Genomic DNA, 71,895 nt, shown 5'->3' with positions numbered 1-71,895 from the left:
GTTTCAGGCAGAGAGGAAGTCAAAAGTTGGTTTTGTGAAAGTAAACATAGTTTCAAAGATTTTCTTCAGAAAAGTGGCTCAGGACAGTTGATTTGTCTGGTGCTTTCACAGTCTGGTGTCAATTTCATGAATATCTGCAGCTTTCAGCACTTTACTGGCATTTTCACTTTTTTTATGCTGGTACGCCCTCTGTCTCCTCTCACACTCTACTGGTTATTTTATTTTATAAGCACTTTTATCTTACATACAGAGTACCGCAAAACCGGAGCTACGCGTAGCTAGCGTTAGCTCCTCACAGCGCGGCTACAGATTATGCAATGTTATTCATCATTTTAAACGTATTTCCACGCTGCTAAAACACAGACTGGTCACACGTATTATTATCCATTCTTGGAGGTCACAGTTAAACTGAGACTAGGGGGACCTAGAGTGTCTAAATGATGGACTTACCTCCTCTGATGAGGGCGGGACACCTCCTTTAGGAGACCCGCCAGGACACCTGCAAAATATGAAAAAAAATTACAAACCCCTCTTGAGAATTACAGGTATTAAGGCCTATACTTTGTGTGCCCGTGCCCTCTGACTGCCTAAAGGCAGCCAGACCCTTTTTTTCCCCTGAACCTAACCTGCCAGTGCCACAAAGTGTACCTTGACTTGTATTAGAAACTCATTGGGTGGAGATGATGGCCCTTAACTGGTGGTTTTACACCCAGCAGGCCTTTGGTGCCGATTAAGACAGGTTTCCTCCTGATTGCCAGGTGTTCAATTAGACAGCTGAGACGGCTTAGCCATCTGATTAGAGGGAGTTCCAGCCTATCAGAAGCTCCCTAGTTGCTCCGCCTAGGGAAGGTATAAATATCTCCAGTCTTTCTTTCATTTTTTATTCTCCTCTGAGGAAGGCACAACTTGCCGAAACGTTAGGAGCTCCATTTTAAAACTATTAGTCCCACTGATTCTCTCAGACCAGAGATCAGTCTCAGTCCATTTTATTGTGTTTAGAAACACTTATTTGTTCACCCTCTCCTGAAAAATAAAAGGTTTCTTTTTTTAAAAACTGAGCTGAACTTCTCTTACTTCACATTTTAGTCTTCCCACCAGTTCTCCTACTTCCCTTACTTCACAGCTTAGTTTACTTACCAGTTATCCTACTTCCTTCCTCTGCTTCTTTAATGTAAATTAATGCAGCCTAGGAGTATTCAAATGTGTGTATTGAATGTGCACGCTTGTCATCACATGAATCAAAGTCAACTCACCCTCTGTGCTGTATTGTGTGCGGTCGTTGACTCCAAAACTGGGATCCACTGCTTCACTTCCCAGATCTGGATCCACTCAACCACGCACCTTGACTAAAACAAACACAAAACTGCCCAAAGGTCAGCAGTAAATGTTAGCATACGTCTGTAGTGTAAGAGAGGTCAACGATCTCTCAAATATGTTTGCGCCGTCCGTGTCAAAATTGATTCTTAGGAACGATGTAAAATAGTAAATGTACCAAAATTAGTCAATACTGGATATGTGAAGGAATCTCGAATCCAAAATTGAAGTTAGAATTCCTAAATCAAACTCAACATCTAAATCAGAGTCAAAATCAAGATCACAATCCAGTTCCAAATCAGAATTCGAAAGGTTTAAAATTGGAAGTAAAATGAAATTAAAAAATAATGAATAATTAATCAATTAAATATTAAATTCAACTTTAAAAAAATCAATAACTGTGTTCAAAGATATTCAATCAGAAATACCAATGCAAGTCAAACTGTTGAACTGCACTTACACTCTGGTCTGCACAATAATGAATCTCATTTACTAATGAATCACAATTAAGTTCAAGAATTGAAGAAGCACAACTGAAACCATTAATCTTTGTTATAATGTTTAATTAAAACTAAAGTCAGGATGTAAGCTTACAGGTCTTAGACAATGAAGCTCTAACAAATTCACAGATTCTAAACACTCATTACTATTATCTAGCAGTTACTCCTCCTGGCCGCTAGTTGGTTTTCTGGCGTTTTGCATTTCTTCTACTATTTTTCGCCGACAGGAAGTTATCCTGATGTTATGCTAACGGATATGCTAACGACAAAAACGGAGCTTCTAATCAAGCATACACACAAGTTTCACCAAAATCCCACACTTTAATTCCACTGGTACGCCCTCTGTCTCCTCTCACACTCTACTGGTTATTTTATTTTATAAGCACTTTTATCTTACATACAGAGTACCGCAAAACCGGAGCTACGCGTAGCTAGCGTTAGCTCCTCACAGCGCGGCTACAGATTATGCAATGTTATTCATCATTTTAAACGTATTTCCACGCTGCTAAAACACAGACTGGTCACACGTATTATTATCCATTCTTGGAGGTCACAGTTAAACTGAGACTAGGGGGACCTAGAGTGTCTAAATGATGGACTTACCTCCTCTGATGAGGGCGGGGACACCTCCTTTAGGAGACCCGCCAGGACACCTGCAAAATATGAAAGAAAATTACAAACCCCTCTTGAGAATTACAGGTATTAAGGCCTATACTTTGTGTGCCCGTGCCCTCTGACTGCCTAAAGGCAGCCAGACCCTTTTTTTCCCCTGAACCTAACCTGCCAGTGCCACAAAGTGTACCTTGACTTGTATTAGAAACTCATTGGGTGGAGATGATGGCCCTTAACTGGTGGTTTTACACCCAGCAGGCCTTTGGTGCCGATTAAGACAGGTTTCCTCCTGATTGCCAGGTGTTCAATTAGACAGCTGAGACGGCTTAGCCATCTGATTAGAGGGAGTTCCAGCCTATCAGAAGCTCCCTAGTTGCTCCGCCTAGGGAAGGTATAAATATCTCCAGTCTTTCTTTCATTTTTTATTCTCCTCTGAGGAAGGCACAACTTGCCGAAACGTTAGGAGCTCCATTTTAAAACTGTATTAGTCCCACTGATTCTCTCAGACCAGAGATCAGTCTCAGTCCATTTTATTGTGTTTAGAAACACTTATTTGTTCACCCTCTCCTGAAAAATAAAAGGTTTCTTTTTTTTAAAACTGAGCTGAACTTCTCTTACTTCACATTTTAGTCTTCCCACCAGTTCTCCTACTTCCCTTACTTCACAGCTTAGTTTACTTACCAGTTCTCCTACTTCCTTCCTCTGCTTCTTTAATGTAAATTAATGCAGCCTAGGAGTATTCAAATGTGTGTATTGAATGTGCACGCTTGTCATCACATGAATCAAAGTCAACTCACCCTCTGTGCTGTATTGTGTGCGGTCGTTGACTCCAAAACTGGGATCCACTGCTTCACTTCCCAGATCTGGATCCACTCAACCACGCACCTTGACTAAAACAAACACAAAACTGCCCAAAGGTCAGCAGTAAATGTTAGCATACGTCTGTAGTGTAAGAGAGGTCAACGATCTCTCAAATATGTTTGCGCCGTCCGTGTCAAAATTGATTCTTAGGAACGATGTAAAATAGTAAATGTACCAAAATTAGTCAATACTGGATATGTGAAGGAATCTCGAATCCAAAATTGAAGTTAGAATTCCTAAATCAAACTCAACATCTAAATCAGAGTCAAAATCAAGATCACAATCCAGTTCCAAATCAGAATTCGAAAGGTTTAAAATTGGAAGTAAAATGAAATTAAAAAATAATGAATAATTAATCAATTAAATATTAAATTCAACTTTAAAAAAATCAATAACTGTGTTCAAAGATATTCAATCAGAAATACCAATGCAAGTCAAACTGTTGAACTGCACTTACACTCTGGTCTGCACAATAATGAATCTCATTTACTAATGAATCACAATTAAGTTCAAGAATTGAAGAAGCACAACTGAAACCATTAATCTTTGTTATAATGTTTAATTAAAACTAAAGTCAGGATGTAAGCTTACAGGTCTTAGACAATGAAGCTCTAACAAATTCACAGATTCTAAACACTTATTACTATTATCTAGCAGTTACTCCTCCTGGCCGCTAGTTGGTTTTCTGGCGTTTTGCATTTCTTCTACTATTTTTCGCCGACAGGAAGTTATCCTGATGTTATGCTAACGGATATGCTAACGACAAAAACGGAGCTTCTAATCAAGCATACGCACACACAAGTTTCACCAAAATCCCACACTTTAATTCCACTGGTACGCCCTCTGTCTCCTCTCACACTCTACTGGTTATTTTATTTTATAAGCACTTTTATTTTACATACAGAGTACCGCAAAACCAGAGCTACACGTAGCTAGCGTTAGCTCCTCACAGCGCGGCTACAGATTATGCAATGTTATTCATCATTTTAAACGTATTTCCACGCTGCTAACACAGACTGGTCACACGTATTATTATCCATTCTTGGAGGTCACAGTTAAACTGAGACTAGGGGGACCTAGAGTGTCTAAATGATGGACTTACCTCCTCTGATGAGGGCGGGACACCTCCTTTAGGAGACCCGCCAGGACACCTGCAAAATATGAAAAAAAATTACAAACCCCTCTTGAGAATTACAGGTATTAAGGCCTATACTTTGTGTGCCCGTGCCCTCTGACTGCCTAAAGGCAGCCAGACCCTTTTTTTCCCCTGAACCTAACCTGCCAGTGCCACAAAGTGTACCTTGACTTGTATTAGAAACTCATTGGGTGGAGATGATGGCCCTTAACTGGTGGTTTTACACCCAGCAGGCCTTTGGTGCCGATTAAGACAGGTTTCCTCCTGATTGCCAGGTGTTCAATTAGACAGCTGAGACGGCTTAGCCATCTGATTAGAGGGAGTTCCAGCCTATCAGAAGCTCCCTAGTTGCTCCGCCTAGGGAAGGTATAAATATCTCCAGTCTTTCTTTCATTTTTTATTCTCCTCTGAGGAAGGCACAACTTGCCGAAACGTTAGGAGCTCCATTTTAAAACTGTATTAGTCCCACTGATTCTCTCAGACCAGAGATCAGTCTCAGTCCATTTTATTGTGTTTAGAAACACTTATTTGTTCACCCTCTCCTGAAAAATAAAAGGTTTCTTTTTTTAAAAACTGAGCTGAACTTCTCTTACTTCACATTTTAGTCTTCCCACCAGTTCTCCTACTTCCCTTACTTCACAGCTTAGTTTACTTACCAGTTCTCCTACTTCCTTCCTCTGCTTCTTTAATGTAAATTAATGCAGCCTAGGAGTATTCAAATGTGTGTATTGAATGTGCACGCTTGTCATCACATGAATCAAAGTCAACTCACCCTCTGTGCTGTATTGTGTGCGGTCGTTGACTCCAAAACTGGGATCCACTGCTTCACTTCCCAGATCTGGATCCACTCAACCACGCACCTTGACTAAAACAAAAACAAAACTGCCCAAAGGTCAGCAGTAAATGTTAGCATACGTCTGTAGTGTAAGAGAGGTCAACGATCTCTCAAATATGTTTGCGCCATCCGTGTCAAAATTGATTCTTAGGAACGATGTAAAATAGTAAATGTACCAAAATTAGTCAATACTGGATATGTGAAGGAATCTCGAATCCAAAATTGAAGTTAGAATTCCTAAATCAAACTCAACATCTAAATCAGAGTCAAAATCAAGATCACAATCCAGTTCCAAATCAGAATTCGAAAGGTTTAAAATTGGAAGTAAAATGAAATAAAAAAATAATGAATAATTAATCAATTAAATATTAAATTAAACTTTAAAAAAATCAATAACTGTGTTCAAAGATATTCAATCAGAAATACCAATGCAAGTCAAACTGTTGAACTGCACTTACACTCTGGTCTGCACAATAATGAATCTCATTTACTAATGAATCACAATTAAGTTCAAGAATTGAAGAAGCACAACTGAAACCATTAATCTTTGTTATAATGTTTAATTAAAACTAAAGTCAGGATGTAAGCTTACAGGTCTTAGACAATGAAGCTCTAACAAATTCACAGATTCTAAACACTTATTACTATTATCTAGCAGTTACTCCTCCTGGCCGCTAGTTGGTTTTCTGGCGTTTTGCATTTCTTCTACTATTTTTCGCCGACAGGAAGTTATCCTGATGTTATGCTAACGGATATGCTAACGACAAAAACGGAGCTTCTAATCAAGCATACACAAGTTTCACCAAAATCCCACACTTTAATTCCACTGGTACGCCCTCTGTCTCCTCTCACACTCTACTGGTTATTTTATTTTATAAGCACTTTTATTTTACATACAGAGTACCGCAAAACCGGAGCTACACGTAGCTAGCGTTAGCTCCTCACAGCGCGGCTACAGATTATGCAATGTTATTCATCATTTTAAACGTATTTCCACGCTGCTAAAACATAGACTGGTCACACGTATTATTATCCATTCTTGGAGGTCACAGTTAAACTGAGACTAGGGGGGACCTAGAGTGTCTAAATGATGGACTTACCTCCTCTGATGAGGGCGGGGACACCTCCTTTAGGAGACCCGCCAGGACACCTGCAAAATATGAAAAAAAATTACAAACCCCTCTTGAGAATTACAGGTATTAAGGCCTATACTTTGTGTGCCCGTGCCCTCTGACTGCCTAAAGGCAGCCAGACCCTTTTTTTCCCCTGAACCTAACCTGCCAGTGCCACAAAGTGTACCTTGACTTGTATTAGAAACTCATTGGGTGGAGATGATGGCCCTTAACTGGTGGTTTTACACCCAGCAGGCCTTTGGTGCCGATTAAGACAGGTTTCCTCCTGATTGCCAGGTGTTCAATTAGACAGCTGAGACGGCTTAGCCATCTGATTAGAGGGAGTTCCAGCCTATCAGAAGCTCCCTAGTTGCTCCGCCTAGGGAAGGTATAAATATCTCCAGTCTTTCTTTCATTTTTTATTCTCCTCTGAGGAAGGCACAACTTGCCGAAACGTTAGGAGCTCCATTTTAAAACTGTATTAGTCCCACTGATTCTCTCAGACCAGAGATCAGTCTCAGTCCATTTTATTGTGTTTAGAAACACTTATTTGTTCACCCTCTCCTGAAAAATAAAAGGTTTCTTTTTAAAAAAACTGAGCTGAACTTCTCTTACTTCACATTTTAGTCTTCCCACCAGTTCTCCTACTTCCCTTACTTCACAGCTTAGTTTACTTACCAGTTCTCCTACTTCCTTCCTCTGCTTCTTTAATGTAAATTAATGCAGCCTAGGAGTATTCAAATGTGTGTATTGAATGTGCACGCTTGTCATCACATGAATCAAAGTCAACTCACCCTCTGTGCTGTATTGTGTGCGGTCGTTGACTCCAAAACTGGGATCCACTGCTTCACTTCCCAGATCTGGATCCACTCAACCACGCACCTTGACTAAAACAAACACAAAACTGCCCAAAGGTCAGCAGTAAATGTTAGCATACGTCTGTAGTGTAAGAGAGGTCAACGATCTCTCAAATATGTTTGCGCCGTCCGTGTCAAAATTGATTCTTAGGAACGATGTAAAATAGTAAATGTACCAAAATTAGTCAATGCTTGATATGTGAAGGAATCTCGAATCCAAAATTGAAGTTAGAATTCCTAAATCAAACTCAACATCTAAATCAGAGTCAAAATCAAGATCACAATCCAGTTCCAAATCAGAATTCGAAAGGTTTAAAATTGGAAGTAAAATGAAATTAAAAAATAATGAATAATTAATCAATTAAATATTAAATTCAACTTTAAAAAAATCAATAACTGTGTTCAAAGATATTCAATCAGAAATACCAATGCAAGTCAAACTGTTGAACTGCACTTACACTCTGGTCTGCACAATAATGAATCTCATTTACTAATGAATCACAATTAAGTTCAAGAATTGAAGAAGCACAACTGAAACCATTAATCTTTGTTATAATGTTTAATTAAAACTAAAGTCAGGATGTAAGCTTACTGGTCTTAGACAATGAAGCTCTAACAAATTCACAGATTCTAAACACTTATTACTATTATCTAGCAGTTACTCCTCCTGGCCGCTAGTTGGTTTTCTGGCGTTTTGCATTTCTTCTACTATTTTTCGCCGACAGGAAGTTATCCTGATGTTATGCTAACGGATATGCTAACGACAAAAACGGAGCTTCTAATCAAGCATACACACAAGTTTCACCAAAATCCCACACTTTAATTCCACTGGTACGCCCTCTGTCTCCTCTCACACTCTACTGGTTATTTTATTTTATAAGCACTTTTATTTTACATACAGAGTACCGCAAAACCGGAGCTACACGTAGCTAGCGTTAGCTCCTCACAGCGCGGCTACAGATTATGCAATGTTATTCATCATTTTAAACGTATTTCCACGCTGCTAAAACACAGACTGGTCACACGTATTATTATCCATTCTTGGAGGTCACAGTTAAACTGAGACTAGGGGGACCTAGAGTGTCTAAATGATGGACTTACCTCCTCTGATGAGGGCGGGGACACCTCCTTTAGGAGACCCGCCAGGACACCTGCAAAATATGAAAAAAAATTACAAACCCCTCTTGAGAATTACAGGTATTAAGGCCTATACTTTGTGTGCCCGTGCCCTCTGACTGCCTAAAGGCAGCCAGACCCTTTTTTCCCCCTGAACCTAACCTGCCAGTGCCACAAAGTGTACCTTGACTTGTATTAGAAACTCATTGGGTGGAGATGATGGCCCTTAACTGGTGGTTTTACACCCAGCAGGCCTTTGGTGCCGATTAAGACAGGTTTCCTCCTGATTGCCAGGTGTTCAATTAGACAGCTGAGACGGCTTAGCCATCTGATTAGAGGGAGTTCCAGCCTATCAGATGCTCCCTAGTTGCTCCGCCTAGGGAAGGTATAAATATCTCCAGTCTTGCTTTCATTTTTTATTCTCCTCTGAGGAAGGCACAACTTGCCGAAACGTTAGGAGCTCCATTTTAAAACTGTATTAGTCCCACTGATTCTCTCAGACCAGAGATCAGTCTCAGTCCATTTTATTGTGTTTAGAAACACTTATTTGTTCACCCTCTCCTGAAAAATAAAAGGTTTCTTTTTTTAAAAACTGAGCTGAACTTCTCTTACTTCACATTTTAGTCTTCCCACCAGTTCTCCTACTTCCCTTACTTCACAGCTTAGTTTACTTACCAGTTCTCCTACTTCCTTCCTCTGCTTCTTTAATGTAAATTAATGCAGCCTAGGAGTATTCAAATGTGTGTATTGAATGTGCACGCTTGTCATCACATGAATCAAAGTCAACTCACCCTCTGTGCTGTATTGTGTGCGGTCGTTGACTCCAAAACTGGGATCCACTGCTTCACTTCCCAGATCTGGATCCACTCAACCACGCACCTTGACTAAAACAAACACAAAACTGCCCACAGGTCAGCAGTAAATGTTAGCATACGTCTGTAGTGTAAGAGAGGTCAATGATCTCTCAAATATGTTTGCGCCGTCCGTGTCAAAATTGATTCTTAGGAACGATGTAAAATAGTAAATGTACCAAAATTAGTCAATACTGGATATGTGAAGGAATCTCGAATCCAAAATTGAAGTTAGAATTCCTAAATCAAACAACATCTAAATCAGAGTCAAAATCAAGATCACAATCCAGTTCCAAATCAGAATTCGAAAGGTTTAAAATTGGAAGTAAAATGAAATTAAAAAATAATGAATAATTAATCAATTAAATATTAAATTCAACTTTAAAAAAATCAATAACTGTGTTCAAAGATATTCAATCAGAAATACCAATGCAAGTCAAACTGTTGAACTGCACTTACACTCTGGTCTGCACAATAATGAATCTCATTTACTAATGAATCACAATTAAGTTCAAGAATTGAAGAAGCACAACTGAAACCATTAATCTTTGTTATAATGTTTAATTAAAACTAAAGTCAGGATGTAAGCTTACAGGTCTTAGACAATGAAGCTCTAACAAATTCACAGCTTCTAAACACTCATTACTCTTATCTAGCAGTTACTCCTCCTGGCCGCTAGTTGGTTTTCTGGCGTTTTGCATATCGCCGACAGGAAGTTATCCTGATGTTATGCTAACGGATATGCTAACGACAAAAACGGAGCTTCTAATCAAGCATTTGTTGTGAAAATAAAGCTATCTTTCACACTTAGAGCAGGTTTAAGAATGAAACAGAAGCTCTCAGAGGCGTATAGTAATATCAAAGCAATAGATTTATTTATCAACAGAGTTATTCAGCCAACACAATTAAACATGCATGGGCTCTAATGATTTCCCTCTCAGAGGTCCACCATAAGACACGCTTGAACACATCAGCGTGACCCTTAATATAGGGGTCCGCCCCTTGATACACATTGGCCAAAGTCAAAGATGCAGGCGTGGCACGTTTGTACGTTATGGCGCCTGGATGGAGGCCGTGAATGTCCATTCACCTTGGCCCCTCCCAATAGGCGTTGGTTTCCATCAGTGTGAGTGAGGTGTTGCATGCGAGAGGTCCTAAGAAGGAGTGTGTGAAGAAGCCGGGCTCAGCTGGGGCGTTGGCCCTCGCTTGAATCTCACTGTCTTATCTATCTGAAAGATGGCTGCCTGTTCCTTGTGACGCAGTTAAATAAGTAACCTTTCACCTGCTTCTCTCAGGCCCTGTGTATGCTGTGAGCACTGTATAAGTGGTTAATAGAGCTGCATAAGCTAATGGTTATTAAAACTACAAATATGCTAGTGATTAATTAAACTGTATATAAGTCAATTTTATCAACAAATCCCTCTCTTGACGTCTGAAGGACGTCACTTTCTTTACCTTCCTGCCCTGTTCACACGCTGGTGTCTGCCTCTGCCTCTCCTGACCCTACCAGGCTGTTCTGCTCTTCCCCTACTGGGTAAGCTCCATAAGGAGGGGGTGGTGATGGTTCCTTGGAGAGGGCAGTGGTGATAGGACGGCCAACCAAAGAACGAATGCAGGGTATTATACAACATCCACATGAGACCAGTATTGCAATGAACACACCCACTGACACTGCTATTGACAAGATCAGGTGCTTCCATTTTCCAAACATGTTTTCCATCCAATCTCCAAATGGATTATCCACACCTGATGCTTCCTGCATTTCTTTTGACAGTGCCTTCAGACTATTCAGTGCTTTTGTGACTGAACCGTCCGGCGCAGTGTTGTTGGGGATGACAGTGCAACACAGGTCTCCAAACATTGAGCAAAAGCTCCAAAGCCATTTTGTTTTGCATAGAAATCAAAGAAGTTGGGGCCAGCTGCTCAGCCAGACCCTTTATTGCATCCCTAGTATGATTAGCCAAACGAAGAACATTGTAATGCACATAATTGATACGATCAACATTTTTATTCACAGTTATCCATGGAATAATACTCGCGATACTCTCAAAACCTGCTGCAATTTAGTCTATCAATTTGTATTCATTAGGCACTCCTCTGGGCACTCCGATTGCATCTATGTAGGTTGGACCTTTGTCCAGACTGAACTCAGCTGCAGCTGCTCTTTTAGCTAAGATATGTCTGCGTCTGCGTTGGGTCAGGTTTTGTACTTTAAATATGGATGCCAGAGTAGTGCAATTTGGTGGAGTAGCCATTTTAGTCATATTTGTCATGCATGCGTATCCTGTTGGGTCAGATTCAGGATATAGTGGTGCTGGTTCGGTGAACCTAGCTGGTCTAGCTGCAGCACAAGCTATACAGCCACCCATTTTGTTTTTTATAGCATTATCAACAATTCAATTTAAGCAAACATTGTCGTTTCCATGTCCTGTAGCTAATTGGATCACCTGTTGGTGGTTGCTGAAAAGTCAAATTACAAATTACAAAACAAATTATGCATTTTGCGTCAGATTACCTCGGACCTCTGCTAGAGGTCTGGACGGCTCAGGTGCTGGGGCACAGTGTGACAGGTGGTGCCAAGGTGCTCCTGCTTTACCTATGACTTGGACCGAGTGTGAAGTAACCTCCTTCACTTCGTACGGCCCTGTCCACCTGGGGTCAGTCCACTTTTCTTATGAACTTTGACCCTGACCCAGTCACCCTCTCTGATGAGATTTTTTACCTTTTCCTGGTCAGCTGCACTGGTTCGCTGGACCTGTTTGGAGAGAGCCTCCGTGAGAATGATTAATGCAGTCATATATGCCTTCATTTCAACTTGCTGCACATCTAGGTATATGTACATCTATGTATCTATGTATATCTATGTATATGACTACCGTCTCTTGGAGGACCAGGCATTTGCCTCCCTGTCATTAACTCATGTGGTGAAAGATGCGTCTTATTTCCTTGTGCTCTGTTTTCAGGTCCCATGTCCGTGAAGTCTATGCTGATGTCCTGGAAGCAGGCTGATGGTACAGGATAAGAGCCCATAGGTGCTTTGTAGACCTGAGGCTGGAATATGTTGCCCCTGTATCCACCAACAATGTGTGTTCCTGTCCATTTATTGTGCAAGTGAGAGTTGGCTCACTTGCTAGTCCAAATTTCATAGTGTCGGTGCCAGGTGGTTGTGGGGTGTCCTAGTAGGGGCCCTGATTGTAATACCCCCACTGTGCTTGTGGTGCTTGGTTGACATGTTCTCCAGAGGGAGGGTCAGTTGGCGTCCATAGCCCAGTGCCTCCTAGTGGTGGCTGGTATGGCTGTCCAGCTTGATCTTGATTTCTCGGATCCTGATTGCCTCTCCCTCTCTGGTAACCTCCTCTTCTTCCTCGTGGTGGGCCACGCGAGCGACAGTCACGTGAGTAGTGACCTGGCTTTCCACAGTTGTAGCAGTAGAAAGTTCCTCCTTGGCCATCCCATTGGGCATCCCATTGGGCGCCTCCTCTTTGTTGGTTCTGCTGCCATAGTTGTTGCATCATCATCACCGGGAGCACCTGTTCTGCTTGTGCTTCCTGCTGGGTCATCTGTTTCTTTTTATCTTTAGCAATCTTTTGAGCCGCTTCAAGCTCTGCCAGCTGTCTCTTCATTAGTGCCACTTGCAGTGATTTGAGCTCCACCTCTGATCCTTCCACCGCTGCCCTGTGTTTATCATAGTGATGCAGTACATGTTCTCTCCATGCAGGTTGAGTGAAGGAGGCAATACCCACGGTGTTTCCAATCGCGTCTCTTACTTTTTCGGGCAAGCCTTTGGTCACCATGCTCCTCCAGAGTGCTAATGATGTTGGCGATGTATCTGGGGACTCTCTGAAGATTGTTCTCCACACTTGCTCCGCACGAGCTAGGAGATCGGCAGCAGCCTCCCCAGGCTTGGCCGCGAAGGTGGACATTTGGCTGTGGTCTGTTGGAGTAGGGTACTCTCTCCTTAGGGACCGATGTAGTTCCTCCCTGATACTGCCTATTGGTGTGGAGTCTGGCAGCTGCTCCGTTCCAGCTGCAATTTCAATTTTGTCCAGCGTGTGCTGGTCAGTAGCTCGGGCTAACAGGCCTCTGTAGTCACCCAGTGCTAGGCTGCGTGTTGACGTGAATGTTCCCAACTCACTGATCCATGGCTCTGCTCCTGAAGTTAGCGACGGCAGTGCGGCCAGCAGTGTCGTCATATCCATGAAGGAGAAGGGGGTGAATGCCATTCGACGAGGCGCGTCGGCTGTTGGAGCCGGCCTGAGGGGCATCATGTGGCGACTGCCGCGGAATAGTTTCCCACTTCGTGTTTGTCCCGCCTCCTCGGCCGTGCCTGTGAAGTCTCCGTTGATTTTCAGTCTCTTTATTGTCTTCACTGGTGTCCGTAGCTGGTACGCTCCTTCCTCCTCCTCTTCTTCTCTCTTATCTCTCGCTTCATCTTCACTTGGGTCGTGAAAAACCGAGTTACCTGCAGCTGGCGGAGGCGACGTTAACAGCAGCCCTCCACCCTCCCCCTCTAGGGTGAGATCTACCAACTTTGATTGTAGATCAGGGCGCAGCGCCATTCGATCGACAAAGTCACTCAACAGACGTGACTCTCTTCTTTCTTGTATTCCCTGCGTGAGCTTCATTTCATTGAGGAGGCGCTCTATCTCTGCTGATTCTGTCAATTCCTCACCAGTAGCGTCATAACATGCTCCGCTCCTTCGTCTAGGTGTGCCTGGTGTTTGAAGCTCACGGAGGCGTTCTTCCAGCACCTTCACTGTTCTTTCAACTTCCTTTGCTTTTCTTCTTCTATCCTTCTCTTGGGGGGAAGTCAGTATTTCCAGACTTCCTCCCTCCACTGTGAAGAATCCTTTCAGTTCTCCTTTTTTCACCTCCCTCTGTGGGGCCTGTATGAAGGGGTTGGAGGACACCTTCTCGGGCGGTGGAGGTGGCAGGTCAGGATACAGATTGCTTTGTTCATGCTCCTGCTTATTTTGGCTGTTAGGAGCATCGTTGTCGTGTGGGGGAGGGGCTGAGGGGTTTAAGGACGGAAATATGCCGCTGACATCTCTGGCGGCCCCTAGTGGTAAGCCTACTGCTCCAGCTGCCAGCTTCATCTCGTCCTTCTGTTCTCCCATGGGCATCGGCTTCCCGTCCATCCTCTTTGTGTCATAGTTAAAGCACCTCTTGATGTAGGGCCAAACTCCTCTCTCTTCATCTACTTGAGTCGACGCCCTCCTTTTCCCCATGTTAAAACTTTTAGGATTTCTGTTCTCCCATTCCTTCTTCTTCTCTTCGTAGTGTTTCAGTACTTCTTTGTTTATCTGTTGCAGCTCTTCTCCCGTTGGAGGACTCCCACGTTCTCCATTCCAAATGTCTTTATCTTTCCATCTCTTTATCATCCTCTTAAATGCCTCTTTCTCCACTGGCCAATGCCTCTTTCTCCCACTCATCCTGCTCTGATTCTGGACCTCATTCTCCAAACTCCACAGATAATTGCTCACTTTCCCTGCCATGTCAAACTTCTCTGCACTGTTCACTGTGCACTGTGATTTGAAATATAAAATTTTTGGAAGTAGTATTCTCAAATGTCCACCAGATGGAGCCAAGCCTCCTGTCAAAATGTTCCTGTTGCCCCTAGCAACTCTCTGTGTCCAGCTGGTTGCTTATCTCCAACTTTGAGCCTCTTGTGGCCTTGTTATGTTTTCGCTCCTAACTTTGTTTAGTCTCCCAGTAAACTAAAGTATTAACCCTCAGCTGTCCCTCACACATACCAAATTAAAACTGTCGCCTCTAAAATACGCACAAATCACGTATCGATCTATTCTAATGTTTTATGTTTGTGTTTGATAGCTTTTTGTTTGGTCTCATATGTGTTCTCTGCTGCCCAACTGGCCCTCAAACTTTGAAAGTCACACACGAACAATTGCAGCAGCTGCAGCCCTCAGCTTTTTCTCTCATATGCACGCTCCAAATAATCACACAATTAAACAAAATTGAAACCAAGCACACTGCCGTCTTTGGAATGCGCACAAATCACAAATACGGTAAAGGAATATCTTTACAAATACAGTCAAACAAATAAACAAAAGTTAAAACGCAAATAGTCACACGCATTCATACCAAATAATCAAAATCACACGCTCCCGTCTCTGAACACTCGGATTAACTGAACAGTTAATCCACTTTCTCACCCTCAGCAAACAGACTGTGTATCGATGACCTCTTGATCACGATACAAATGACAAACTGCTTTTTCAGCAAACAAATACAGTCAAATCATAAAAATTCTTTCCCTAACCAACACACAAAACAAACAACGTTACTTTAATGCATCACAGCGGCCGCTGCGTATCATAAAACACATGTACAATATCTGCTTCGGCTGGGGTTCGAACACGGCCCTACCGCCTCGCCTCACCCGGGGATTCTTTAGCTAAACTCCCTAAACCGTTTCCCATTCATTTTCAATGGTAGTCCTAAACCAGTACGGATGTAATATATCTTTGGCCACCAGCACCAGCAGCGCTGTGGTGCCGTTTTGCGAGAGAAAGATTTTCTCCGGTGTTTGTCAGTCAGTCGGAGCCTGGAAAGAGCATCGACAGCCCGCATTTTCCGGATCTATTCGCTGGGTGGACACTACGTTGAACGGTAAGTCATTAAGATGAATAACAATGAATTAAAATGTCATGACAATTAGTCTGGGCTGTCTGACATTCACTTGAAAGCTTCAAAGATAAAGTTAGTTGTGTTTTTTTTGTGTTATTGTGTCGAAGGCGGACTTCTGTATGAGTTCGTTACCTTACAACGTAACGTAATCTGGAGCCGTTAACGGTTCATATCGGTTAATTCATGTCCGACTTTGATGCGTTTTTGTGACCAAAAGTATCACAAGTTAACACGAACGTGCATTCAAATAAAATGAGTTCGCGTTTACGACGCATGTCAGTGAACACAGAGGCTGAGCAGCGGCCGGTTAAGGTTATGGTGAACGTAAGATATACTCTGTTACTTTACGGACACGTAACAAAAGAACAACAAGCTGTGACCGGACCCGGTGGTTCATGTGAATCACGTTAACGTTAAATAAACACGCACGTCTCCGTTGTATCACGTCACGTATCGTCATTAATGCATGTAGTTCATAGTTATGTACATTAACTGCTCCACGTGTGTTTGACAGCATTAGTTACTAACGTTAGTTACTTGGCAGATTCAGGATATCAGACAAAATATACTCAACTAATAAATGATGTGTTATTACAGATTAAACTACCAGCAGTATATAAAGTCATTAAAGTGATGAACACATGCTTTTTTGTACTTTTACTGAAGTCAGACTTTGAGTAAGTAAGATTTGAATGCAGGACTTTCACTTAAAGAGTATTTACACCATGTGGTGGTATTAATACATATTTTTTTACTGAAGTACAAGATGTGTAGACTTTCTCCATCACTGTTAAAATAATGTTTATGTACAAGAAGTGCAAGAAGATATTCATTTAATGACGTTCTAATTCTCGTCTGTTTGCATCTCAGTGATGGATGAAGATGAAGAGCTGGAGAGAGGGATGCTGAGTATCTCTCCTTCAAAGCCACATGTGCAGAGCTGTGAGTAAACATTTGATGTCTTTCATTTCTACCACCTGAAGATTTAAAATCAGTTACAGTTCAGCCGGTTTGCTGACCGGTTAATCGTGTGTTCTATTCAGTGTATATGATATGTTTTTTGTTTGTTTACCAGCTGTTTCTGCATCATCAAACAGCCAGATAACAACAGGCTCCGGGAACAGAAAGAGGTTTTTCACCAAAAACGTTCTGCCATCAACAGACAAGCATGGGACCATGACTTCTTATCCCACGTGAAGCATTGAACCGTTCTGTCTCATGTTTAGGTGTTCTGCTTGTTGTCCTTGTGACTATGAATTGATACCAGTCATGATGAGGGTACGTAGCACTCTTTGTTTCCTTATATGGATAAAAAGAAACAATATGTATGTCTGAAACTGCTGTGTTACTAACACCTGAATGCATGTGTTTGAAGTGTGCCATGTTGCTTCACCTGCCTAGGTTACATCACAATGACTGGCCACTGAATATTAACCCATTGAAAGACAAACACACGTGTATGAATGAAGTATATTCTTTATATATTAATGTGAGAAACAGTCTGTCATTGGATACGGCTGAGAAAGGTGAAGTAACGATACTAACAGTTGTGTTTCTTTGTCAAAATATAAATTACTGACAAGGTGTTTTCCATTGTAGAACCATCTGCTACACTGGCTGCACCAACTCATCTGAAGGGTTCACAAGTAGATGGTAAATACATCCAACATGTAAACACATCTGTCATATTCACTGTGCTCATATCTGTTATAAACCGTTGATTGTGTTTTGTGATCCTTCTCTCCTTGCAGCTGTAACTGTAAGGAGACCAGTGCCTGTTCCTCAGGAGCTCACGTGTCTGCTGCCAGAAGGAGCGGGTCGTCCAGCAACAGAGGCGACTGTCACAGTCCCTGGTGTGTGTTATTTGACCTGTATTTGCATCTTAAAAATATACTTCATGTAGTGTTCATCAAAACTGTTGTTAATTCTATACAGTTGCTGCTGCACTGTATTCAGACAATAGGTAGGCAGCACTCCAGTGTCCAGCTTGCTGAGTTTCACAGACTACAGTGTAGCTGTCATGTTACATCCTTGCTTCATCTTACTGTCAATAATAATGACAACATGTTTAATATTCTCTGTAGTGTCAGAGGCCCCCCTGATTTCTCCTGAGACGTCTGCAGAGCCCGCTCAACTGTCACCTGCACAGAGAGATCAAAGTTAGTGTGAGAAGGTTTTTCATGTCAAAAGATTAAATCAAGACGCACCCAAAATCGTACTAATTTGCTCCGTTTATTCTTGTCTGACTAGGTGAGCAATCACCCAGGCCGTTAGCTGTCCCCACCCGTCCTCCTCCACAGCTCCCTGGCTACGAGCATGAAGTCAGCCAGTGGACCTGTTCACAGCAGCAGAGGATCTGGATGAAGACGGAGCTGGAATCCACGGCTCTCTGGCCAGGCTGCTTTCCTGTGCGCAACCTCATGAAGATGGTGTCATTGTGACGTCTCCCTCCCCAGCCAGAATGAATCCACAGCATCTCTGATCTTCCTCCTCCAAAATTCTTTCAGCTGGAACTGGATGCTACAAGGAAAAGGGTGGAGGACAGAAGACAGCAGAAGAGGAAGAGGACTGAATCCCAGCCCACAGGTCGCAAGTGTCGATTCTGTCAGATGGATCTGAAGCAGGATCCAAACAGTCCTCACATCCACACGGGGTTCCCTGGACTAACAGGGAAGTACATTTACTGCCCTGGTAAAGTCTTTTCCTTTTACAAAGACCAGGGCATGAGAAGCAGACGACCTGCTTTTTATGAGACAGAAAAAAAGAGATGGGAGGTTGAAAAGGGAAAGTAAGAGAAAAGGGGAGTGTTTTGTCATTATTATATTTGTTTAACATATTTGTGTTGTGTATTTGTGACCTTGCATTATTGGCTCTGTGTTCAATATTCACTGTCCCTGTTGTGTTTAATAAATATATTTCATTCACTAATGTTCACATGTCTCATTAATACGTGAATCATTATAGTCAACAGTAAAAACTGCAATATAATAGGTTTATAGCCAAAAATAAGTCAAGTACTTGATAATCTATCTGCCACTACAATCTAGTGACAATCAGTAAAAGGTAAAGCTGGATAAACATTTCTTGATTTATGAATAGCTCTTTGTCATTGATGAGTGGCTTTGCCCCAGTTAGACTCGAATCTGCGTCCAGGAGCTGAAACCAGCGATATGAAATGCTGCAATTTCATTGGCTGTCAGCGTATGCCAACTATACACGGCTTGCCCCCGCGTGGAAGGCAGCTATACTGACCACCACACCACCAGCGCAGTACATCAACAACACAATTTAATACACTTAAGTAACCAAGGCCTCTGCGCTGGACCTGTTCTCTGGTTACTTTTATTTTTACACAACGTCCGTTATCAACGACACATCGATTAACTTAAATTCTGCGCTCTCGTACAGAAACTTCGTCAAGCATACTCTAAGCAGAGATATCATGTTTTTACACTGCACGCCACTCACAAATTTAGTATCCGTAGATTTGATGGTCTTGATAAGGTAATTTTTCTCTTCGTCCGCTATCAACGATACATCTGTTAACTTAAAACCTGTGCTCCCGTGCAGAAACTATCTAAAGGTCACTCTACGCAGAGTTAACTTGGTTTTACACCACACGCAACACACGGCTTTAGTGTCCTGAGACTTGACGTCTTGATACGGTAATATTTCACGGTCAATTCTCTCAATACAGTTTATCAATGACATCAATGACATATACATATATCCCCGTCATGTTATACAATTTCTTCGTAGCCCAAAACGTCTTATAAATTTCGTTAAAGATTACGCTGTTTGTGGCATGAATTCGAGTGCTTCGTGCGAAGCGCGTGACCGCGACAGAAGAGGCGCGCGACACGGCTCACATTACTTCACATCTACGTTGTCACAGGAGCGCAATCTTTCGTCTTTATTTTACGTTTTCTGCTGGACTCATTCACGCATGTGTACAGACCCCCCAAATGGCTGGGCTGAACAACTCCGCCGCAGTGTGATTATTCTTTACCAGTACTCTATGACTATGCCATACTCACAGTTCGGTCAGTCTGATAAAATTTGGATCGTGTCTATAAATACAATATGCAGAATTCAGTTAAATAGGCTTCTGCTCACCTTGTTTGTTGTGCCGGCACTATCAGACTGTCCCCCGAACTGCAGGCACGACCTGGTGGCAAATACCAGGGCTCCCAGCCTCAGGGGAGACTCGCATTTTATTTCTGAAATCACAGATAGAGAGGTCTGTTAACATTCCAATCCGATATGCTCTGTATCAAGTTGCCCGCATCCTCCACCAATTTGTTGTGAAAATAAAGCTATCTTTCACACTTAGAGCGGATTTAAGAATGAAACAGAAGCTCTCAAGAGGCGTATAGTTATATCAAAAGCAATAGTTTATTTATCAACAGAGTTATTCAGCCCAGCAATCAAACATGCATGGGTTAATAGAGCTTCACTCGCATTGAGATCAGCCATAAAAAACGCCTGAACATAGCAGCGTGATAATTCATATAGTCACTTCTTATGGAAGCCCATTGGTCAAATTCAAAGATGCAGGCGTGGCACGTTTGTACGTGTATGACACCTGGGTGGAGGCCTGAACGTCCGTTCACATTGGCCCCTCCCAGAAGGCGTTTCTTCTATCAGTGTGTAGTGAGATTTTGAGGCGAGAGGACCTGGGAAAAGTGTGAAGAGGGGAGTCTGCTGGGGCGTTGTCCCTGTATCTCACTGTCTATTGTTCCTCCCTTATCTATCTAAAGATGGCGGCCTATTCCTTGTGGCGCAGTTAAATCAGTAGTCTCCCTCCTGCTTCTCCCTGGCCCTAGCGTGTACTGTGTGTATTGTATGAGTGGTTAATAGAGCTGCATAAGCTAATGGTTATTAAAACTGCATATAAGCTAGTGATTAATTAAAGCTATATATAAGCTAGTGGCTAATTAAGCTGTATATAAGCTAGTGGCTAATTAAGCTGTATATAAGCTAGCTGCTAATTAAAGCTGCATATAAGCTAGTTTTATCAACAACAGGTGGGCAGACATAATCCCATTAACACCCGTGTCATGTAAATAATGCTTATTTCCATCGATGGTAACTTTTGCTTCACAAACCTCACAAAGGAACTATTTATTCTGAAATAGATTGCGTCACTTTAGGTTTTATTTGTTCACATCTCCAGGTAGGACCGTGGGGGGTTTATCCCACCTGGGCTGCAACAGCAGCTGGGCACAGTTTGGATGACCCTGGATGCAGGCCTTGTGGAGAGGAGTGATGTTGTCCACCGTCACCGTGTTGACCGATGCCCCACTTTCTATCAGCTGTTTCAGCTGCAGGGCCCTGCCGTGGGACGCTGCCTCGTGCAGGGCGGTCCGGTCCGGTCCGCCCTGAAGCCTTTTACACAGACAGTGACACATATACAGACAGTAACACACACACAGACAGTAACACATAGACACAGACCGTAACACACAGAGACAGTAACACACACACACAGACCGTAACACACACAGACAGTAACACATATACACAGACCGTAACACACAGAGACAGTAACACACACACACAGACCGTAACACACACACAGACAGTAACACACACACACAGACAGTAACACACACACACAGACAGTAACACATATACAGACAGTAACACACACACAGACAGTAACACACACACAGACAGTAACACATCTACAGACAGTAACACACACACAGACAGTAACACATATACAGACAGTAACACACACACAGACAGTAACACACAGACAGTAACACATATACAGACAGTAACACATAAAGCTCATTAAGCTTCTGTTTTAAATAACGTTAGCCTACCTTACTAAAATGTACATCTTCCAACATTCAGTTAAAGCTTACTTGCGGTCTGTACAGTATTGAATACATGTTAATAAAAATAGTAACAATACAACAGCAACTAATAAGTCACCAGCTATAGTAGCTGTATTAGCCAATTAGCTACTCCGCAATTATGACAGGATGTATATTCCCAAAAAAGCTGTTTACCTAGTCAGTTTCATCTCTACGTGCTATAACTTTTTATCATGGAATATAATTATTTTGTCCTTCGTGTCATGTAGCCTTCTTTAACTCGATTAGCCAATTATAGCCATGGATGATGTTGTGTATACAGCTAGCTGTACATCGGTAAAGTTAGATCTTTTAGATAGGATACGCGAGTGTCACGAGCACGAGCTAATATGATTAACGAAGTTAGATGTCAAGAGAATCCACTGCCAATAAAATGTTGCATCTTTTGTCATGAATTGTAAATTCAAAACCCAACAGACTTTACAGCAGTTAAAGCTGACTGCTGCAATACTCTGCAATAACTGTAAGATCAATGTCAATAAATAACCAGGTATTTTGTTTTAAGTCGGTCAAAAGTTCATCGTTAGCCTCTCCGTCAGTAACAAAGCTGCTGTGAGCAGCAGAAATCTAGAGGTGCGTTTTGCTTGTGTTGCACATTCATCACCGTTCACTCCACACGTGAGGGGAAAGAAGTGATCAAACACAGCTTTGGTTTTTGACAAAGTTGTTTTTACTTTGCAGTATAGAAATCATTTGAGCCCAGGATGTTTTTTTTTTTTTAAGTTGTTCAACACAGGAGACACCAAATGGGCTCTCATCAATTCAATACTGCTGCAGTAAACATTTTGGTCCTTCTTAAGCAATTACAGTCTACCACACATCCCACCAATCTGCTGTTAATGCTTTGCATGATACAGGAACAGAAACTACTCGATCACGCATTATAGTAACTCAAGCTGTCGGATACACAGGTCTGGGTAGTTAATGCTGGACCAGTCGCCCTTGTGTCTTGGTTTATAGGATGCGTCGAACCGTGATGGAGATTTGACAGGAAAGGGTTTAAAAAGAAAAAAAAAAGTGACATAGAAATATGAAGCCCACACACCCCTTACCCACGTTAACGGCCGACGATGGAAGCTGTCTGTTGCTGCTGGGCCTGAAGGTGCGCGGAGGAACACTCCGCTGCTCGCATGACTTAACTTGGACACATGAAGCCAAAGCCGGTTCTCTCTCTCACCCCGACATGAAAGAATACTTGCAGAGACCAATAACTGATGTATAGATATTATTTATCTTCCAAACGCCTTTTATACAATGACAGAACAATTGGACACCCCACCCCGCTGACACATATAACCACTCTGTAAGATCGGTTTTTAAATTATCATTTGAGTTGGCATCTTTGGACTATGCATCATGTCGACATGATGAGGCAGAAGAATGCAGGGTATTACTGTATATTAGGTATAACAAGTGTTTAGTGCAACATCCATCCGAGTGTGGGTTTAAAAAGCATAGCTCCCTCCCTGAACCCTATCCAACAACACTATCATATCTCTATATATCATGAAGTTCCTCAATGGGCAAAACCGTTTACTCGGATGATCAGCCATTGGTGTGTACATTTTTGTGTAGTTTTTTATTATTTTTTACTATTTTCTGTAAGATTTCAGTTGTCGTCGTCTTTAATAATCAGGATTGCAGCGGGTGCCTCTCTAATCGCAGGCGTCGCCGAAGGTGTCCTGCTTCTTGCGTTCCATCTCGGCAAAGTCAAAGTCTGAGCCCGTCATCCTCTTGTAGATGTCTTGGATGTCATCGCAGGTGGTCTCGAAGTGAGTCGTGGCATCATACGTGCGGGAGATGAAAATCTAGGGGAGAAAACCGGATCAAAGAGGCCTTTTATTGGAAGAATTCTTTCAGTGCGCAGAGACAGATGAACAGTCAAAGTTGGATTTAATTTAGATTCTTAAACGATGCCGACAAAACAAACTACAAAACAAAAAGTTTCCAAATACAGTAATTCTTCTCTATTAAATGGCAACTGATTTAGTTTTAGACACGGAAGGAATCCAACCACAGAAGTGTTTCCTGTGCAGACACGTAACTTTCTGCTCACACACTGTGTGCAAAGATGGCCTTCTTACAAAACAGCAACATGCAAGGAAAATTCATCGCTGCAATGAGTGGTACTTCCTTTTTTGAATGTTTACCAGAAAACCGCACAACAGTTACATTCTGAAGTTACAATATTAACATTTAACAAAATCTAAAAAACAATGAGGTGGACAGGGGACGTTTTACATTCTAATGGGGTCATTGTCATTGGTCATTGAGCAAGTGTACAGCGGATGTTGTTCACTGTTCGCTGTGTTGTCCACTCGTCTCAAGCAACTTCTAAGTGTGAAGTGAGTGGAAACACTCAAACAGTAGAACAAAAAGATCCTACCTGGCTGTCGGCGCCCATGTCGGTGGGTGCATACTGCTCACTAACGCTGACGAACTTCTGCTCGATGGGCTGCAGTAGGTCCAAGGCCGGCTTGATTTCCTTCTCGGGGTCGTTTGTCTCCACTGTGGTGCTGATGATGGCGATGTACTTGCCTTGTGCTGCTACGTTGTGAGCAGAGGAGATCATACAAACGTAGATGTCTGGAAACCGAAGAAAAGACGAAGGTTAGCGCCTGCTGGCGAGTCCAAATACTTATTCAATGATCGGTTGTTGTTACACATTACGAAGATACATTTAATATGGCTCAGCTGGCAGTCTAGGCATTTTCTACTTATCATAGCTTTGGGACAATATAAATGTCTGTTGAAACCAGAGTTGTCACACTGGATTTTTACATTCTTTAAGATAATAAAGAAATGAAATAGGACACATTCATTTCCTGTGTGTGCTCACCATGCTTCCTTTGGACCTGGTTCTGGGGGATGATGATCTGGCAAGAGTTGACATCACCAGTGTTGGCGACCGGGTGACTCAGGATGCAGATGACTCTGATCACCTGGCCCACTTTGGTGGCGCGGTCCATGGCGTAGCTGGGGTCGCAGATCAGCTGCTTGCACCTGGCGATCTGCATTAGGGCGAACGGCCAAAAGGTCAGCGGTCAAGGGAAAGGTTTAACTCCTGGAAAAAGGGTTAGGGACACACGAAGCACGTCGGAGAGCAAACTGCTCACCTCTCCCTCGGACTTGACTCCAACCACCTTCCCGTCCTCCACCACGATCTCGTCGATGGGCTTGTTCAACATGTACGTCCCGCCGTAGATGGCACTAAGCCTGGAATGGAAGAAACGTGTGAGATGTTGCTTCCTATTATCTCCCCCCAAAGGCAACAAACGTCTTATCTCTGCTTTAAGCAGCCGGAGTCAGAGCTATGGGATTGAGCAGCCTGGCAGTCAGTTGTCGGTCGGTTGGCGACAATGAAGGCTGCCGGTCTCACTACCTACCCATCAGGAAAATGTTCAGCAAAGACCCAGAGACAAGGTGGCACTGCTCAAACGGTAGGCCCCTCCTCTTTCTTTATGGAAAGTCTGTTATTTAGCTAACGGCATAGTCAGAGAGAGAGAGAGAACATAATGTATGTCAAAAGGATCAGATATCTTAAGCTGAACTCTGTTTAAAACCAGAAGTATTAAATACCACATTGTGCCAACTCACATACACCAAAAGCAATGAGTTCCCCATCACGTTACGTCAATTTGCTGTCAACATCTCCCCGCTTGTGGCCGTATTGGGGGTGGACCCACGGTAGAAACGTCAGCAGCAAATATTGGATCGAATTCACGGTTTATTCATACATGTGACATTAGGCATATGTCTAGAAGGTTGCGTTTATTGGCTCTAAATAATAACAAAATGAGGTACAGACCTACATGTGTTTTGGGAGGAGTAGCCTGCTCCATTATGTTAATGTGATGGAATTCATTCAGAGCTAGTAACTGGGAACTGATCTAAGCAATAAATAATATTTGGAACAATACATATAATTGTTTTTTTCTTATTTAAAAGAGTTTCACCTGTTTTCACCACAGCCAAAAAGGGAATTACATTACACTTCAAAGAATTTATCTCTGAAAAAACAAAGAAAGCTGACATTACCTTTTACAGAAAAAGTTTGAAAATACCAAAACGTGCGCGCGTTTAAAGACGGTATTGCAAAATCAGTGTCGTGACCAAACGGGAAACTGGTGACGGTGATGAAACAGGTATACAACCCAGCCCTGCTGATCAGTCAAAATATTTGCTGTAGAAAAGACCTAATGGGACACGTAAATCTAATGAAGCCACCATTAATGTTTGATAACGGTCAATGTCAGTACTTTAATCCCCCTGAGTGCAGCTGTTGAACATTATAATGATGTTAAAAACATTAAACTATGTACTTGGTGCTTGTGCGTCCACAGGTTCCACAAGAGCCTTGTTGACAGGCCTCAGTCATGTCAAGAAACAGACGACATCACTGTGTGACTTTGATATGAAGGAAATGTGATGGCTCACGGGTCAGTTCCTGAGTTTTAAGGGAGTTTTTTCTTCTATGATTTCTGGACGTTTATTCACAAGGAACATTGGAAAGTGTCCAAGTGTTCAGATTATGACTTTTAAATGGAGGATTGTGATTTTGACGCAAATTGGGGCAATCAGACGCTGAGGACCTTCAAGTACCTGAACTCAATGAGCTGTGCGTCACAGTCGCTGCTGGAACCCGTGACCCATGTGAAATCAACGGATCAAATTACAATAACTTTCGTTTGTGTGTTTTGGTCATAAACATGAATGTGTTTTACACCTCTGATGCTGCTGGAATTTTCAAGACTACTCCAAGCATTTAACGTCCTTTCTACTTGGTGTGGCAAATGAACTCCGCTGTGTGCAGCAGCACGCAAATGCAACAAAGTGATACATCCAAATAGTGCCCTACCTGGCGAACCCTTGTGGCAGCTCCCCCAGGCCGTACAGTGGGTACAGGTACGGGCTCTTTCCATATCTGGCCAGAGACTCACTGTAAAGCTTGATCCGGTTTATCGTCTCAATGCAGGGTTCATCCAGGTAACTGAGTGGAGAGAGATGGAGACCATTTAAAACTGCAATGGTATCACAATCACGTGCAATTAAGTTTATTGTAAAAATAGCACTTATTGAACAACTGGAAAGAGCACTGACTCGTCTGTGCGGTAGAGGGCGAGTGAGTGGCCGGTGAAGTCCATGACCTCCTGGCCCAGTTTGAACTTTTGGAATATGTTTCGCATGGGTGTCTTTTGGGGGTCGACATCATACATGGTTTTGGGGTTGCTCTCGTCGAAGTTGGAGATGAACTGGAGGAATTTTTGGAAGCGCCGTTTCTCAAACAGCCCCATCAGACCTTTAGGAGACCGAGAGTTTAGACTGAGTGGGCCCGTGTCGAAAGCAACTAAGTGGGTGAAGGGCAAGCTTTGCAACGCAAAGTGCAACCAGCAGCTGAGTGTTATGGGTCAGACCCAAACAACATTACTACTTAAAAACAACGACGAACAAGTAATGCAAAGATTGTTCTGTAGAAAGACACAAATACAGCAAATGAAATCAAAATTATTTCCTCGATGGTTTTAAGCTGTCAGCACATTTTTATAATCGTTTGCCGCTGCGTCCTTAAATGACTTACTAGATGACAGAGCCTCGGTCTCAGTAGAGGGGACTTTGTGGATTTTCCCCCCCTTGTACACAAAGCTGCCCTCGATCACTTTGAAATCCAGGTACTGGGTCACCTTTGTGATCAGCAGCATGCGCACAAGCTGACCTGAAGGACGGAGACGCAAACATCAGCGTTACGGTCACAAAAAGACGCCATTGCCTCAAGCCGGGTAAGCAGTTTAATTTTGCCATCATTGGGCAAAAATTCCATAATGACCTTTCAGAATATTTTAATTCAAGTGGTCGTAATGAAAACTAGACTTCCGCACCTCCCATTGGCTCCGTTTGCAGGCTTAATAAAATCTAGCCAGTGATGGGAGACTTTGACCAATCACAGGTTATTTCAGAGAGAGGGCGTTCCTTTGCACGTCGCTTTAGTGAACGCCTGATTCAATGGCAGAATATCCTGCAAGAAAAGTTGCTATTCCAACTTTTGGCGACCACTGCCTTGCCAACAACATAACTAAAAGAAAGCCTGAGAATATGAGCGAAGCATTTCAGAGATAAAGAGAAAATGTTGCTAATAGGATAGCCTTCTGCTAACCTTAACCGCTGATAGTCCTGACAGCTAAAGTTAGCGGCAGGCTAATCTATTAGCAACATTTTCTCTCCATTTCTGAAATGCTTTGCCTAAATTCACAGTATGTCATCTCCCTTTACAGATCCAAAAGTTTGCAAAGAAATCACTTTGTTACTGTATGAAGGACGATATGCCAATGCTCGTGGGAGGGGCTTAATGAGGGCTTTTTTTCAGATTCTGCCATTTTTTATTTTTTTTGCCTTTTCCAAAAGCCTAACTCTGGGGTAGCTACCACTTGAGTTACAATATGCTGAAGGGTTATTATGGAATTTTTGCCCAATGGCACCACAAATAAACTGCCTACCTCAGCTTTGATTGGTAAAAAAACATTTGTTGAATATTAACATCCATGTTCCTGCTGCTACTTAGAGTGGCTTTAAATATCAAATATGTATATATTAAATTATAATAAATATATATTTGAACTATGACATATACAGCACTAACAACAAGCTAAAGCTTACAGCTTTGCTGAGAACTATTAAAACAGGCGAGTTATCCAAGTAATACCGTTGGCCATGAGGAATTTAGGGATGAGGTCCACGTTCCAATCCCGGCCTTTTCCCATCGACTCAGAAGGTTTGCCTGGAAAGTCGAAGCGCTTGTAGAGCTGTAGAGACACACAGAACCAGACTTGATTCACAAGCTACAGCCAGTAACTTACAATTACACCCGAGGTGCATTTCAGGAACTAAGGCCTCCATGAGCAAGTGGTCGCAGCGCTTGGTCGTGCAGCTCAGAATTTTTGTAACTTGGTGATCACGTGACCGCCACAAACAGTTCATGGATAAAAGCACCATTAACATGTCTAGGGACTATACAAAGGAACTTTTAAAATGCTTTAGAAATAGGTCATCTAAAAAATGCACATTTGAGTAAATATTTTGCAGCCAAATCAAACAGTTCACAGGATATTCAACCGTTGTTTCTTTATAAAGCATTTAATACTTGACTTGTTTCTTTACAGGGCTTGTACAAAGGCAATAAAGTAGTCCATGAATTTCAGATACGAGTCTACAGATGATTACAATCCCTTCTCGTCATAGTGGCGGTTCATGCTCGGGGCAAGTATAAACAGAGCCTTAGTAACACCGCTAACAACAATACGTATAAAATATGGGCAGCGAAGAACCCCGTCTGAACGACCACCGTTATACTGGTTGCAGACCCCGTTTCTCCAGCTGTTGTCAGCTTTAAGATATGAAGTAAATATTTTGATGTTTTTACATCACAATTCCACAGTTCTTGCTTCCTTATGTCCTCATGCTTTTCATTTCAAACCAATGTGACCGTCCCAGTGTAACAAAGCAGAGCCAGCAGCATCACAGATCAACTTACATCTTCAAGAGGCGTGATGGAGGCACTCTCAGCTCCGTAGTAGGAGTTGCGGTCCATGTGCAGAACCTTCTTCCCCTTCACCGACATGATTCCTGATAAAATGCATTCCTGTTGGGAGGAAAACAACCAAAAGGAGAATTAGACCAGGACCAATGTCCTTAGCAGCCACAGCCAAGGGCAGACTGCAGCGCATCATCCGCTCTGCTGAGAGGGTGGTTGGCTGCAATCTGCTGTCCCTCCAGGACTTGTTCACATCAAGGAAAGATTGTAGTCTACCCCTCCAACTCAACTCTGGACATAAACTGTTCGAGCCCCTTCCATCTAGCAGGAGGTTGCGGTCCATCAGGACCAAGACCTCACATCAACAGTTTCTTCCCGTCTTCAGGCGGGCTCATCAACAAAGCCCGGGACCCCCACTGACTGTCATCCCCAGGACAATTTCCTACCGGTCATTCCCCCCCTGCACTGTTTCTTTATTTAAACACACTCGACACTTTTACACTCTACTTCATCATACTTGTTTATAGTACTGTTATCTGTTTGTGCACTTTATTTTATATTGTTATTCTTTTATATTCTATTGTAAATATTAACATTTCTATTTCTTGCACTGTGTGGAATTGTTGATTGTTTAATGTTATGCACCACCCGCCATGACAAATTTATTTTATGTGCAACATACATTGGCAATAAACGGTTCTGATTCTGATAGGATGCTGATGGTAACGCACTATCTCCATCGGAACACTAAACGCATGTATGCGAGTGTTCCGTTTGTGCTCTAATGATCGATCTCACATTAACCACTTTTTAATAAAGCGCGACAGATGGCTGTTGTCGAATTTAATGTACAATTACAAATCCTGACTCCAGTTTCCTGCATTCCCCTCAGTACTGTGAACCCCTTATTCAGATTTTCCACTGTGTGTCACTCACAATCGTGAGTAAATGTTAAAGATGGCTTTGGACACAACAGCCTGAAGGGACAACGTATTACCAAGTTTAACAGAAACAGGAATAGGACGGTATCCACGACTTCAGTTCTGCCACACCCAGTACTAACATAATGTCTGACATGCGGCTGCGGAGCTGGGCGGATGATTATAGCCTTCACACGGATTTAAGTCTCAGAGCCTTGGTTATGATGAGGGAAAATGTGCATGTTGACCAGAGATTGGAATTCACAGACCAAAGGCCATAATGCGATGACTGCGTGCATCATGTGACTGTGTGGACTTTCCTCTAAAACAGGGATTCCCAAAGTGGGGTGCGCCTCTAGCTGCCTCTAGGGGGTGCGCGAGAGGAAAAGTGTAATGGCGGTCTGATGGTGTAATATTAAATATAAAAAAAAAATGTAATTTTTATTTAAAAACTGTCAGGTGGGACATCTGAAGCTATCAGTCGTAAAAGAGGAGAGGGACAGAGAGAGAGAGAGAGGAATCGGAGGCGAGGGGAACAGAGAGGTGCGTTGGGGAGAGACCGGGAGAAGAAATCGAGCCAGAGTCAGAGGAAGATGAGACGGAGGAGACCGAAAAGGAGGAAGGGATAGCACAGACAAATCGGGAGCACATCGGCCCATCGCGAAGTCAAGGTGAAAAAAGAGGAAACGAGGGTGAGCATCAGACTGGGAAAAAAGAGGAAATATGATGAAAAGTATCTGTGTCTGGGCTTCACTTGGATTGGCAACGCAGATTCCCCAAAGCCACAGTGCGTGGTGTGCAGTGAGGTTCTGGCTAACAGTCTGAAGCTCTTATTTACGTCGCCACCTGAACACCAAGCATGCCAGTGCAAGTCAAAAGCCCCTTACATTGTTTATATCGAAATTGGAGGAGTTACAAAACAGCCAAAAACAACTGGAGTCTCATTCATGTGTTGGGTCTATAAATGACGCACTACGGCTTCATATCGGTTACAGAACAGCGAGAAAGGAGCTACCGCACACAATCGCCGAAGACGTGAGCTTGCCAGCTGCCAGAGAGATGGTGGAATGTATGATTGGGGAGAAAGAAGCAAAAAAGTTGGACATGATCCCGGTGTCCAACAACACTGTGTCGCGCCGCATCGATGCTTTGTCCGAAGACATCCTGGCTACATTAGTCGGTCATTAATTGTAAATTAAATGTGATAATCTGCCTCTGAGCCTGTGCGTGTGTGCTCGCATCCGTATTGCTCTTTAAAAGTGACGCCTTGTGTAACTGAAAGTTATTGAAACTTTGTTGCAGTGTTTCAGGGCGTTTTCACACCTTCAGTTCGTTTGCTTTGTTGCAGTTGCTCCTTTGTTCGCCTGCAACATTTAACAGCGGACTAAATCTTGTAAACAAATGCCACGCGCGAGCAAACTGTTCTCTCATTGGTCCGATTCTTATGCGGCTTAAAAGGCTCTGTTGCTTCTTTTTTTTTTATTAAGGGGGGGGGGGGGTGCGCGAACCCGGTCGGGATGTAGAAGGGGGTGCACGGCCTAAAAAGTTTGGGAACCGCTGCTCTAAAATAATTACTATCAAGTGACAGCTTTACAATATGGCCGTGCACGGGATAACTCGTTTCTCACATGACCAAAAAACAAACACCGGCGCATCATAACTTTCACTGGATGATGTCACCTTCGCTCCCTCAGTGTAGAGATGGTGGCATGTAATGACACAGGAAGTGTCAAGGTTTGTACCATTTCTTTCTTTCAGAAGAGACATTTCTGCTTGCCAACTTCATACTGGTTATAAACCCATTTTTATGATTCTTACAAGTTGTTGGTTTTTTTCAGCAAGATAACCATCAGAAATGAACAACTACTTTTATGATTTCAAGACTCAAACATCGTCCTTCAGAAGAGGGAGCAATGTCTGCCTCCATCCAGTAACAATACAACAAAAACCGGCAGAGCAACCTCCCCACAATAAACTCCACCGGCCCTCACTTTACTGGACTCAATGCGCAGTTTAACACGCAATGAACTTGTACGATTATCACATGGTCTGTAGACATTTTAATCTGTGACTTTTGTCAATATATTTATCTCCAAAAAATCTCCAGGACAGGATGATAAATTAATGTGTATGAAATTTGCTGTTATTGAAGCTGAATGCATTGCAACACTAAATCGGCCCCTTCATAACCTCGTATTTACTGCACTTTCTGCATAGGTGCTCTCCCAAAATAACACATGCGCCAGTGAAATCGGATCACCTCTATAAACGTCAGGGTTTCATCCACCGTACTTTCGGACTATAAGCCGCTACTTTTTACCCCACGCTTTGAGGCGTCGGCTTATAGTCCGGTGCGCTTTATATACGGATTTTTCCGTAGCTTTTCTCCGCCACAACAACAACCGCAACTTCCGGTTCCGGTCTAACAGCAGCAAGCCAGTTAGCCGTAAATGCTATTCAGAGGTATGAGCAGAGAAGATCAGCTTTTTCTCAAGTCTGCCAGTGGATCCTAACAGCTCGGAACAGTGTGACAGAATCCACCTTCACCAATGGGTTCTGAAAGGCTGGGATAGTACGAGATTAAGGGGACAGCGTAATGAGGACGATAACGCAAGCTCAGGGGCGGATTTGCCCCGGTTCATGATGTGGTGTGTTCAAGGACCCAAATGCAGACTCGTTTTTTTTTTTTACAGTTCTACAAAACTTGTTCTACAAAACTTGTTCAAGAGTTTTTTTGTGTGCTTGTTTTTGAGTGAGAGAAATAAATGTTTTGTATGATCTTAGTTCATGTATAATTGTGTTTACAATGGCTGGTATGATGATGTTGCGCAGACTTTTTGCAGACTCCGGACAGCAGAGTTATATTGCAAACCTCAAAAACACGCATTACGCTGTCCCCTTAATCTAGTACTATCCCAGACTTTCGGAAGCCATTGGTGATGGTGGATTCTGTCACACTGTTCCACGCTGTTCGGATCCACTGGCAGACTTGAGAAAAAGCTGATCTTCTCATGCAGCGTGTCGACGTTGCTCATAGCTCTGAATAGCATTTACGGCTAACTGGCTTGGCAACAACAGCTATTCAGAGCTATGAGCAACAACAGATATTGCCTCATTGCTTTTCGTTTGGTAGCCGTGAGAGACCTTAGTCTGTAATGCAAGTATGTCTGCATGAAAAGATGTACAAAGATATATTATATATTCGCTAATGCTAATCGCGGTTAGCATTTCCCCATTGGCAGTAATGTTAAAATTAGCTTAGAAGCTAGCAACATGTTATGATGTTCATAGAAGACAACTTTAGTACGGTACTGTTAAAAACATCTTGCTGTTCAACAGGGACACCTGCGGCTTATAGACCAGTGCGGCTTATCTATGTACAAACTCTTTATTCTGTTAAAAATCAGCTGGTGCGGCCTATATACTGGTGCGCTCTATAGCCCGGAAAGTACGGTATTGCCTGAGCTTGCAATGCCGCTGACTTGAAGGGCATAAATTCAGGCTGCACGTTATTCTTTGGGGAAGACGGAGCAGTTCCGATGCGTCACTGTCACTCCTTTCTGGTGACCTGTGATTGAAGCCGACCTACAGCTGCTTGTATGAATACAGGCGTTGACACACAGCCGGAGGCACCGTAGTCCTCACTACATCAGCCAGCTAGTAGGGGCCATGCTGACAGAGGAAAAAAAACACTGATCCAGTTAGGAAGAAAATCAAGCCAGTACCAAACCATTGTGACCAAAGGCAAAATTCTCAGTTCAATTATTAACACATAAGACCCATAAAAATGTGTGTGAGAGGCAACAAAGTCCAACACAGAAGAGCTGGAGGTGTCTCTGCAGTTCAAAACGATTCCATCACATGACAGGGAGTTACAACCACGGCAGGACTATACTTGCTTACAGTTTATGACAATGAAAACTTCTAAACCGCTCTCAAGTGTTTTAAATCTGTTGGATCTGTTAGATACACAGCAGATTAAAGTTCGACATGCAAAACATGTGATGGAGCTTATAAAATCAGATGGAAATGTCTTCCGAGCCATTTTCATTTTTAAGATTATTATTTTCCAGCAGAATTAGGTAAATATAAAGTTACAGTAGTGCAAATCGTTACGCTTTGTACGGTGTAATTGATTGTTTAGCAGACCTCCCTTATTCATTATATAGCGAGTGAAAGCAAGCATTGTGTCCATTTCCTCTCCTTAAATACCATATCCTCCTTTTGATGGGCACAAAGATAGCAGCAACTGTAAACCTCTTACTGGAGAAGGCAAAAGTTATCTGGCGTGATGAAAAGAATAGTTTTACTTTATATACTTGTGTATATTGAACTTTATGGCTGCAACTAACATTTGGTTTTTGGAGTAATCTCCCAATTATATTCTTTATAAATCATTGTTTGGAGGAAAATATTTTTTTGTTAAAAAATACTGGAAAAAAAGTCTAAAACTTTATTAAATTAGTTTCGAAGTTTTGAATGGATAACTTTATTCCACTGCAGTATTGCTAGTTTTTTCTTGGGAGGCGAAGTAAAAGTTTCGTCCATCACTACTACCCCCCAGTCAGTGCTGCAGGAACGAGTCCTAAAACCTGGAAATGAGTCAGCATTTTTGCCCTTCCGGTTCCCTCGTCTCGAAGTTGATGGGTTTATTTAAATGGATTTTTGGTTAAATGCCTTAAATAAGGCCTGTGGTTTACACAAGCTCAAAATATTAAAATGTTTTGTTGTACTATCTTGTGCCAAGCCACTCCCCTCATGCGTCATTAGTAGCGGACAGATGGGGAAACCCCATCTCCCAGTTGCATAATCCAATGACATAAAAAGGTGTCATTGGTGGCAGAAAATATTCCCTTGAAGAACACAAAACTAGTGCATACTGTTGCATAAATAGTATACATTAGATGATTATAATTCAGTGTAACCTGTTGAGTTAGTAGTCATAGTAGTGCTAATGTAAAATGGTAATCTGTCAAATATACAGAAGTTAAGTCACTTATTTGCATAACGGAACTAAAAATAAAGTGAAGCTTCTGTGCAGCGGTCTGCAGGGCTTTATAGGCTGGCTGGCAGTCAGTCTAGCTCTCAGATTAGTTGCAGTGTACTTTCGCTTCCTCAGCCTTGGTGGAACCACACCCAAATGTGAGCTAACTCAACACTCAGCCCAACAGAAGTTAACTAAGCCCCTTTCTGCTGAGCCTAAAGCAAAGCACCTTGCAACTCAGTGTCTGAAGTCATAAAAAAATATAAATTTATAGAAACGTAACAAGGCTATGTTGAACCGCAGATGACAGAATCAAAACTGTGCACTCAGGCTCTTCAGATTAAGAGCAGTCCAGAAACTGCTATGAGAGTTGACAGGAAGCCGCCCACTGGCCTTGCGGTACGGTCACGGCAGTCATGCACCAGAACAACCGGAAGACCCAGGAATGTGGATATAGAAGCAGTTGTTATGAATGAAACAACGCAGTTTTTGTTCACCATTTATTTTCAAACCACTTAGTGTCAATCCAGATGGCCATGTTCTTGTGAAAATATTATTGTATTGGAATGAGATGAAGATGAAAGTCAGGAGGCCTGTAGTATAATAAGGCTATTGCATGGTCAACACTGACAAGCTTAATATCCGGGTAAACAAGCCCTACATATGGGGAATAGCTCATGATCTGCCACCTCACATCCTCATCAGCTTCTCTGGCGTATGCAAGTTAAAACGACACAAGAATTTCAAGTAAATTTATAGGTTATCAACCCATTGATAAAGTGCCTGACTGACGGTCACATAGTCCACAGTAATCCTGTGATTTCGAATAATCAGTCAGTATGGTCTTTACCAAAACGCCCTATCATTAAAGTGATGGGGCTTCGTTAACTTTAATTATTAAGACTGTATACGACAGCTTATTTTTACTCGCCAGCCTGTTGAGTCCAGGGGCATAGCATAAGCTCAAGGAAGCTTTAGTTAGCTCCTTAATGTATTTTAATACTTTAATAAAATGACACTGTGACTGGAATAAAGTCAACAACCGAGTTGACAGGCTCCGTGCACGACAGATTAGTCGGGGAAGCTGACCCGCCGTTATTCTGTTGTTATGGGGCTGATTAGTTAGCTTAATTTGGGTCGGCTAACGTTAGCAGACTAATCATCCGCGTATTATTACCTTATCTTGACTGAGAGACTGACGTCCAAATAACCGGTTAAATTACCGAGGTACCTACATTCATAGTCCCCAGAACAACGTAAAGCCACAACAACAGAGTTGGAATTGAACGTATCTTGAGTACGTTAACATTTAGGTTTCGTTAATCTTTCCAGACACTGATAGCATTTGAAGAAAGCATAGTGCTAACAGTTAGCGTTAGCTACTTTGCTCGCAGTTTCCTTTAACGAACAGGTATTCGCTCACTCGCGGTTAGCGGCTAAGCTAGCTATTTAGCACCAGCCCTGCTGATTAGGCCTCGTCAGTTCAAAGCACGAACTGCGTCGGTAACAGGTTGCAAATCACTTCAACGATGCGAAATGCATCGTTTGTTTCTTTCTCACCGTAAGCCCGGTGCCCAAAACGATAACGTCGTATTCTTCATTCATTTTTCCAAGTCTTCACTCCTCCGCTACAGAATATCGGGAAAGAAGAAAATGGAGATCTGCGGGACTGGAACTGCGGTTCAGCGTCAGGCGCCTCGGGGGGTGGGGCTTCTCATCTGTCAATCACTTGGAAGAAGAGCGCGTGTCAGTGTGAAGATATAATGAAATAGAGAGACGCAAGAGGACAGGCAGACAAACTATCAAGATAGACCAGCCAGTTGACATGTTAAGATAATTACAACGTCTTAAGTTCTCACCACGAGCCTCTTACTGTGCTGTGTCTCGTGTGCTGTGCATATCTTAAGATTCAGGTTATGCATTTAGAAATGAGTCAAGTGGGCTTCTGAAAAAAACCTTTTCACCTTTTCTTAAAATACAATTTATTAATGGTTTGCTTTCTAACCACATGACCTAAAATAACAAGTGCTATCGTATGTTATTTATTGTTGAATGTCATTCGTCTTACATTCTGTGTTCCCTACAGTTTCTCCCACCTTGTATGTAGAATACATGGTCACTCTCATTCAATTAAGTACCTATTTTAAAATATCTATTTTTGTAGGAACTCATCATGTCATGTGAGGAATTCCATCATCAAGTCAAGTGTAATGATGTACAATGCCTTGCAGTCTCTTTACACTATTTGTGTTGCCAGAGTGGACTACATGTATGGTAGACACACCTGTTGAGTAAACCCAGTAGCATTCACAAAGTCAGCCTCTGTATTACTCACCCAAGTGACTCAACTCAGGAGCCTAAAACTACATTTCAATACATACAACACATTTACACGGATAGACCCGTTTAGACAAACGAGGCCTTCATGCAAACTAATGCACACCAGCCATCGAAAAAGGCGAGAGAATTCTCAGAGGTGGTTGCTAATTGTTCAAGCTTAGGTTTTGTTTTGTGTCTGACATAACAACAACAATTGTACAAAATCATAGACAGGCAGGTGTGGCATACACAAGGCAAATCATTTGTCCAATCATGTATTCACCTCACTGCATAGCGGTCAAGATACTACTCAAGCAACAAGATACTTACTCCCATGCCGGCCTCTTGGCACAAACACCATTATGGCCTTTTAAAGTTTTTTTTGGAGGCACTTTTCAAGTTATAGCAGTCTAATTCAAACTAAAGCACGAAAGTCAGGTCTGATGTAACTATAAGACACGAAAGCAAGACTTTTATTCAACTCAATGAGATTAAAGTCCCCAAATTCTGTCACTCAATAATACACCACACAACACAGTACAAGTTAAGATTTATTACACCCTAAATTGATTTAGTTTAATCACATTAAAGGTTTCAGGTTCTTCTCTCTACTTAAATCACACATCTGCATCCTGTACCACAAACGCTGTGTTATGATGGGTCCGGTAGGCCACATTCAAACACTCGCACTACGTCCGGTTTTCTGGCATGCTGCATTGCTGTCGTGCCACATGCGTCCTCTGAGTCTTTGAGTCCGAGCTGCAGGAGAGTCCTGGCGGCGTCCGCGTGCTGCCCGATGCAGGCCATGTGAAGAGCTGGGGAAGAGAGGAGAACAGAAGAGGATTTTTGACCCTCCAGGCCACCATTGGTTTTATTTTGAAAACCATGTCGCGTTTTATGTGGATCCCCATTTGCTGTCACTATTGTGAGCTTTAGCTGGTCCACACGTAATAATAACGCTTCGTTTAGTAGCCTTTATTTATTTGGTCGCAGTTGTATTTGTTTTAATGCGGTAATGCAGCTGAAAGCCTAAACTAATTTGAAAGCTATTTCTTGCTGGTGCATTCAAGTTGTGCTGGAAGGTTTCTTCGTCAAAACCTGAAAAGCCTCTATATTCATTTCCTCAGGATTCGATTTTTGGGACAACACAGCGCTTGAATAAAATGCTCTTGAGCTGTCTATCTATCTAATATTTTCATAGTGTTCTTAAATGAACTTTGTAATCAATAGTGAAAAGGACACAATACCTTCAAATCTTCTTTTCAAGTTATCACCACCTCATCCTCAAAATTACATGAAGCAGATGAGCTGAGTTTGACTGTGAAAGCCTAATGTAGCCTACCCGTAGTCATCTCCGCTCCCTCTCCCCGGCTGATCTTTCCTCTTCTGTTACCTCTGCCCTCCCTGACCCTGAATCCTTCTCTCTCCTATCCCCTGATATTGCTACTGATCTTCTCCTCTCCACCCTTTCCTCTTCTTTGGACAACCTCTGTCCCTTCACCTCCAGGCCTGCACGGCCAACCCGTGGGAGAACAGGGAAAGGAACAGCTCCTTCCTATCTCCAGGCCATGGTCAAGCCCTACACCCCCGTCCGACCACTACGCTCTGCTGCCTCGGGGTGATTGGTTGCCCCGTCGCTCAGAGGTCCCTGCGGCCGATCGACCCGGTCACGTGTTTCCTGTCCTGACCCCTCAGTGGTGGAATGAACTCCCCACTGACCTCAGGACAGCAGAGTCGCTGCCCATCTTTCATCAGGCTGAAGACTCACCTCTTCAAGAAGGCCTACCCTGAGCCTTCCACTTAGCACTTATTGTATTCATACTGGCTTATTGCACTTATCGTTTCATATTAGTTTGTGGCACTTATTGCATTCGTTTGTTTCTGCACTGTACGTTGGCTCTGGTTTATGCTCTTAGATGCTTGTTTGAGGAAAGAAGATGCACTTATTACTTCTGGTGACTATGTTCTCTCGAAAACCGATGTTGAATACACTTATTGTAAGTCGCTTTGGATAAAAGCGTCTGCTAAATGACTGTAATGTAATGTAATAATACTTAAGTGTGCTGTTCTCTAAACTTGAACTTTCGTCGTTGGTTATTTAACCTTGAATAATAATATTATAGAGAGATACTTAAGATTTGAAACCACATTTCCAGGGGCTTTAATTTAGTTTCGAACAAAGGGGACACCACTGCAGAGCTGCAGTGCCAAACCCAACATGGAGTGTGATACACTGCTTACCAGTTCTTCCCTTTTTGTCCCGAACGTGAAGATCTGCCCCCAGCTCCAGCAGAGTTTTTATAGTGGACGTGTGGCCCTCCTGTAAAGCACAGATTGAAAGGAGGAAGGAGAGGGTTAGTTGTGTTTGTGAATATTCCTATTGTAGTCGTACTACTGGCACTATTCTGTATAAACCAGACCTATGGCATCAGTTCTAGTTTGATTGATAATATCACATATGCTACTTCTATCACACAAAATACAGCAGACAAATCAATGATTCGATGACTATTAATCTGTGTAATCAAGAGCTGTGACCTTCTCTTCCTTCGACTTAATTCATGTTAACTGCTAGTGACCCTTTTAGGTGTGTATTACCAAACACACACACACACACAGTGAGATGTAGATCATCATCTCACCGTGCATGCTGTGAGGCCAGTTGTTTTGGGTGTTACAGCTGACTCAATATGTGGATGTATTTTCTATTTAAATTGTAATTTCCTTTTCTTTCAAATGATTTGAGTTACTCCACAATCTTTCCACGTATCTCTTAGCAACTGCAGAAGTATCCCTTTAAGGTACAAGCACCCCAGTTACTGATCCAACCTTTGCAGCGTAATGCAGGGCACTGAGCTGGATGTCAGTGGCTCTCTGATTCACGTCTACGTTTAAGCCCTGCACCAGGAACCGCAGCGCCTCCTCCTGGCCGGTGACGGCGACCTGGTGCACCGCCTGAGCCCCAAGTATGTCAGCCGCTGTTGGAGACGCCTACAGCACACAAGTCATGACGTGGCAGTGCACGTAAATACCTCAATTTCTAGAAAGGCTGAAGCATTATTGAACTGAAACGCCTTGTTCTACCTGGTGTTTCTCTAGAAGCAGCCGGGCCACAGAAATGTGTCCGTTCCTGACAGCATCCATGAAAGGAGTGACTCCACAGCTGTCAGTGCAGCCCGGGGCGTAGCCACATCTGGAAGAGGACCAGGTGAAGGTGAGGGTCAGTCAGACATGGTTATCTGTGACTCATCATCAAGCTCAGAAAGTATGGAGCTACTGTATATTCATCCCACAGGTCAAATTAAGAGTGTGGACGTTGCAGTGTCTACAAACAGGATTGTAACCATCCGTCATCATATGTATATGATGCGGATGAATGACCTTAAAGGGTGATTGTTGACCTGGAAATAGTACTTTGACAAACATTCTAGTCAAGCACAAGGTATATTGTAGATTTTCAAGTAAAGCTGAAAACTCCGCAATATTGGTAAATGCACATAGTAGGTTTTGTTTTTCCCAATGGATCACATGACAAAGCTGAGCTAAACAGTAACTAACGAAACCTCTACCTGCCCTCCACCAAAACAGCAGGTGGACAAAGTGAAGCGTTTAACAACTGAAGAGCTTGAAGTGGAGAGCAAAACAGAGCTCAAGCAGCCAAAACACAACAAGCGGTTGCATGCCTCCGTCAACTGACAACGTCAAGTTGCAGTTTACATCCGTAGTGTCATCATTTGATCCAATTAAGACATTTGTGTGAAATCATATGAGTTCTCCAGTTATGGCCAAAAAAGGTGTTTCGTGAGGTCACAGTGACCTTTGACCACCAAATTATAATCAGTCCAGCCACGGCTGTAGCCAGCATGGCGGTATATAAAAAAATATAAAAAATCATTAAAAGATCACAGCGTTTCCAGAGCTGATTGAAACATTTCATAAACTGGACTTTCCATGCGATGTGTTTCGAGGATGTACAAATGTCCGGCTACCTCTCCAGCAAGATCCTAACAACCTCCTCACAGCCGTGCATCGCTGGAAGAGACAGAGAGAGTTATAGTCTGAGGTTGAACGCAAGAGGTCCCTCACACATAACGTATCCGTGGGGATGGTGAGGGATGCTTTACCTGCAGTGTGCAGTGGAGTCCTGCGCGTCTTGCTCTCCGTCCTCCAGACGTCCGGCGTGACAACAAGCAGGTGCTGGACGACCAGGGGATCACCCTCCCTGCAGGCGATGTGGAAGGAGTTCCAGCCGTCCTTGTTTTTCAGTGCGGGGTCGGCACTATGGCACATCAGCTCCCGGATCACGCCGAGGTTTCTCCGGGTGCAGGCCATCATCAGGGGAGTCCTGAGAGAGAAGAGGCAACACTGACGTCTACTCTGACCAAATGAAATCTATGTTGGCAGTCACATAACAAGCTCACATGCCAATTTAAAAAAAGGATTTTTAAACATTATATCAGGGAAACAATACTTGCAAATAGAATAAATTACATTCAAAATTGTAAATAGTTCACAGTAAATGATGAAATCTGTCCTTTTAAATCTTTAATTAAACTATTCAATGAAATTAACTGTACATGTTGTTGTGATGTGTGGTGTATAGCGTTGTGAAATCCTAACCTTCACAGTTCTTAAATCATGTCATCAAAAATTAAATTGTGCATTAGCTCTAATAATAAGTGATTAGGCCCACTTTGTGTCCCTCGCGTATGACGATTAAACTTTTCTCTCTGTTTTTTTACAATGCACTTAAAATGTTATTAGACATCAAAATACAAAAAAATATATATGTATGATTTTAAAACTTTTACTTTCATTTTACATATTTGTTTCTTTTGTTGAGGCATTGTACATCGATCACCTTGTTTGGGCAAGGAAATAGTCACAACTTGGAAGACTGGTTTAAAACTTTTTTTAATGTGCAGGGCCAAGAAATACTTTTTGATGCAGATGGACGGGAAAGTGTTTGAGGCTTCTGGAAAGAGGAAATACCTTTATGACACAGCTTTTAGGCTTTGTCTTTGACAAAATAGATTTTTAGCTGTGAGTTGAATGTAACCATACCACAGGACATGGACGAAATGGGCTTGTAATCGACAAACCGGCTGTTGCTGATTCTGGATCATTGTTCTCTCGGACAAGAGTTCCGTAATTAATATTAAGATAATGATATGAAGCCTCTATATTCAATTGAGTAAAACAAAAAATATCTCCTTCGAGCCGGATTCGAACCAGCGACCTAAGGATTTCAGCATGTTGCTTCTACAGTCCTCCGCTCTACCAACTGAGCTATCGAAGGTAGGTGAAATCCACAGAACGACAGTTTGATTTTAAAGCCAGAACAGTGCACTACATATGTACACGATCATTCGGTGTTTAATTGTAACCGGGTCGAAATCTTCGTACTCACCAGTCCGCTTTCTTCAAGCTGTCCACCTTGGCTCCTTCCCGGAGCAGGTAGCTAACACAAGACTGGTGGCTCATGGAAGCAGCTTCGTGCAGCGGCCTCTTGTAGTCGTTGTTGTACACCTCCACATCCGTGCCTATCCGCGTTATTAGATACTCCATAATGTCCAGGTGTCCCTTTCTGGCAGCGTAGTGCAGCAGGGTGTCCCCTGACCGACCAAAGTGTTTACTGCCGATAGTCTGAACCTCCGCCGAGCCACCTAACGTTAATGATATGAGCTTCTCCAGAGAACTCAACTGTCCCTCCTGAGCGAGCTTCACCAGCAGTTTACACGTATTTTCGTCCATGTTGGGTGGAGGTTAAAGGCTGCAGCAGGAACACAAAGTCGATTTAATCGTCAAATATTTAACAGTCAAAATTACAGAATATAGTTAGTTGGGCTTCTTGAAGACATGCCGGAGAGAGCTGTTTAGGTTGTTTTCGCAGAGTAGCAAACAATTAAGTGGCCAACCATGACCTTACGCTGTTCATATCTGTCCATACATGAGGCGGTCTCGTGAGAGTGGTGTGAGAGTGGTCTCACCTACGTCACGATCTCCTTAGTTACGAGGTCTGTCCGCCATGTTGGAGTACATACAGAACCTACATGGCGGCGAGTAAACAAGGAAGTGCGGCGAAAATACCATACTTTGAATCACTGGATAGTGCATCAAAGGTTCGCTACCTGGCCAAATTGAAGGTTATTGGTAACTTGGATCCCTATACGATGAGTGCAGATGGTTTCAGTGCCGATCCTACTTATCTTCCATCGGTAAACTACGCCAACATCTACACGTATCTCGTGAACACCCCCAGTCCTTACACAAGTAGAATTTGCAGGTTTGAGAAGTCCGGCAGTCCAGTATAATATCTCACTTTTTCATCATTATTTTCGAAAAATTCTGAATCAAACATGGATCGTTCATCGGAAAGTTCCTTTTTCAAATTCAGATTTTCCGAGAGTCGGCGCTGCATCTCAGCTTGCATTGCTGCAATCGTGGCCCCACCGAGGTCTGTCTGGTTGTCTTGGTTATTCTTATCCTCGTCCTCATCCTCTGCTGCTGGTGGGCTGTCATATGCATGATCTGACGTTAAACTCATATCAAGCAATGCTGAGGCTGCATCTCTGTGTTTCGCTCGACACGCTCGACACGTCTCTGGTACCGACTGCTGTCACGGGCCGATGAAGCGGCGGTAACCTTCTCATGTCCAAGTTTTAGAGACGGAGACCAGTCTGGATTATCGGCATCTTGGAGAGTAGAGGGACGAGACCACTCAAAAAGGGTAAGGACAAACAAGTTATTATTGTTGTTAAAATGTAATAATTGTGTAATTTGAGCAAATTATTTGTTAACATTTGGCACTAATCCCCTTCCTTCTGAAGGGGATTAGTGCCCTCCTCACTGATACGGATTTTACATATAAAAACATTACTTTAAATTTAAATCAAATACAAATGTTTCGTGAGGGAAAACGCTTAATGGGCTTAATACATGCTGACAATTGAATAATTTAAACATTCTTCATGGTCAGCAAATATTTATAGATCAATATCATTCATATATACAGGCCTAACAAATGTGACATCCCAAACTGTTGAAGGAGGAATAAACTTTAGTCGTCCTTTCCAGCACAGCGACACGCTGGGCTTTTTGGGAAATGTAGTTTTTGTACTCATTTTGGCTCCGTATGTTATGCAGAAATACAGTTTCCAGTATAATTTCTGCTTAACATATGGAGCCCCAACAATTCCACTTTTCTCCTCCGTGGCTTCTTCTGGCTAAATGACAGCAAGGAATCAGAGCGCTGGTGAACAAGATGAGTCCCATCTGGGAGAGAGAGAGAGAGAGAGAGAGAGAGAGAGAGAGAGAGAGAGAGAGAGAGAGAGAGAGAGAGAGAGAGAGAGAGAGAGAGAGAGAGAGAGAGAGAGAGAGATGAGAGAGAGAGAGAGAGAGAGAGAGAGAGAGAGAGAGAGAGAGAGAGAGAGAGAGAGAGAGAGAGAGAGAGAGAAAAAAATTGGGATTGTTGGTCAGGGTGAGTCTCAGTCCTCAGAGGTTTTACAACATGGACCATGAACATCAGGAATGAGACTGACCACCGTCTTTATCTCTGGTAAGTATAGGCTGCATTTCTGACATTTTAAATGTGCTCTAAATTGTGCTACATGACTCATAAGTTGTATATCAAACCAACAGGGACACACCTCCATTTATCTCTGACTTCTTGCATTTTTTGCTCGTATATGTATGTTGTATATTGATGAAGTATGATTTGTGCATTTTGTGGTATGTATGCAACCCTGTTCTATATGTTCTACGAGAGAACCTTTTGTCCTGCCACACTGGAAAAAATATCTATCTTTACAAAAAAAGTGTTCATTTTTGCATGACCCAGTTTGCCATTGTGTCAAGTCTTTTGGAGCGAGGGTTTGTTTTTTAATACTTAGGCCTTGAGGGAAATGATTTACCTCATTTAGGCTTGTTTCAAAAAATGTTTTTTAGAAAATTCCCTCAAAATGATTTAACTCCATTGCAAATCTACGAAAAGTTACAGACATTTTCTTTATTGTGAGTCCTGAAAAAGTTAACCGCTTCACCCAGGTTCGGAATTTTTTGCAGTGTGACGACTCGAGTAGTATGGTTTGCATCCCCCAACCCCCACCCCCTGAGAGTTTGCATGTAACTGTGTGTCTGGATTCCACACAGTTACAACCTCAGAAGCTGGTTGCTACATTCAAAAAAAAAATCCCGCCTCCCAATTCCTCGATGATGCCTTGAAGAAGCCATTTAAGGAAAATAATAGAGTGTGAGAGTTCATATTTGGTGCTAGAATTCTACAAAAACATTGTCAATGTGACTTTAAATGCATTAAGGTTCAAGAACACATTGAATGTCAGCACAATGCATTGTCATTTGGAAAGTCTTGAGTGGATTACCATGCTGGCCAGTTTAGTATCTGGAGCTAACCAGGTCCAGATGTTTTGGGCTGCTCTAAACAGTGACAAACAAACCAGAAACAAATGCATGATACAAACTGCACGCCCTGTCCTCGTTCGGTTCAAGTGCTGAAACATGAAAAGCAGACAGAGTCACGACTGCTGGTGTGAAACTGACGAACAACTTAAAAGTGTGCCGTTTCCTGCCGAGGGCTCGCCACTTCACACCGAATGCACAAGAGAAGAGTTACACAAGTTGACGATTTAAAGAGGGAGGGGGGGGGGTAACAGGAGGGGTTTTAAGCTGTTGGACAGTTAAGATGCGCCTTTTTTGTTTGTTGTGAAAGCACTTCTATTCTGTAGTTATATAAAAGCTCAAAAAGCTGGAAGGCAAACATATTCATCGAAGAAGCCCTGGCACCAGGAAGGAAGGAAGTGGTGGAAGGTTTTGGACAAGCACAGCCCCATGTGTCCTCAAGGTCTCCTGGCTTTGGGCCTCGGAGACTTTACTGCAGGTCCGGTCACCATGTAACAGTCACAAACACATATGTGCAAGACATGTGGCATTTCTGTGTGTGCTTTTATTTTCACATTTTACTGATTTGTCTTTGTGTTAAGTGTTCAATGTGACCATCGCTTTTGGATCCAACCAACCCCATCCTCAACAAGTCTTAATCAAATCCAGCAATATGAGGGCCCTAAAGTGGTTCTACAAATCTCGAGATTGACAAAAATACTATAATAATATAATGTGACCACACAGTTCTCCATGAACAAAATAACCCGGAGCTCCTCTCTGCATCTGTTCAATGCGTCATACACAGTGGTGTATAGTAAGGAAGTAGAAATACTTCCTTACTATACTTAAGTCGTTTTTTTGGGTATCTGCACTTTACTTTACTATTTATATTCTCTTGACTTTTACTTTTACTTCACTACATTTTGCAAAGAAAACTGATACTTTGACTCCGATACATTTCCCCTGAAACCTTCGTTACTCGCTACAAAATCAAATCTATCTTGAAAAACAAAATGAATCATGAGACCAGTGTCGGGGACTGTGGTGGAACACAGACTGCAAGCAAGCAGGTTTGGTGAATCAGTGGTCCGAGCAGCAAGTTAAATCATTGGTTCATCACGTTAATGCACAATTGCAAACAAGTGCTCTCAAAGCTGCGGTGTTTTGATTCCCAGTGATGCCAGGATGCTACATGCTATAAGCTAGCGGGCGACTACATGAGTAGAGTTCCACACAGGACGGGTGGGATGAGGAGAGGTGGATGGGTCAAACAAACACTGGTGTTTCCTCCAGGAGGCCGCAGTTTGTGCCGTGTGTGAAACGAGAAGCCAATGTTGATTTATTTGTGACGTGACTTCCGTACTTAAGCAACGCCACTTCCGTAGATATTTTAACACAAACCACGATCTTTTCCAAAACCTAACGAAGTAGTTTCATCGCCTAAACCTGAGTTGTTTCCTGTGAAGATGGAAGTTTATTTTGAAAAGACAGTATGCATGTAACAAGCCAAAACAGACTCATGTTGCTGGACTTTTGCAGGAAAAACGCGCGAAAAATGAGGAGTAACTTTTCGTAAGATATCAATAAAACGGGGATGAATTTATATCATTGTATAAAGAGAGTGACATGAGAAGATCAATCTCATGTCTGTTAGTTAAATCAGCTATAATCACTCTTTTAAAGTGATTCGTGACTCGTCTAAAACATTTAAAAGGGAATAACTTCAACCGAATCATTCTATACACTGTAGCTTCTTTACATTCTATTAGAATGTAAAGAAGCTACATTCTAATACAATGTAACTTCTTCACATGAGAATATAAAGAAGTTACATTCTAATAGAATGTAAAGAAGTTACATTCTAATATAATGTAAAGAAGCTACATTCTAATACAATGTAACTTCTTTACATTAGAATGTAAAGAAGTTACATTGTAATAGAATGTAACTTCTTTACATTCTATTAGAATGTAAATTCTTTACATTAGAATGTAAATTCTTTACATTAGAATTCTTTACATTAGAATTCTTCAGTGTCCTCCTCTCCACCACCTCTTCCAGATTGTCTTGTTCGCTGTATCTTTACATTCTATTAGAATGTAAATTCTTTACATTAGAATGTAAAGAAGTTACATTCTAATAGAATGTAAAGAAGTTACATTCTATTAGAATGTAACTTCTTTACATTCTATTAGAATGTAAAGAAGTTACATTCTATTAGAATGTAAATTCTTTACATTCTAATAGAATGTAACTTCTTTACATTAGAATACAAAGAAGCTACATTCTAATACAATGTAACTTCTTTACATTAGAATGTAAAGAAGTTACATTCTAATATAATGTAAAGAAGTTACATTCTAATATAATGTAAAGAAGCTACATTCTAATACAATGTAAATAAATACAATTATTAGAATGTAACTTCTTTACATTGTAATACAATGTAAAGAAGTTACATTGTAATACAATGTAAAGAAGTTACATTATATTAGAATGTAACTTCTTTACATTGTAATACAATGTAAAGAAGTTACATTGACAATCTGGAATTAGGTTCTTGGTTGCTCCGGTGAACTCCGCACTATACTAATAAAAGTTATGTACCTATATTGTCGGATAGAAGCCATCAGTTTTGTTTCTTGGGTTAATTTAGTATTTGGCACCACAAACTAAGACGCCGCTAGCTAGCTGCCGTTGCCGCTGTTAGCTAGCTAACGATCATCGCTTTTGGTGAGTGCCCAGCAGCCATTGGAGACAACGCTACCCTGTCGGAATTCACACACTACACAAGTAACGATATAGTGTACACAGTGTACTACATAGAAGTGTACCAGCAGAAGTTCTTCCTGGTTTGAGAGAAACGTTTTGGATTGGGAGGAACTTCCTTTGCCAATGAAAGAAAAGTACGGCACAAAGATGAGAGGGTACTTACTGCAGCACCCTATTTCATCTTTTTACCTCCTCTTGAGTGACTGAATAGCTCTCTTTATCGCTGTATGTTTGCAGATGTCGCTGGAAGCAAGCATGAAATATGAGTCTCCTGAGAAAAAGTAAGGAAAAAATGAATTGTAATACAAATGTAATTGTGGCTGATTGATGGTCTTGGGTTCTATAATTTGACATGAAATCTTCCTGTTGATGGACAGTAACACTAGACAGGCTCATATTAGATAGATAGATAGATAGATAGATAGATAGATAGATAGATAGATAGATAGATAGATAGATAGATAGATAGATAGATAGATAGATAGATAGATAGATAGAAAATGTATTCATCCCCAGGGGGAAATTAGTTTGTAGCAGCAGCAATTTACAGAGTAAAGTATACTATAATATACACAGTAATAAAATAACAGAGCAGATATTGAATTTGAATAAATTGAATAATACAAAATAAGATTAAATAGAATAAAAAATAAAAATGCACAGTATATACAATTAATTAGAATGGTATTGAATTAACAACTAGGTAAACGAAACAAACTAAACACTAGTCCAAGGATCACCAACAACAAGCAACAACCGTGTCGCGTTGTTGTAGTCATTTGAAGGATGATGATTTGGCCAGAGGTAATTTGTTATGAAGTGTTATAGCAGAGGGCAGGAAGGTTCTCTGTATCTGTCCTTATGACAGCGGAGCTGTCTGTTGGAGAAAGTGCTCCACTGTCCCTGCAGGAGGTGGTGGAGAGGGTGGTCCGGGTTATCCAATATGGATCATAGTTTCTTCAGTGTCCTCCTCTCCACCACCTCTTCCAGATTGTCTTGTTTGCAGCCAATGATGGAGCCGGCCTTCTTAACCAGTTTGTTAAGTCTGTTGGTGTCTCCGGCTCCAATGCTGCTCCCCCAGCAGACTACAGAAGTACAGTGCACTGGCCACAACAGACTGGTAGAACATCTCTAACATCTTGCTGCACATGTTGAAGGATTGAAGTTTACTCAAGAAGAAGAGTCGACTCATCCCCTTCTTGTACACAGCGTTGATGTTAGCCTACCTGTTCAGTCTGCAGTCGATGGAGACACCCAGGAACTTGTACTCCATCATGTCCATATCCTCTCCCAGAACTCTCAGCGGGAGTAATACTATTTATTTCCATGTCGTTTTTTTTGAAGATTTTCTTGAGAGTTTGCTAGCCCAGTCGGCCCAGTCGGACAAACTGTGGCCCGTGAGGTAGTCAGTGATCCAGGAGACGGTGGACGCGTTCACCCCCACCACCCACAGCTTCTCACTCAGCAGCACTGGTTGGATGGTGTTGAATGCACTGGAGAAGTCAAAGAAAGTGATTCTCACAGAGCCACCGGTTCATCCAGGTGCGACTGAGCTCGTTGCAGCGGGTAGATGATGGCGTCGTCCACTCCCACATGAGGCTGTGGGAGTGGAATATTAACAATAGCATCAGTATTACTTTGTGCAAAGGCCAGTGAGGAAACCCCCATATTTCTCTCAAGGGAAGCATCCAGCTTCCATGCACGTGCACCAAGTGTGTGTGTGTGTGTGTGTGTGTGTGTGTGTGTGTGTGTGTGTGTGTGTGTGTGTGTGTGTGTGTGTGTGTGTGTGTGTGTGTGTGTGTGTGTGTGTGTGTGTGTGTGTGTGTGTGTGTGTGTGTGCTGGGGGAGGGTTGATGAGGTAACCAGATGTCAGGCTGTAATGAGTTAAAATGTAGGATTCCATCCAGTGTGAAAAGCAATTTGGACTGAAAGCAAAATACATCTATGTCCACCCAACGTTGTTAAAGCACTAAATGTTTGTCTCAACCCTTGCTTTTGAGGAATTGATCTGCCTTTTGGGTGTATGTTTCATCTTTAACTGTACATCAAAAAGTACATATGTGAAATCCTTGATCTGGGTCAGCAAGTCCTGAATGTGTAAAACTGCTGCTCAGGTAGCATACTGTGCAGAAGTAGTTCTGGCACCTGGATGAGCAGCCAGACATGATAAGTGTCTGTTAACAGGTTGCAGATGGTATTCGATCCTCCTTTCTCTCATGTGTGCCTGACTGCAGCTGGTGTTCAACTTTAACTAGCCTTGTGCTGTCCACATTACACCTATGAGCATATGTGAAGTTCACACATTAACACATTTTCATTTGTTTAATCCGAACTCAAACTGAACAAAAACATTTTATTTTTACATGCTGTGTAAATCATTAAATATGTCTTGAAGAGTAACCATCTCTAGCTTGGACCATGGACCATGGAGGCCAGAAGCAGTTCATTCTCTTTGAGTACGGATTAAAGAAATACAATGCAATTTATTAATTAGTGAGCTTTGGATGTCTTGGAATGTGTATTATCACCTTTGGACAGAGCCAGGCTAGCTGTTTCCTTTTGCTTCCAGTCTTTACGCTAAGCTAAGCTAAGCTCCAGCATGACTCATGAGAGTGGTATCAACCCTTCTCAGCAGGAAATGAAAAAGTGTTTTCCCCAAATTGTCAAACTATTCCTTTATGTCATTTTGGTTTCTTGGTCGGACAACAGAAGCACTATGAAGTCATCAGCTTGGGCTTTGTCACCCACAATAGACATTTTTCATTTTTATTCAACATTTTCCATTGAAAAATAAAAAAAGAAGAGATTGATAAATAAGAAATAATCACAGAGTGCTGGAGGAAGGAGTCCTAAAACCTAGAAATGAGTCAGTATGTTGCTCTTCCGATTCCCTCGTTTCAACGTCCTTTTGTTCGATGATATAACTCATCAGCAATCAGTAAATACCTCTCTTGAGAATTTTAAACGTTTTACGTGTCTTAAAAAAGGAGGTTGCCAACAAGTGGCTAAATGAGACTACAAAACATCAAGCCAAACACTAGTCCTCCTTTAGCTTAGTGGGGGTGATGCCACGTCATGTGACCGTGGTGTGGAGCGTTTTTGGCCGACGTTCGCGTTTTACTTTTGGAGATTGCATTCACGCTTCAGAAATCATAAAAGTGGTGTTCATTTGTAAAGATGATCTTGCTGACCCTGAGTCCTGCCTCTCCCTGTGTTTCAGTTAACCGGGCCCTCCTGGTGCTGCTGGTGCTGATGGTGGGTCTCCTCCTGCACAGTACAGTGCTTAGAGCCTCCACTCGGCCCAAACTCTCAGGTACACCCACACACAGGCTTTATTCAAATCTGTACAGAGCACATTCAATCGTGGGAAAACATTAAAGGAGTATTGTCTGTGAATATAAAACCAGACATATCTTCTTCCTCTGTGCCATGGAGCCACAGTGTTGCACTGGGTGACATGTTCCTATACATTACCATGACCACACACTGTAGTTTATTTTGACTAAATCCAACTGAAACCATCCTGGTGCCACAAAAACTCACGAGAGCAACAAATGTGTATCAATGCGCAGCTGAAAATAGTTTCCAACAAATGCACTAGTTACACTTCTTTGAGTGACATTTGTTCTGTTTTAGGAGATTACTGAGCAGTTTTTGGGGAATTCTCTCTCAGATCACTGGAAGAGCCTCGGAAGCGCAGCGAGAGTTCCCGCAGCGAGAGTTCCCGCAGCGAGAGTTCCCGCAGCGAGAGTGTCAGAGGCGGATAATGTCGTCCCCGTCGTGATATGCGCATCAGAGGAGCGCATCGGTGCAACCATGGCGGTCATCAACAGCATCTACAGCAACACAGACGCCAGTGTGTTCTTCTATATTGTCACTCTTCGCGAAGCCGTGAAACTGACGAGGTTTGTCACTTGTACAGAAGTGTACAGAATCTTTTAACCCACCCCAGTATTATTGCCTACTCATGACTTTTTATTTACCAGTTTTTCTTTCTTCGCGTCTTCCCAGACAGTACATCGTGAAGACTAAACTGAAAGGCATCAAATATAAGATATTGGAATTCAACCCCATGGTTCTGAAAGGAAAAGTGAAGCCTGATTCCTCTCGACCCGAACTGCTACATCCAGTGAGTTCTGGGTTTGACTTTGTTCATGTAACAACACATACGATTCACATGCACGGATGAAGCTCCAACGTGCGCTACCCCACAATCTGAATGTGACATCACAAAGATGCGACAATAATCACGTCTGTTCTGTTTTGCAGCTCAACTTTGTGCGCTTTTACCTGCCCCTGCTTAACATCAACCATAAGAGGGTGATATACTTAGACGATGATGTCATTGTGCAGGGTATGTGTGTGATCACAGGAATCCATGCATCCCTCAGATGAAATGGCTTTCAGGTTGGCCTATTGATACAACGTTTAACTCACAGGTTACAGCAGCACAGGCTGAGTGGTAAAAACATAGAACGAACTTTTTGAATATAATTCATAATTAAAAATGTTTTTAAAAAGTAAGAGATGAATGAAATTAGAGAGGTGACATTAAAAAGCTAATATATATATATATATTGCAATACCTAACACTTTATTAGTATTTCTTAAGAGAGTCATTAGTGTGACTTCAGCAGCCATGATGTGTTAACTATATATGCTATAAACATATAGCTATAGATATGAATAATAACATATATAATGATATAATTAAGTATATCGTGTTAATACATGCACAGTTTGTGTAATATTCAAACACTGTAAATTATTAATACAACAGAAGTATATCATATAAATCCAAGTGAATGCTATGATACAGCATAACACAATATTATAAAAGCACAATAATAATGTAGTAATATAGTATTGTTAAATATTGATATATCAAATATCAAATCGTTCAAACTTTTAAACTGAATCAAAGGTTTTATGATTACAATTTCTCATTGATAAACATCAAATCCACACTTTTGAAAGTTTTTTTCATTGATTTTGTATCAATTATGTCTTCATGCAGTGAGACTGAAATAAGCAATATTGCCTCATTTCATACAGAGGTGGGTGACAGTGTAACAGTTATAGAATATGTGTATGTATTTTCATGCTTCTCAGGCGACATCAAGGATCTGTTCAATGTGAAACTGAAGCCGGGTCATGCTGCTGCTTTCTCCACCGACTGCGACCTGCCCTCCACACATGAGATGGTGCGCAGCATCGGCATGCAGGTGGATGTTTATGTCTTTTTTCATATTGTATCATAATCACTTTGACTATTAACTCGCCAGTGTGAAGAGGCATTGTAACGGCTGCTTGATAATCAAAAAGGTGGGTCGGTCCACTTTTGGCCTTTAGCTAGTGTCATTAAAAACTATGCAGGGCAAGATGCATTGATTTTTATCAATGGTCTTCAGTTTGGACCATGAGAGGACTTGATACTGAACGTTATATTCCTTTGAAGACACATTGGTTTATTGAAATATGGCGTCCTCTCCTCTGAGCTTGTCCCCTAGACAACCTACATGGGCTTCCTGGACTACAGGAAAGAGGAAGTTCGAGACCTGGGCATCGACCCCAGAGAATGCTCTTTCAACCCTGGAGTGTTTGTGGCAGATGTCAGTGAATGGAAGAAACAGAAGATCACCAAACAGTTGGAGAAATGGATGGAGGAGAATTTCCGGTACGCACAGTGACCATCAGTTTGTGGAAACCCTTATATTGCATTCTGCAACATGTCCAGCTCAAAGATGAAGCTGTGGGGTAAAACAGTAGCAAAACAATCCTGTCATTTGATTGGCAAAGGAGAAATATATGAAAACAATAGAATATTTACAAAAACACAAACTACATGTTCAGTCTCTTATCAGAGATTACGAAGAAAATGTCTGAGGGTCTCCCTCACCTGGGTCCCTGGTTCGATGACACTCCCTGACTGTGTCTATTGATTAAGATATAAGTTATTACTAACCAACTAAACCAAGATTTGAATGGTTTTACGTTGACTTTCAGATTAAAGAGATGGACATATTCTCACTAACTTGAGCACTCAACGTGTTTTGAGAAGTTTCTATGGATATTTTTGCGAGAACATTTTTACTTGGCTGGACCAAATGTAAATTATTTTTACATTCAAAGCTTCTAATGATGTTTGATTTGAATGAAGCGTGATTAAATGAGCAAGTCCTCTTTTATTAAATCACCTTTCTTTCATGTGTTTTATGTGCAGCAAGTGGAAGAGCAAAGTAAAAATGTTGTTTTTGGAAGGCAAAATGGCGACAAATATGGAATAAAATAGAATATTTTGTTCGATAAAAACATTTTGTAAATTTAAGAAATGATTACATCTGTATTTAAAAATTTTTTTTTTAACATTTGGGTTTTTAACCTTGCCTGTTAATTTATTAATGTATAATAAATGTATTATATTATAATTGTTCCGTCTCTTATTTTATTGCACGTTGGCTGTTTTCTTGTCCATGTCAAGCACTTTGAACTGCATTTCACGTGTGTAGGCTGTAACATAAATATACATTTTTATGTTTGTATTTTATAAGAGTTGCGGAGCAGTAGAAGCATCCGCCTGATCAGAAACCCTCTTCCTCCTCTCCTCTCCAACAGGCACAACATATACAGCAGTGCAATGGCAGGAGGCGTGGCGACTCCACCCATGTTAATAGTGTTTCATGACAAATACACAACACTGGACCCGCTGTGGCACGTCAGACACATGGGTAAGATCATCACTCCAGTTCACATACTGAATCATTTCAGTGTTTATTGGGAAATGCCTAATTGCTGTGCTAATTGGAAGCTCATTTTAGCATACAAAGGATAGAAAACACACTTCAACAAACAATATTAAAGTATTATAACCAAGCTTATCACAAATCAACCTACCATAGGGACAGGATACACCTATGCTACACATGGGTCTCAGCGCCAAACGAATAACAATACATTATAAACAAGATTAATGGAAATACAATAGTGTTTGACATATTATTCAGACATAACTAATTACTTTTTACATTAAATTAATTATGGCAAGTGATGTGAAGTGGACTCATTAAATATGCCACATAGAGACATGGTCAATTTGAATTGAGCTTTCCTGTATGTCCAGGCTGGAGTCCAGATGCCCGCTATTCAGAGAGCTTCCTACAGGAGGCGTGCCTGCTGCACTGGAACGGTCCTTTTAAACCTTGGCATTACCCTGCTGTCCACTTGGATCTGTGGGAGAGGTGGTTTATCCCAGACCCCTCCAGAAGGTTCTCCTTGGCACGACCTGAGAGCGACAGCTGAGGTCTGTGGGACATGCCATGTCTTAGCCTCAGGTAGACATGAAGCATGGGAAGTTCAGGACTTAATTGAGCAGTGGCGGAAGGTGTTCTGCCAAACGTACGGACAATGTAATGCAGAGGAATGCAATGCTCTATGTATTAAGCCTACGTAAGCTAAATACACAAAATGTTATTCGTCTGTTATCTACAGCAAGTGATGGATACCTGTAAAGATATTAGAATATAACTTCTAGGAATGTGTTGAAAGTGAAAATGAGAAACTCATAACACTGACAAGAGTTTAGAGTCTTTGTAAATTGTGTTAAGCAAGAGAAAATGTGAACCTGAAATAAATCTTCAGAACTCTCATTTTCAGTCTCATCTTTGCTGTTTTAATGCTTCAAATAAGGCATTTAAATCTTGAGGTAATACATAACTGTGTCCTGTCACTACAGATATATTACTGATCATTTGGCTTATTAAGTTTCTGGACATCGTTGAGACAGGAAATAATACCGGCAAACTAGTGACATTCACATCAGCCACAGTTTATTTTTCACACTAATTGAGCCATGTAAGCATGCTAAGATGCTGAACTAAAATATTGAACACGTCATATAACTTCTGAAACATTATACCTGCTAAACGTCTGTATGTTAGCATTGTCACTATTAGCAGCGCGGCCATGCATTAGCGTTTAGCTGAAATCCCTGTTGTCGTAGCTTCCAGAGCTGCTAGCATGGCTGTAGACTGCTAGCCTTGTCGCTAAACACTGAATCAAATGTAATGAAAGAAGCTTCACTCACATATGCCTTATTACAAAACTCTGCAGAGCCTTTATAGCCTCTTTTAGCTCATTTGTTTCTGTTTAGGGGACAGTCTGCCCAACCCAAACATTAGACAAAGTAAGGTACTGGCTAAAGATACAGTACAGAATCTAGCACCCTAAAGACCTAGACCCTGAAACACTTATTCTATGATGATGGTAAATATGTCAAATATGGCAACGTAAAGAACCATTTCCAGGAGTGCCTTGGCAGCCGAATGGTTCGATGTTATTTCATGTATCGAACCAAAAACCCATTGACTTCGAGAAGTGCAAATATTGTGACTCATTTCTATGTTTTAGGATTTTCTCTTGGACCACTTTATGATGGTGTAAAGAAATGACTAGACGAGAAGAGACACGGTTATTTGTATGGCCCCTTTAAAAACAACACATTTCAAAGTGCTTTAAATGAGGCAAAACGCAGTAAACCAACTAATCATTTCATTAAAAAATGGCTAGTGTGGTTAATCCTTTATTGCATTTTATACCTGGGCCTTCAGTGCTGTCCTACTACAGTTGAACCACTTGAGCCCTGCTCCGCCCATCAAGGACTGGACAGAGGTCAGAGTTCACTCGTCATATCACGGGACTGTGAGGAGCTCAGCTGGAGGAGACACTCAGTAGAGAGATGAAGAGACTGTGTATCGACGTTGATCTGAAGAGGGTCCAGCAGTTTGGTGGACGTGACTCTTGAGCCTAAAACAGCACATCCTGAACTCACCCTGTCTGTTGATGGGAAGCAAGCCAGTCGTTGTGATATAAAGCAAAATCTTCCAGACAGCCCAAAGAGATTTTCCACACGTTGTATCTTAGGAAAGCAGAGTTTCTCTTCAGGAAGATTTTACTATGAAGTCCAGATTAAAGGGACGACTGACTGGATTTTAGGAGTGGTCAAAGAGTCTGTCAACAGAAAGACTAACTCCTGCACAGTGTCCCCTACGAATGGCTGCTGGACTGTATGCTTGATGAATGGATATCAGTACAAAGCTTGTTCTATCCCTGCAATCAATCTCCCTCTGAAGTCAAAGCCTCAGAAGATGGGGGTGTTTGTGGATTATCAGGAGGGTCTGGTCTCCTTTGATGATGTAGACGCTGCAGCTCTCATATACTTTTTTACTGGCTGTAACTTCACTGAGAAACTCTACTCATATCTCAATCCCAAGCAAAGTAAGGAAAGTAAAAACATCGCCCCCGAATCATTTGTTCCATCAATCACACTGATTCGATTAGATGGAAGGATTCACCGTCATGTGAATACCTCAATCCCTAAACCTACTTTGTTCAGATTTTTTTAAATTTGTATTCATTTTAAAAAATCTTTCTCATTACTGCAGAGATACATCAATTGCAGGCCGTAAAACTCTTCAAATGCGTCACAGAATCTCTCCAAGTGTTAGTGCACTGTTGGTTCTGCTCCACTGGGGGGAGCCAGAGAGGTAGTCAGGATCTTTAGTGGAACCTGCTGGTTTCATTGGTGCACTCTCCATGAGTTTTAAACAGTGGCGGCTGGTCAATAGAGGGCCATGGGGCCTGGCCCCACCATGAGCCACACAAAAAAAAAATAATAATAATAATAATCATAAATGATACAAATTGTCAATATTTGTGTTTTTGAACTATGGAATGTACCCAGTAATGTGTGTAAAATATGATATCTGCGCAAAATATAAACTTTTCCTGCTCGTCCTCTCCGCCTGTGTGCTCTCTGCTCGTGCTCTCTGTCTGTGTGCTCTCTGTCTGTGTGCTCTCTGTCTGTGTGCTCTCTGTCTGTGTGCTCTCTGCCTGTGTGCTCTCTGCTCGTGCTCTCTGTCTGTGTGCACGACACTCTGAGAACGTGCAGCTTGGGGGGCCTAATCGTTTTGGCCCAAAAGAGACGGGTCTATGAAGCAGTTTAGCCAATTGCTGATTCAAGATATAAATGAGTGACATACAATTTAGCCAATCAGCGCCCTTAAAAATAGATTCAGCTTGGGGCCAGAACGATCAGGCCCCCCTCGCTGCGCGTTCTCGTCAGGAGAAGTCTCTACAGGCGAGCACTCCTCCTCCAAGACCCGTTTGAGAGGAGAACTTTGGCGGAGATTCTGCAGCCAAAGAGCTGATATCAGATCAGCCTGACCTCACAATCAGACAGCAGACTCGTGGGAAAGGGAAGCAGTACATGAAGCTTCTGTACTAGCTGTACACCAGACAGCTTTGGCTAGCTGGATGATGTCATGCTCATAATTTATTTAGCTTTTTAAAACAACGGGAACGGATCCAGCACGGACAGTTACGGGAGTGAGGGATGAGGAGGTAAGGAAACATGAGAACACCAGGGTAGGGAGTGAGGGATGAGGAGGTAAGGAAACATGAGAACACCAGGGTAGGGAGTGAGGGATGAGGAGGTAAGGAAACATGAGAACACCAGGACACGCATGGAGAACTCTGTCAAGCTACATATTAGGCAAAGTGAACATCTTTTCTTCTACATAGCTGTCCTCAGTCTCATCTGCTTAACTTGGTCATAGAGGCATCAACATGTAATAGAGATGTTAAATTAACAGTGAAAACTCATCATAGCTTAATTTAACATCAGTATTCATAATTGTTGGAATGCTATTAAGCATTCCAACTATTGTTATCCTGTTTCTTTATTCCACTATTTCTTCCGTCCCCCGTTTCGTCGCAACGCTTCTTCTTCTTCATTTTTGAAGCTACAGAAGCCGTTCAACTATCAAAATGTTCAGCTCCTTCAGCTCATGTCTGCTATGACTTTTTCTATTTCTAACCTTTAAACTTTTTGAATTATTAAGCTTTTAGCAACTTTTTTTGAATGGGATCTCTATGGAGAATATTTTCAAATCCTCTTAAACTTCTTCAACTTTCAAATCCTTCAACTTCCTCATACTTTCAGCTACAGACACCATTTCAACTTTCAAATGTTGAGAAAACCCTCAACTATTGCCAACATGATTCAGCTTTTTGATATCTTTTAAACTTTTTGAACTGCAGCAATTTAACTTTTATGATTTTTCAGCCCTTTTCTGACTTTATAATGGGTGTGTATTGCGCAGCTTAGAGTGCGTGATGTCGCCGCTAGAGTGAAGAGCAGCTTGAGATTCTTGTGAAAAAAACATTTGTATTTTGCCACTGTGTCCACACTCTTCATGCATAATTTCTGGATGTAGAAGTAGCTAATATTGTCCTTGTCGTAGAAAAATTACTGTGGAATCCCACAGATTTCCACATTTGACACGGAAGCCGTTAATTGAGAGGAAAACCAACTTTCTGCTCCATAGAGACCAATGTTAAATTTTGCTTCAAAAACATCTTCCACAGAACACGGTACCCCATTTCTAGATCGCCAGTTAAGCCACATTTTTTACACTACAGACACAATTTTTACAGGATCTGTTCTTCAACTCATTCTTCCCCTCAATTATTAATATCGGAGCAATAGGAGCTACGGTTATGGGACTTTTGATGATTTGTTTGAGAGGTGTTTCCCTGTTTTATCTCCATGAAATGGCTTCAGGCACACAGGTGTTTGCGATTGAGCCAATTAGTGATGTTGATAAACACACAGACTCACAGACACACGCACACATACACTCCTCTCTCTCTCTCTCTCTCTGTGTGTCTCTCTCTCTCTCTCTCTCTCTCTCTCTCCCTCTCTCTCTGTGTCTCTCATACAGTCATTCAGGTCTTAAGGATCTTTAGAGGTCTTTCCCCCCACACACACACACATGCCATTTTAAAATAAAAGCCCCAGAGAGTGAATCCTAACTGAAATGCTTGTGATGAGCCTGTCATTTAATAACCGGTTTGTGTTTATCTAACATTATGATTCTGTCTCCTCTCCCCTTCTCCCCCACACCCCACACCCCATTTCAAAATAAAAGCGAGTGAATTCTAACTGAACTGCTTGTGATGAAGCCTGTCATTTAATAACCTCTGTTTGTGTGTCAAACATGATGATTATGTCTCCTCTCCCCCCTCCCTCCCCCACCCAGTCCCACCCTTTCAAAATAAAAGCCTCATGGATTAACTGTATTTAAACGTTTTCGCTCAAAATTAGGCTTTTTTGTTGAAATAATGAATGCTCTTACTAATACTGCGACAACTACTACTACTGCTAATATTTCTAGTATTACCACTACTACTACAACTTTTGCTGTTGCTACTATTACTACTACTGCTACTGCTATTACTGCTACCATAAATAGTATTACTACCACTACTGCTATTACTACCACTACCACTACTATTATTACTGATACCACAACTGCTAATACTGCTATTCCTGCTACTACCAGTACTAATAACCAGTACTAATACTACTACAGCTATTAGTACGACTGCTGATACTACTACTTCTACTACTTCTTCTAATTACAAATACTTTGACGACAACTTCTACTACTACTGCTACTACAAATATCACTACTGCTACAACTAGTACTTATTCAAATGCTACTCATACTTATACTGCGAATAATACTTCTACTACTACTACAACAAATATCACTACTGCTGGAATTCCTTTAAGCTACAGAAACCGTTCGAATATCAAAATGTTCAGCTCTTTCAGGAGAGGGGTGACATAACTTCATATTTGTAATCTTTCAACTTTTTGAATTATTCAGCTTTTTGCAATTTTTAAAAAATTGGATATCTATTTTCAGCAATGTTTTTGAGATTCATTTCAGCTTTCAGCATTCCAACGCATTTTCAGCAGGAAATGCATTTTCTAGTTACACTTCATGTTTACTTCTCCTGATCTTTACCTCCTATAACAAGGTCCATAGGGGCATCTCAACAAATGAACATGTTATATTATATTATATAAGTGTTATTTACTGCTTGTTTTCGTGTTGGAATAAATGTAAAATATTTAACTGCCAAGTAATAATGCGTGTTTGATACTTACATTTTTTTTGTATGAAATCATACTGGGATGTTTGCTGAAATTGATAGGATGGCCCTACCTAGAACATTTTCCACCAGCCGCCACTGGTTTTAAATTAAGTTTTTACTGACATTATATTCTAGGCAACTCAATTGGTAACTTGTTGCAGTCAGACAAAACGTTGTCCAGTGACATTATGAAATTAAAATCCGAAAAGGAAAAATACATAAATTCAAAAATTCAAAAATTGGTGACATTTGATAAATAATTAAAACGTATGATTCAAATATTACCAATGGAACTTGGCCACCATAAACATATTATGATTTGGTTTTTGTTAATTCACATTATTTCACAACTATCATATTTCATTTTTCATAATACTATTTAAGTGTCTTTCATCACAGTTTGTTTTCTTCATAATGATAATCTTGTTTGAGCCCAAGTCGGATGATATAATATCTAAAATGTTAGGAGTTGGGGATTTGTTTTCATGATTTGATTAAAATAAATTCACAATTTGCTGGTTGATTTATATATATTAATGGTTATTAATTTAGGAGTTATGAGAATACATTTCAACGCTAGGTTTTACTTTGATGTGTTTTAGTTATTTTTGTATTTCTTTGCTGTAAAAGCAAAATAGTTTTAAACTGCTGATGAAGCGCATCACCACTATGGACCTGTCGTTGATGTAACTCTTTCAGTAGCCACTGCAGTCTTTTCATGGAATCATTGTATTGATGTCAAACACGCTGTGCGAGTCTATTAAATCAGAGTCTCATCCATCATCAGTGGAAATATTTGAGGAGTGTTCTGTCGCTGACTACTGTAGTTGAGTACAGCTAGTCTGAATGAATGAATTAATTATTGAATACCTTTGAAACTCAAGCAAACCCTGTGGGAGTCTGTAGTCAGCCTCCGACTTTCTGTTAATAGAAGAAATTCTTTCTGTCTTACGTCACAGGTCTTAAATCCTCAACACAGAGAAAAAGGGGAATTAATTTAAATTAATATAAATAGTTGTAATAATTTTAAAAAGATGGAATTGCAATGATTACACTTAAAACATATACAACTATAAGTGGGGAAAAGCATATACTATTCTTAAAATTACCTCAAGGAACGATCCTTTTTAGTCGATGTTGGTGGTCCCTGTGGACTCCCTTTAGAAAACCTCTCATTTCACTGCAGCAGGGGTCTGACAGCTTGCTCCACTCAGTCCTGTTTCTGGTTCTCCAGGACTGACTGGACCCAGGAAGGTCATATACAGAGGCATCAGTATTACATTCAGACTGCTTCATAACCAGTGAAACGCTCCTCACAGTAATGTGAAAGAGTTCACCATGTATTTTGACAGGTGTTTCACTTTTCTGAGTGTGTGTAAAGAGTGACGTTTTCCTCATGTGTGACAGGGCGGCTGTAACACTGCGATAAACTAAGTTATTATATTGGCAGTTGATCTCAGACTTTCAGTCCGAATCGCTTGTGTTCTGTATATTGCAGCCATGTGATGTATTGTTTGGAAGACCTGGCTATACAATCAGGTTCACTCAACAATGTGACCATGTGACCCCACCCGGCATCACCGATGGGTGGGGTCAGACGTGTGCTCTGCTGCACCTTTCATATCACCTTGTGCCCAATACACCCTGAGTAGAGTGTGGAGGCTAATAGAACGGGAAAAACCTGAGTGAGGTCAGCAATAAAGGAACTGAATTTCTTCGAGCATTTTTGCACGTAACCATAAAGACACAGCAGAGAGCCCAGCCGTCAGGCAATGTGGTGTTCATAACTAGTGTGAGATCAAGGCTGTGGCTGGTGAGATGTGTGAGACGGCACGTATTTCCGCTCCACAGACAGGGCAGGCACAGCAGAGGCTGTGTGTGTGTGTGTTTGTGTGGAGCATGGTGTTGAGTCACATTTATCTCAGCGTAATGGAGAAGGCAGCATGATGTCACTGCATACCCGACAGGTTTTCCACAGGTTGTTTTCCCCTAGGACGTTTTGACACACAAACACACACACACGCACACACACGCACACGATGAGCCGCACTCATGAACGCACACACACACTGTAGTTTATTTTGACATAATCTCATACACACCGTCCTGCTAACAGAAATACTCACTAGAGCACTGAATGTGGATTAATCCGCTGCTTAAAATAGTCCTCGACATGCATTCACTTGTGTTCAATGCGTCCTCATGTGGATTGGGTACATTTTCACCTGTGCTCTCATGTGGTCAAACCACAGAAATTAAATAGTAGAAGGATGGTCAGAACGGTAGCCATTTTTATACCTTTTTCCATTGCGACCGTTGTAGCGGGCTAACTTCCATATAAACTGAACCGACTTATATTCGCTTTCTCTGCTGTCAGTGCATCAAAGACCTCATACAGAGTTTCAATATTTTGACGAACAGCTCCAGGATCTCCTCCCGCGTTATTTGGGAGCCTTGAGGCTTCCGTTGCCTCCCTCACGGCATCACACAGTTTGGAGCCTCATTTTGCTGGCTTGCTCCGCTTTGATCGCGTCATTCAAGGCTTCGTCAGTGAGCCTACTCTTTAGAGGCAGAATCTCTCGTCCCAAAGTGCCACTGTCTGGCTCAATGGCCTCTTTCATGGCATCACACTTTGCATCTATACCCCTCTGATGTTGAACATTTTCACAGAGCTCCGTTGGTTCTTTTTTCAGACACTGTCTTACCTTCACACATTTAGAGTTGCAAGGCATCAAGTTGTTGGTTAATTTCTCCTCTTATTGCATTGTTTTGGTCAGTAATATCGTTTTTTTAACTTTCCAACAAAAGTCAATCATATATTTGTTGCCTGTTTTTAAAGATGTGTGTCTTCAGTATGAACCATTGAGTAATACAGACAAGGTGTTAAGTCAAATAGTATTGATAGATTACATTTTGAATAACGCCAGTCCGTACCTTTAAAGCTGATTCACCTATATACACATATACACATACATATACACATACACATACATATACACATACATATACACATACACATACACATACATATACACATACATATACATATACATATACACATACATATACTGTATATGTATGTGTATATGTATATGTATATGTATGTGATATACATATACACGTACACATACATATACACATACATATACACATACATATACACATACATATACACATACATATACTGTATATGTATGTGTATATGTATATGTATATGTATGTGATATACATATACACGTACACATACATATACACATACACATACATATACACATACATATACATATACACATACATATACATATACACGTACATATACATATACATATACATATACATTAGTGGTGTCACGGATCACGGATCGATCCGTGATCTGTTCGGATCAGCCCTCACGGTTCGGATCACTCGTGAACCGCGGATCAATCGAGTATTTATTTTATTTTTTTTACAGTGTAATCATCATAGTGTGTAATAAAGTTCTACTGCTGCTGTTCCTTTTCAAGTAACAATTCCCTGAATATCAATGCAGTGTCAGTGAACAGATATAAAGCAGTCGTGTGTTCACGTGAATGGAGCAGCTTAGAAGCATTTAACGGTGACGTCATGGCGAGCGGAGGAACGTCAGAAGCCGCGACGTCATTTAAGTCGCAAGTTTGGGAACATTTTGTCTTCCCTGTATAATGACGGATGAGGGTGGTGGACAAACCGTTACGGTATGTAGGCGTTATTTAAAGAGAGACGCACGACAACGGCAAAACATCGGCATGTCCACACATATGAAGAGACACCATCCCGTCTGTCAGCGACGGGGACACTCCGGTGTAGAAAACAAAGGATTTCTAAATCTGGTTGAAATGTTTGAGCCACGCTACGAAATCCACTCACGCACCCACTTCAGTGTGAAGCTGTTCCAGACCTCTATGAGAAGGAAAATACTGCAGAGACTGCTTTCACCATGGCGGAGTGATTCTTAGTCCGGTGCTGTAGACACGCCCCCTCTGTGAGAGTCACACACACACACACACACCTGGTTCAGGTGCTGACAGAAGTATCAGAGTGAAGCTGGACAGGCCCAATAATATTCCAGTCACCACAGAAAGGTCGACCCTCTCCCCAGAGAATGGAGATATTCTCATCTTTTTGAAAATAATGTCACAGTAATGTAACATTATTGTGTATTTGAATGACCTGACAGGAAGTAAACAGACCCAAGTTGTTGCTGAGCAGTTCAGTTCAGTGGAAGATAGCTCACTGGCTGTTTCTTTCTTTCAACATTGATGAAAGGACGAGGATATCAGAATTGAGTATTCTTGAATGTTTTATTTTTATTTATTTATTTCATTTTGTTTCAAATTAGACATCTTCAATATTTTTGTTTTCATGTAAGACTATAGCCCAAAGTTCTTTGCTTTAAGTGTTCTTGAAGTTCTTTAATGAATAAATGGAAAGCAAAGTTATATTTGTCTCCTCCCCTTTTCTTTGTTGATCCGAAAAATTATCCGAACCGTGACTCCTGAATCGTGATCCGAACCGAACCGTGAGGTTTGTGATCCGTGACACCCCTAATATACATATACACATACACATACATATATAGTTGCATACAGAACTGCTGCATACCAAAACGTGATGCTCTTCCCTATTCCCTCGTCTTTCCCCCACGTTATGTAATAAAGCTCTTTTGGCAACCTCAAATATACGACGGTAGAACGCTGTGATCCGTCTGACCTTGAAAACCTGTGAAACAACAGAGTGCCTACATGTACACCATCACAGTCAATCACTGCACAGCTGCACAGATGTGGGGCAAGCAGTTACTCCCCCCGGCCTCTCAGAACACGCAGACTACGTTTGACAGAACATGCAATTGCGCTGTCATGTCTACGCTTTCTCAGATGTTCCCACAGTGGGAATGTGCGGCTTTTTATCCCATGTTTGTTTCACCAGCACATCCAAGTGTGAAACAACTGGAGGTAAATGAAACAGACACTCATCTGCCTCCTGTGGTGGCATATTGGGACAACCACAGGCTGTTCTCTGTGTACAGTCAAAGTCAATGGAAGATGACAGCACCTATTTAAAGTGTTCAATCTGATGCTCTCTGTAGCTGCGTGAGACTTTGCATGGACCTCCATTCATAAGCCTGCCCGGAGAAACACGTTCTTGCTCAACTCACTGTTGTATTCCTGTCTCAGCACAAACCATCTGACACAAGGTAACCACATGTCAAGTCAAGTCAGTTTCATTTCTAGAGCGCCAAATCACAACAGAAGTTATCTCGTGACACTTCTCGACCACACTCTTTCATTCACAGGGTCCCGATATTCCTCACATGAGCAGCAAGGAAAAACTCTCCTTTAACGGGAAGGAACACCGAGAGAGAGCGAGAGAGAGAGCGAGAGAGAGCGAGAGAGAGAGAGAGAGAGAGAGAGAGAGAGAGAGAGAGAGAGAGAGAGAGAGAGAGAGAGAGAGAGAGAGATTCCTGAAAGCAGAGTCAGCAGTTAATTAGGCCAAAGGGCAACATTGCTCCTGATAGTTGATCAAATGACATTACATTGAGAAGTATGCGTTAGGTTGTTGAGTTATTATTTACTTTATTTACTATGCAAACTGAAGCAGCAGACATTCAGCGAATAGGTGTTTCTTTTAGCAGAACAACAGACTTGTTGGGGCTTTCCTCTGATGCCCTGCACCCTCCTTTTGGGAATTACAGCTGTTTTAGTGAGTAATGAGAGGATTGATGAGACCATCTCATCTTTAATATTGAAAAGGTGTACAGCCTAGCTGCGTAACCGATACACTCGCATCAAAAATGGCAACGCTGGTTCACCTGAACTCGTCTGGAGTGGAGGATGAGATGTTAACACTGCAAGCTGACATTCAGCTGAAGTCCAGGGCTCATGGACAGTTTCTCACAGAGGAAAAGTCCCCAAACATGAGGACATGCGATACCTTCTTGACTGCATTATTCAGCTCTACTCATTTATGTGAGTCAGCCTTTTCCCACATGAAGAACATTAAGTCCATACACTGTTCCACCATGACTGATGATCATATGAAGTCTGCTTGAGGCGGCTACCAGCAGCTACTGTCCGAACTATGCAACTCTGGCCAATTCCATTCAGTGCAAGTCATCAGAGTAAGGTAATGACCACAAATGTACAGAATTGTATTGTGCCATAAGGGTTCATGCAGTTATGCAAGGTACGCCAACATATACTGTAAATATAAAGTACACTCAGTATATATATATTTATATATATATATCTATATATAAATAGATATTCAGCATTTTTAATGTAGGTAGATCATTTTGACTTGGTCATTTTAAAAGTAGCTCACAAGCCAAACAAGTGTGGGCCCCCCTGATGTGGTGTATTTATGAAAAATTATTAAATTATAAAATAGCTATAACTTTGTGATTGTGTTTTGGCCAGCAGAGAAGGCTTAGCCGGCCCTGACGGACCACCACTGATGTAAACACTCAGCCCTATCGAGTCTAACAGCCAGAGCTTCGGTTTGACAGGCTCTGATGTTGATATAGCTGAGAAGCAGCAAAGCAACCCAAAGGCCTTGAAATCAATCTTTAGTTCTTCATTATCTACTTCTGGGTTATCTGAGTGTTACAGCCCGAACTGTTGTCAGCTAACAGATAACCGCTGTGCTCACTGTTCTGTGTCTACACTGCGGCAGCTCACTGATACTTTTGTCCAGACAATGTATCAAACCGTACAAGTTACAGTCTTATCCATTTGGATCATACTTTTTAAGGCAACATAATAAATGTAAAAATGTGGTCATGACGCATTATAATATCTCTTAAGATAACAGGTTTCAAAATATCTTAAGATGTACAAATTTTCGATTTTTCTTCTGCCCACATTAAGGACTTCAAGCCAACACGGCTTTGTCAGTATTCAAACTTTGTCTCTGGAGAATCAAACTCTCACCATCGGTCTTCTGGCTGTGAAAAGTCGCTCCTTTTGCAGAAGACGGCAGCTGTGGTTAGCCGGGATTCGTAGCAATTATACTGGATCCCAATGGCAGCTCATGGACGAGACAAAGAGGTGTCAGTGTGCATGGAAAAGTATCTGTTGATCTGAATGCTCCAAAACAACCCTTGCATTGCCAATGAATGGTTAAATAGCTAATTCTGCAATCTGCATTCATATGCAGAATCTGTAGGGACAAGATCCGTTTGCAGTCCGAGTAGCATTGAACAATCACGTTCGAGCAAGCTTCGGTTGAATGCAGGTAAACAGTCCATGTGAAGAGCAACAGACGTGGAACGCATTGGCCCAAATATAAACTTGGAACCCACCGGCTATCGTCTGACGATGATTTGGCTTCATTATTGGTTTAAAATCAGCTTGTAAACTGGCTACTTGTGGAACAATCCGGTTGTACACGGGCGACTGTGGCTAAGTGGAGAGCAGGGCCGTCCTTCAATCAGAGGATCGGTGGTTCGGTCCCCGGCTCCGGGGAGCGTATCGATGTGTCGTTGAGCAAGACACTTAACCCCAAAATTGCTCCCGTAGCTGTGATGGGATCTGAATTGTATGTTACTTTGGATAAAATAAATGACTGCAATGTAATGTCTTGTATCTCAAGTTGCTAATCAGACTGTAGCAAACAATGGAAAAGGAAGTCCTGAACCGGATATGCTGGCTACACCCTAACCCCAGAGGTATAGTCACTTCCCCGATAGGCTTATCCGCCGTCAGACAGGTTCCATGAATCCTATTATTCTAGTAACTCTGACCCAGAGCAATGTATTTGGCTATTTTGGGTAGAAACGATTAGTGTTTGGAACATACCGAATAGATCAACAGGGAAAGATTACGTCGAGTATACCTGTAGTTTCAGATAAAGGTAAATATATCTGTGACATTTGCGAGAGTTATGTGAATAGCCATAGCAAAGATCAATATCAATTTCATCTTTAGCAACGAGATTGGCCGGGTATGTTGGGGTATGTTGTTAGGGTAGCTTAGTACAAAGCCTAGAAACAACTTCCTTACTTGTCAATGTCCACATAGTAGCTATTTGTACGGGCTACGAAAGCCACTCTTGGCCTCCGTATGTGCGGCAGGCTTGGTGCGTGCTTGGTGAAAGCTGGCAAAGCAGCTGTCAGTTTCACTTATTGCGAGTCACTCTCAATATGATGATCAGCTGCGTTCCAACAATGTCAACTACACATGAGCATCTGACCGTACCAGATGTTTCAGTCCAAAGTATGTGCCTGGCCGTGTGTTGGAGATACAGTATATTAGTGTTAGTTCCATGAAGCTTGGCCCTGAGTCGTGTCGTCTGTCGGAATGTAAATGTTATGACAGTGAAAGGGGGTCAGTGTGCATCCGGAGGGTTCCGCGGACAGGTGCGTGAGGTGAGGACGGTGTCTGCCTTCTGTCTGTTTATCAAACTCACATGATTGGAAAGTGTCTTGTGTGAATCTGGGATAGCCTGGTTGTTCTTTCCGTTAATAGAGAATGACTATTCATGGCTGATCAGCCTTTTTAGGAAAGAGAGAATAAATAGGCCCTCGATGACCCAATGGAAGAAATTCATAAAAGCAGACTGACATCATCTGGTTTCCCCCGAGTCCTCCAAGCACCATTATGGACCCAACTCAGAGGCTCTTCAGCTGATTCTTCTTGTTGCTAATTGTTTTTTGCTGTATGGCCCACAAATTCCACTCAACAAACCCTCATTTCCAGCCCTAGTTCAGCTGATTGCTCGGTATTGCTGCTTGCGGTGTTGTTGGAAGGCTTACCCATTCGGAGCATGTGGCCGTTTAGAACACGTGGCCTTTCGGAGCAGGCCGATAGCGTGGACCCCGGAAGTGCTGCTTGCAGCGTTGTCAACCTCGTTGGCTCCAAGGAAGTGAAGAAGAGTTAAGTTGTAATGCAGCGTCCACCAGCAAATGGGAACTGCAGACAGTGTTGCTTGCTTTTTAGATGCACAAGACATATATTGACGTCACCTTGTGTTCTTGGATATTGTGATGGGCATTTTTTTCACTGTTTTATAGACCAAACGATGAGTCAATCTCTGGAGAATAATACAAATATTAATCTGCAGATTAATTGACAATGAACATGCCCTTCATCTACTGTATTTTTATTTTACTAAAATGCTAATTCACATTCACTTCTTGTACACAGCAAAACTGATATTTATATAAATACAGCAGCCTATGTGTACACTGTGAAGTAAGAATTAGGACAGCGCACATCCCTTCATTTGGAAGAGCAGACAATGGCCTGGATGGATTTTGTGTGCAGCGTCCATCTGGAAGATCTCGTGGAGCTTTTCAATAAGATAAAGAGCTCCCAACGAGTGAGGTGTTGCCGCCGAGCTCGTTCTTACTTTCCCTCTCGGTGTGTCTCTTCGTCCACTTTTGATCTCTGAGTTACGCTGCAGGATTGCATTGCACTGGATGCTGTGGAACATTGTGCTGCTCCAAAGGTTTGTGCAGATCCATCGTGTGTGAAATGTTGTTGGGTATTTCTCTTTGTTTTTGTCATCAACATGAACCCGACCTGTGAGTTTTCAGTGGGCTAGAAATCACTGCAATAAAAAAAACGATTCAGTTATTGGTTAGCATGGTAACTGTGCTCTTGACTCTCAAGATGTTTTATCAGCTTTTTTTTTTTCTTACCACTTGGAGTATGTGAGCTATTTTTCTGGCCTCGGAATTGACATGAATACTTTGGTCTTTCAGGCCTGAAGCCTGAAGCCTGAAGCCTGAAGCCTGAAGCCTGAAGCCTGAAGCCTGAAGCCTGAAGCCTGAAGCCTGAAGCCTGAAGCCTGAAGCCTGAAGCCTGAAGCCTGAAGCCTGTGTGACACAGTTTCTGCTGGCTGACATACATCAGCCGCAGGCGGGATGGTATGACATGATTCCTTCTGGTTGACTTTTGGTATTCGTTATTTACACAGTGATAAAAACCAAAGAGTGAAGTGATAACAGAAAGATGTTGACGGGTTATACAGAAGGAATGGGTATTTGTAGTTTTATAAAACCAGAGGATCCTTCAGATATAAGTTTTTTAGAATTGCACTTCCATAAAATGTATATAGATATATGGCTCTTTAGCTGCTAAATGCTTCAGCTAGTGTCTAACTGTGTCTGTCTGCTGCTTGGTGCTGAGTAAGTGTAGTGTTCATATATTCACCTCCACCAAGAAGGTTAGTTTTTCGGTTCTGTTTCTTTGTTTTTGTGGTAACACCTCATTTTTCACTTATGG

General features: G+C 41.8%; 3 protein-coding genes across 6 annotated transcripts; 1 reads left to right on the top strand and 2 right to left on the bottom strand.

The window, feature by feature from the left end:
• Positions 1-22,938: 22,938 nt before the first annotated feature.
• Positions 22,939-36,842, bottom strand: LOC306795620 (rab GDP dissociation inhibitor beta-like). The gene is made up of 10 exons (XM_079294182.1): positions 36,716-36,842; positions 29,252-29,359; positions 28,424-28,523; positions 27,305-27,439; positions 26,827-27,025; positions 26,585-26,716; positions 24,843-24,942; positions 24,566-24,737; positions 24,113-24,312; positions 22,939-23,534 (listed from the first exon to the last, which is right to left on the bottom strand). The coding sequence occupies exons 1-10, from the start codon at positions 36,758-36,760 to the stop codon at positions 23,382-23,384; spliced, it is 1,344 nt and encodes a 447-aa protein (XP_079150308.1). The 5' UTR covers positions 36,761-36,842; the 3' UTR covers positions 22,939-23,381.
• Positions 36,843-38,078: 1,236 nt separating this feature from the next.
• Positions 38,079-43,350, bottom strand: ankrd16 (ankyrin repeat domain 16). 2 transcript variants are annotated; one of them, XM_079295005.1, is made up of 7 exons: positions 42,885-43,350; positions 41,599-41,819; positions 41,464-41,506; positions 40,559-40,667; positions 40,304-40,465; positions 39,716-39,794; positions 38,079-38,289 (listed from the first exon to the last, which is right to left on the bottom strand). In XM_079295005.1, exons 1-7 carry the CDS (start codon positions 43,226-43,228, stop codon positions 38,126-38,128), a joined length of 1,122 nt encoding a protein of 373 aa, XP_079151131.1. In that variant the 5' UTR covers positions 43,229-43,350; the 3' UTR covers positions 38,079-38,125. The 2 variants fall into 2 exon arrangements, with proteins under 2 accessions (XP_079151131.1, XP_079151132.1); XM_079295006.1 differs by lacking the exon at positions 40,304-40,465.
• A 1,566-nt stretch (positions 43,351-44,916) lies between these two features.
• Positions 44,917-56,281, top strand: glt8d2 (glycosyltransferase 8 domain containing 2). Of its 3 annotated transcripts, none has more exons than XM_079294215.1 (10): positions 44,930-45,032; positions 48,884-48,927; positions 51,867-51,959; positions 52,320-52,551; positions 52,658-52,775; positions 52,916-53,000; positions 53,759-53,871; positions 54,157-54,323; positions 55,262-55,374; positions 55,767-56,281. In XM_079294215.1, the coding sequence occupies exons 2-10, from the start codon at positions 48,909-48,911 to the stop codon at positions 55,943-55,945; spliced, it is 1,119 nt and encodes a 372-aa protein (XP_079150341.1). In that variant the 5' UTR covers positions 44,930-45,032; positions 48,884-48,908; the 3' UTR covers positions 55,946-56,281. The 3 variants fall into 3 exon arrangements, with proteins under 3 accessions (XP_079150340.1, XP_079150341.1, XP_079150342.1); XM_079294216.1 differs by lacking the exon at positions 44,930-45,032 and adding an exon at positions 46,254-46,370; XM_079294214.1 differs by lacking the exon at positions 48,884-48,927 and having other exon boundaries at positions 44,917-45,032.
• The last annotated feature ends 15,614 nt before the right edge of the window (positions 56,282-71,895 follow it).

The sequence above is a fragment of the Melanostigma gelatinosum genome, assembly GCF_949748355.1.
Source record: "Melanostigma gelatinosum genome assembly, chromosome: 22".
Lineage (NCBI taxonomy): Eukaryota > Metazoa > Chordata > Actinopteri > Perciformes > Zoarcidae > Melanostigma > Melanostigma gelatinosum.
Note: the sequence above shows the minus strand (reverse complement) of the source record. Positions and strands in the feature narration are given on the sequence as shown.

Bases quoted from the DNA above. Each gene is read 5' to 3' on its own strand.
- LOC306795620 (XM_079294182.1), bottom strand. From the start codon at position 36,760: ATGAATGAAGAATACGACGTTATCGTTTTGGGCACCGGGCTTACG. The intron at 24,943-26,584 runs GTAGGGCACTAT...CTTCCATTCCAG, and splicing joins CTGCCACAAGGGTTCGCCAG to GCTTAGTGCCATCTACGGCG. The intron at 24,738-24,842 runs GTGAGCAGTTTG...GCCCTAATGCAG, and splicing joins GAGTCAAGTCCGAGGGAGAG to ATCGCCAGGTGCAAGCAGCT.
- glt8d2 (XM_079294214.1), top strand. From the start codon at position 45,005: ATGAGACTGACCACCGTCTTTATCTCTG. The intron at 53,001-53,758 runs GTATGTGTGTGA...CATGCTTCTCAG, and splicing joins CGATGATGTCATTGTGCAGG to GCGACATCAAGGATCTGTTC. The intron at 53,872-54,156 runs GTGGATGTTTAT...CTTGTCCCCTAG, and splicing joins TGCGCAGCATCGGCATGCAG to ACAACCTACATGGGCTTCCT.
- ankrd16 (XM_079295005.1), bottom strand. From the start codon at position 43,228: ATGGACGAAAATACGTGTAAACTGCTGGTGAAGCTCGCTCAGGAGGGA. The intron at 41,820-42,884 runs GTGAGTACGAAG...CTTCTCTCTCAG, and splicing joins AGCTTGAAGAAAGCGGACTG to GACTCCCCTGATGATGGCCT. The intron at 40,466-40,558 runs GTAGAACAAGGC...TGTGTGCTGTAG, and splicing joins TGCTTCTAGAGAAACACCAG to GCGTCTCCAACAGCGGCTGA.